This window comes from Lemur catta, chromosome 1, assembly GCF_020740605.2.
Source record: "Lemur catta isolate mLemCat1 chromosome 1, mLemCat1.pri, whole genome shotgun sequence".
NCBI lineage: Eukaryota > Metazoa > Chordata > Mammalia > Primates > Lemuridae > Lemur > Lemur catta.
This window is the reverse complement of record NC_059128.1, coordinates 114658333-114727929: the sequence shown is the minus strand read 5'-3', so window position 1 is coordinate 114727929 and position 69597 is coordinate 114658333. Positions and strand designations below refer to the sequence as shown.

At 53.5% G+C, this 69597-nt stretch overlaps 2 protein-coding genes and 2 non-coding genes across 7 annotated transcripts; 1 reads left to right on the top strand and 3 right to left on the bottom strand.

Annotated features, from left to right (window-relative positions):
- Positions 1-834: 834 nt before the first annotated feature.
- On the bottom strand, positions 835-4752 carry LOC123636772 (ankyrin repeat domain-containing protein 62-like). The gene is made up of 3 exons (XM_045549341.1): positions 4011-4752; positions 1050-1164; positions 835-888 (listed from the first exon to the last, which is right to left on the bottom strand). Exons 1-3 carry the CDS (start codon positions 4244-4246, stop codon positions 868-870), a joined length of 372 nt encoding a protein of 123 aa, XP_045405297.1. The 5' UTR covers positions 4247-4752; the 3' UTR covers positions 835-867.
- Positions 4753-8924: 4172 nt separating this feature from the next.
- DPP9 (dipeptidyl peptidase 9) lies at positions 8925-46044 on the bottom strand. 4 transcript variants are annotated; one of them, XM_045549329.1, is made up of 22 exons: positions 45928-46044; positions 44935-44991; positions 42657-42746; positions 38620-38879; positions 32928-33040; positions 31832-32005; positions 31585-31753; positions 30736-30849; positions 30293-30421; positions 28296-28357; positions 26592-26692; positions 25088-25265; positions 24707-24869; positions 22077-22156; positions 19185-19337; positions 18541-18676; positions 16401-16546; positions 15627-15773; positions 14637-14789; positions 13922-14064; positions 12348-12459; positions 8925-10090 (listed from the first exon to the last, which is right to left on the bottom strand). In XM_045549329.1, the coding sequence occupies exons 3-22, from the start codon at positions 42710-42712 to the stop codon at positions 9998-10000; spliced, it is 2682 nt and encodes an 893-aa protein (XP_045405285.1). In that variant the 5' UTR covers positions 42713-42746; positions 44935-44991; positions 45928-46044; the 3' UTR covers positions 8925-9997. The 4 variants fall into 4 exon arrangements, with proteins under 4 accessions (XP_045405285.1, XP_045405263.1, XP_045405269.1 ...); XM_045549307.1 differs by lacking the exon at positions 45928-46044 and having other exon boundaries at positions 44939-44985; XM_045549313.1 differs by lacking the exons at positions 8925-10090; positions 12348-12459; positions 45928-46044 and adding an exon at positions 14383-14517 and having other exon boundaries at positions 13973-14064; positions 44939-44985.
- A 286-nt stretch (positions 46045-46330) lies between these two features.
- TRNAG-UCC lies at positions 46331-46402 on the top strand. Its single transcript has one exon. It is a non-coding gene; the product is annotated as a tRNA-Gly (tRNA).
- Positions 46403-46626: 224 nt separating this feature from the next.
- Positions 46627-46699, bottom strand: TRNAV-CAC. The gene has a single exon. It is a non-coding gene; the product is annotated as a tRNA-Val (tRNA).
- Between the last annotated feature and the right edge of the window lie 22898 nt (positions 46700-69597).

Sequence of the window (69597 nt, the reverse complement as noted above, 5' to 3'; positions counted from 1 at the left end):
CTCTTCTTGCCCACTTCATCACCACCTACTCACCACCAATCTGCTTTCCTCAGAGTCCTCCTACAATTGATGCCTGGGCAGGTTGACCACTCACTAACACTCTCTACCTGAGAATTATCATCCCCACAGCTGAAGAGCTCCTGGTCTAAACATAAAAACTTTGGTTGGGGTGGGGGGCATGAAAAAAACCTTTCTTGGTGTTTTCCCTGACTTACATAATTGTCAAAGTGGCCTGCATATTTCTGGTAGCTCTCCTTTTCCTTTTCCATTGTTCCCTTTTCAGCCTTGCCACTGAGAGGTAAACCATGTTCATAGAAATCACTTTTTTATAGGAACTTCTCAACAACACCAAGATTTCCATTTCTGTGAAATGCATTTCTTTTGTTTGAGTTTTACGAACAAACAGGGTCAATTTGCTTTGCCATGTTGTTTTGCACTAATTAGAAAACAAAAAAAAAATTGAGTGGGAAAAGAATTTGAAAAAAAATTTTTACCTTTAGTGTTATCACAAATATTTGCCATAAATGCATAAAAGAAGCTGTACCCTCTAATGCTTCTTTAAAAGTATCAATATTTCAAGTAAAACCTTAGATAATTAAGTTATTTCAAAATATTTTCATTCAGGTAATGTCTGAACTTCCAAATATGGAAAATTGACCCTTACATTATGTCAATGTTAAAACAAAGGCATTTCCAATAGTTTGAAAATAAATACCCTGTTTGTCGTTTCCATAGTGGCACCATAAGCACTAGTTTTGCTGCTATTGATGAATCCCCATTGTAGGCAGCATAGTGGAGAGCAGTGTTGCCGTAGTCATCCAAAACATTGGCATCGGCACCGTGTTCTAAAAGCAGAATGACACATTCCTATGCTTGGCATTGTACAGCCTGTCAGTATTAGACCAAGAAATAGATTGTAAATTCTAGGAATTCAATATAAACATTTCACAGGTTTCACTTATTAGTTATATTCAATGAGATAAATTCATTTTTATTCTGTGGGTTTAAAGAAAACCCATCTCATGCTGAAATAGTTCGCAGCTATATACCTTTATCAGATGTGTCCTGTTATTGCCATCACAGGGGTTAAGGTCACATTTTCTGCCCAGCAGGAAAGTTACCATCTGTGCATTGGCTTTGGCACAGGCCAAATGGAGAGCAGTCCTATGAAGGTGAGAGGACTTTTTAGAAAATTGTAGTGCACTATCTCAAAACATATTCATGTAATTGTAAACATTAAATCACATGGTACTCTATCTGTTTTCAAAACAAATCCTTAATTTTCTTGTGAAGATAGGACAATATTTATTAGCTCTTAGTACTCACGGCATTAATGAAAGAGCAGCCTATTAGAATACAAAGACATTGGCCTTTGGATTCAGTTCAACTTGGGTTTGAATCCTCCTTTACGCTGTCGCTTGCTAGCTGTGACTTAGCTTTTCTGTGCCTCAATTTCCTCACCAATAAAATGGAAATGAGAATAGTAGGGACACCTCACAGGATACCACTGTGATGCTTACCTGAGAATCTATGCTAAGTGTTTTGAAGAGTTCCTAGCACAAATAACACCTCAGTAATTGTTAAGATATTATAATGATTACTATCCCTACTACCTAACAATGATGACATTTTGATTAAGTAAAACGATACAGTAATATCTAACCTGTGGTACATTTTAAAGATTAGAGATACAGCTATATTTCCATGATTCTAAAATGCTCATTTTTTCACATTTTAACACCACTGACATTGGAATGCCACTTCTAATTCATGATTTTTTATAACTATAATTGGCAGCATTTTAAAAATTATCTTATTGATACATAAGATAATGGGGCATCACACAATCCATGATGACTTACATTAAATGAGATTTGGTATATACACCAGGTCTCTGGCAGTTCTTTTCATATGATTGGCATTTAAAGGAAAAACTTATGATCAAACTGATTTTTTTCTCACTGGATATCTTAAAGTTCACCTCTGCATGTCAACAAACATCTGTGTCTATACCACGTTTAATGGTCACATATTATTCCATCCTGTGGATGCACTGAAATTTATTTTCAAATCCATTATATGGGTTATTCTTTTTTTTTTTTTTTTTTTTTTGAGACAGAGTTTCGCTCTGTTGCCTGGGCTAGAGTGAGTGCCGTGGCGTCAGCCTAGCTCACAGCAACCTCAAACTCCTGGGCTTAAGCGATCCTACTGCCTCAGCCTCCCCAGTAGCTGGGACTACAGGCATGCACCACCTTGCCCGGCTAATTTTTTCTATATATATATATTTTAGTTGGCCAGATAATTTCTTTCTATTTTTTTAGTAGAGACGGGGTCTCGCTCTTGCTGAGGCTGGTCTTGAACTCCTGACCTCGAGCAATCCACCCACCTCGGCGTCCCAGAGAGCTAGGATTACAGGCGTGAGCCACCGCGCCCGGCCTATATGGGTTATTCTTAATACACTGCTACTTTAAGCAGTGCTGAGAAAAACAAACTGTATGGATCTCAAATTATTAATATTTCCTAAAGATATTTTAGTATAATGAACCTGATGGGTAAAGAAAATATACATTTTTTAAAATGTGGTACTACCAAATTGTCTATTTGAAAGGTCATGAGCAACTCAAACTTTAATCACCAGCATAAATACCACTGCACTTCATCCTCAAAACCTTTGTGGATAGAAAACAATATTTCATTCCTCTTTTAACTTAAATTCGTCCTCTTACCAGGAACACTAAATATTTTTCCTATGTCCAGAGGTCAACTGTAGATCTGTAAAAAACAAATGTACCTTACCCAATTTTAGAGTTCTTTTCTCGTTGATTTAAAAGAATTTTCTCTAAAATGAAGATCTATTTTCATTCATTTATATGTTATAAATATTTTGCAAGTACGTTTTCCTTTATTTTGTTAATTTTTTTGCTATACTGGGGTTTTAACTTTTATTTTGCTAAATCAATCTTCAGGAAGCTTGCTTGTGAGGTCATTCTTAGAAGGGGCTTCATTAACATAAAATTGTTATCTATTATAAATATGCATTTGTGGTTTTTTTCTAGTACTTTTTTCATTTGGTATATTTCATCATGAACTAGTTTTGTGATAAGAAAATCTACCTAGTTTTTTCCAGTTAACAGACATTTCATTTCTGAAAAATTCATCTTTTGCTAATAATATGAAATGCGACCATTATTAAGTTCTAAATTCTTACCTATATTTTAGTGTTTTTGGATTTTCTATTCTGTTCCATTCACTTACATGTCTTTTCAGATGTTAGTAAACAATTTGTGGAAATTAATAGCACATGTTGATATCTAGATGAGCGAGTCTTTGTTCACACCATTACAAAAAATTTCTTAATGTCATCACAATAATAAAAGACAGACACCATATGCAAATCAAAAATTTTTAAACTTTGGTATTTTAATGGGTTGATGTAAAATTAACAAACATAGAAAGAGCTCACATTTTCGGGAAAATGAGTCTTCCTATTCAGGAACACGGAATTATCTTCCCACTTAAAAGTTGCCTTCTAAGGTCCCTTAATAGGTACACATATACATAGGTGCCCACTGATAGAAAGTGGATGTTGGATTTTATCCAAAGAAGTTTTAGCCCAGAAGTTGATATGTTATAGGAATTATTCCTCTCATTATGTACTTTTCTGTAATGTATATATTATTAAATGTGTACATTAAAAATAAAATGTTGCGCATGCCAATTTTTGTTAAGTAAATCACTTTAAAATGGTCAATACAGTGCTCTACAAGGGGGATTAGGAGAGGATCAGAAACCAAATGAAGTTTTGCTCCTGTTAAGCTGCTCACAAAGGTGGCCTGGGAGCGGGACCCCTCCAGGGTTTCCTCATGCCACGTCTCAGGAGCCCGCGGAGGGGGGAAAGCCGAGCACCTTGGGCGACAGGAGGGCTCGGGCTCCCGCACGGCCCAGGAAGGGGGGCTTCTCCCCCACGCCCCCCAGCCCGGCCCCAGCCCCGGGCTCTCGGTTGCTATTACCTATGCTTCTTGTCTGTCTCATTCAGCAACTCCCTGGTGCAGGAAGAGCAGGAGCAGGAAGCGATCTCCTGCACAATCTCGAGCTCACCCAAGAAGACAGCTTCGTGGAGCACTCCCAGCTCTTTCCTGTGGACAGCATATCCGCCGGGTACGTAGGCGTTGCGGCCTGTCTCAGGCATGGGAGGTTGGGTCGCCCACGAAGGGGCAGGGGCAGGGGCAGGGGAGGTGGCCCCCATCCTGCCACTCAAGCCGAAAGCCTCTTTCGGGTAGAGCCTTCCGGGTCCGTGGACACCTCAGCTCCTCCTCGCGTTTTCTCCGCCTGCGTAGCCCGAGGCTGGCCACCCAGTCTGGCCGAAACCGCAAGCAGCAAGCTCCGCGCCTTCGTGCCGGTCAGACCAGTAAAGGCAAAGTCAACCGCTGGTGCCCGCGCGGCCCCTCAGCGGGCGACGTCGCTGCGCGTGCGCACAAAGACCCGCGCGCCCGGCCCAGGAGCTCTCTGGGGCCGTTGGCGTCGCCAGCAGGTGGCGGCCGCAGCGCGGGACGGCCCGGCTCTCCGCCGGCTGCGCCAGGCCCGAGGCGCCAGCCGCAGAGCACGCGAGGAGGGTTCCCGGAGGCCCTTCTCCACCCTCGGCGCAGGCGGGTGCCGCTCCACGCGCGCTCTGTCGGCGGCGAGGAGCGGCCCGGGCGGGGCGGACACCGCCGCTCGACGCCTGCCCCTCGCGCACGTGGCGTGAGAGGCCAGTGGGCGCGGCGCCCTCCTGCGACCCGGGCTGAGCAGCCGCCCCCCGCCCCTGTGTGCCGCCGCCGCCGCCGCCGCCGGGCTTGGCCGAAGTCGAGGCCCCTGGCACCGGGGTCCGCGCTGCTGGGGTCGCAGGAGATCGGAGGTTTCCAGGCCTCCGCGGCTCGCGCTCAACCCGCGGTCCCGGCTCCAGCTGTGGCGTCAGCGCGGGCTACCGGGAACCCTGCAAAGTGCCAGGAAGCAGCGGCTCGGTCCCGATCCCCCGTGGCTGCCCGATGTCCTGTGTCGCCGCCCCCCGCCCCCCCACGCTCCAGCTGCAGGCCAAGGAGGAGCGGCCCGGGCGCGGTCGGGCCGGGCGGGGGGACACCGCCGGTCGGCGCCTGCTCCTCACAGGCACGTGGAGCGCAAGGTCCGTAAGCGCAGGGCCCTGCTGCGACCCGGGCTGAGCAGCCGCTTCCCGACCCTGTGTGCCGCCGCCGCCACCCCCGGGCTTGGCCGAAGTCGAGGCCCCTGGCACCGGGGTCCGGGCTGCTGGGGTCGCCAAGGGGTTTCCAAGCCTCTGATGCTAGCGCTCAACCTGCAGGTCCCGGCTGCAGCTGTGGCGCCAGCGCGAGCTACCAAGGCTGGTTGCTGTCGTCCTCACAGTCGCCCAGCGTCCTGTCCCAGGCCTGCTCCTCCTTGGCCAGCAGCTGGAGCGTGGGGGCAGCGACACACGACACTGGGTGGCCACCAGGAATCGGGACTGAGCGGCTGCTTACTCGCACTGTGCCCGCTGTCGCGAGGCCGATTTCTGGCTTGGCGGCACTAAGGCGTCTGGCCTCGGGAGTCTGCGCTGCTGGGAAAAAGGGTGTAAGAGTTAATATAAACAGGAGACAAAACTATAAATGAAAGAACAATTGATACATACTATGTGAACTCCTGACCTCAAATGGTGCTACTGCCTTGGCCTCCCAGAGTGCTAGGACTGCAGGCATGAGCCACCATGCCTGGCCAGGAGCCAGCCTTTGAAGCAGCCCACAGGGGAAGGATGAAGTGAAAACCTGGAGTGATGGGTAACACAGCATTCCCAGGAGCAAGGCACACCTCCATGGAGACTGGATTGAAAGGTTTAGAGACAGTTTGCACTGGAGAGTAGGAATTATAGGATTCAAATTCTTAAATGACCTTGGATATACAAGCATTAGCTACGATTGTATTTAATTAAAAGCTGTGTGCTTAAATAAATAATATGTGCTAAATGCAGTGTGGCATACCAGATTAGATCCTAGAACACAAGAAGGCAATGAGTTGAAAAACTGGTAAGATTCTAAATAAAGTCTATAGTTTAGTTGATAGTATTGTTCCCATATTAATTTCTTAGCTTTAACAACACTCTAGTTACATAAGATGTTAACATTAGGGAAGGTGAGTGTACTTTGTACTATTTTTTCAACTTTTCTGTAAATCTAAAATTATTCTAAAATTAAGCTAATTTAAAAACAAAGCTGTGCATATTTAACTTTTGTGTTGAAATTTCCCATCTCAGCAAGGCAAAATACTTACACCCCAGTCTCAGTTGTGGCTTCATAAAAACAAGTAAGTCAGGTGGGACAAATATCTTTTAAAATGAAACCATAAATATGTGTTCTCTCTCTCTCTTTTTAAAACTATAAATATGTGTTCTCTCTCTCTCTTTTTAAGAGACAGAAACACACTGGCTCAGGCTGGAGTGCAGTGGCTCATAGCTCACTGAGTAGCTAAGACTATAGATGCATACCACCAGACCTGGCTGATTTTTCTTAAGAAAATTTTATAGACAGGGGGTCTTGCTACATTGCCCAGGCTGATCTCAAATTCCTGGCCTCAAACAATCCTCCTGCCTTGGCCTCCCAAGTAGCTGGGATTACAGGCATGAGCCACCACACCCCACCACTCTGTTCTCTTTGTTACAATATCATCTCCCTATGTTTATTAATGATTTTTACATCTTGCAACCTAACATATGACCTCAGTTCTCCATCTGAAAAACTGGAACAATAACACCCACCCTACAAGACTGTTGTAAGGATTAAATTACATAATAGTATGACATATTATATATTATATTGCATCCATATATAAATATATAACATGTAACATACCCTGAGTATTGATACAAAAAATGGTAATAGCTCCTTATAAGAGGACCCTAAGACACTCTGCCAGTTTCCCTCCTCAGAGCCTTTGCAGCTGCTGTTCCTTCTACCAAGAATGCTGTTCCACTACACTTGCACGCCTTTCTTACACAGCTGCCCTTGCCTCTATCCACCCACTTTACTTTGCTGTATTTTCCTTCAAATCCCTTATTACTCTCTAACCCATCATGTATTTGTTGCTTTGTTTTTATTTCACCAACATTTATTGAGCACCAAGGAAATGTCAGGAGCTCTCTTAGGGACTGGGGACACCTCAGTGAGCAGAACACAGAAAACCCTAATGGTTCTCCCACAAGAAAGTGGCTCCAAGACTTGGGACAGTGTTTCTCCTGGTCCCAGCTGCCTCCTTGGTGCTATAGGAGGTCATGCAATAAATATCAATGGAATGAAAGGACAGTAAAGAACCAGGGTGAGAAGAGTGAGTCAGCGCTATTTTGTTCTTCGAAGATTTTTGGCATTCCTTTTGAGTTTTTAAAAAAACATTGCATTAAGGCTGGGCAAGGTGGCATGGTGGGCCACGCACTGTGAAGCTCATCTTGAATTTACACTTGCATGCCTGCAGGTCCCAGAGTCCCAGCACTTTGGGAGCCTGAGGCAGGAGGATTGCTTGAGACCAGAAGTTCAAGGCTACAGTGAGTTATGATGACACCACTGCACTCCAGCCTGGGTGACACAGTGAGACCCTGTCTCTAAACTAACTAAACAAATAAATATTGCATTAACATATTATTTATCTGCATTGCTGAGTTTTTTGGTACCTCCTAAAACTTGCTCCCAAGCCAAGTGTCTCACTTTCCTCATCCTCGTTCCACCCTGATCCCCCCGCCATCCCCCCACACTTAATAAGTGATGGCTGTTTATTGGTTTTCCAAAGCCAGGATCTAGCGGGACCAGAGGTTGGCCAGTTATAACCCATGGGCCAAATCTGGCCAGCTGCCTGATTTTGTAAATTAAGTTTTATTGGCACACCCATTTGTTTACATTTTATCTAAGGCTGTCTTTGTGCTACAATGGCAGAGCTGAATAGTTGCCACACAGGCTGACCCACAAAACCTAAAATATTTACCATCGGGCCCTTTACATTAAGTTTGCTGACCCTGACTTATACTAACCAAAAAATCGGGAATGGCCTGTATATTAGGGGACTGGTGAAATAAATGACAGCACATTTGCACAACAGACTAGAATGCAGGCATTAAAAAAATAAGGCAGATCTAGCACAATAATGTGGCACAGCCATCAAGATATATTCAACGAAAAGCCACAGTCCAGGTGAACACAATCGTTACCTACCTGTGTGGACATACGTGCGTAGGCTGTTCCTGGAAGGATTTGCCAGATGCGGGGAGGTTATCTCTAGGGAGGGGAGAGGATGTCTTTCCCCTAAATATCATTTTGTACTGAGATTTATTTTTCTTTAAAACCCATTTTTTTAAGAAAAGGGGAGCTTTCCAAAGGATGGAGAGTGGATCGGGCAGGGCAGTCCCTCCCTGCTGTTAGAAGTATAACCGCATGCCCTGGGCATGGTCACCAGGGTCTCCCTTGTTGGTGTCTTGGCTGCTGGGACAGAGGTGAAGGGGGCTTGGCCTGCCCTTGCTGGCCGGCATTTCGTGATCCTGGAAGTGTTGGTGGCTGGAGCATCCGGCACGAAGGATGCTGCAGTTCAGCTTGTGCTGTGGCACTGGGGGAGCCAAGGCCGCACCTAACATCCTGTGCTGGGTTCCTGGAGACCAACCAACCTTTCTGGACTTCTGAGAACATGGAATGCTCTTGTGTGGGCAGCTGGGACTGTCCTCCATGGCCCAGTGTGATCAGGGGTGGGCATCTTCTAGCCAGGCTGGCGTGACACTGGTCCTGGGCCCGTGCCAGGGAGCCCCAGGTCCCCAGTGGTCCCTGGTGACTGCCAAGACCACAGAGGCAGCGATGCCTGGTGGCGATCATTCCCTGGGACACCCCTCCCACTCAGAGGAGCCAGACGTAGAAGGAACCTCAGGAAGGGGCGAGTTTCCAACTGGAATCGTTTAATGAGTCTACTTCTTACACACATAATTATAAAAGAATAAGAATTGACAAAAATATTTTCTTTCCATAATATGTAGAGGTGGTTTGTTTCTGTTTTTTTTTCTTCTTCTTCTTTTTGTTTTTTTTTTTTTTTGTTTTTTGTTTTTTTTTTTTGGCCCGCCCCTGGCAGAACTCTTGGCGGGGAGGGAAAAGAAGGGGACAGTATAACCCTGAGGTGGGGACGGTTCCAGCTCCCAACCCCCAAACCCCCAGTGGGCTCGGGCAGGACAGACACCTGTGGCCTGAGGGCTGAGCTGGGGAGGGGACAGCAGCCGCTGACCAGCAGAGCGCTGAAGCTTGGCCAGAGGCGGGCGTGGGAGGGTGCGGTGCCCCCCAGCAGGCCCTGGCCACTCCTCCTGCTGGGCCCTCACGACTCTCCGCTCGGGCTTTGGGGCTCACCAGGGGCTGGGTTGAAACCCCACTGCCTGACAGACCCCGAGTCTAGACTTAGGCACCCCTTGCTTTCTGTCTTTTAAATAGTTATGAAAAATGCCCCCTAAAACAAACCACAAACATGAAGTGTGGGGCTGGCAGGGAGGACAGGCAACTGCATGCTTCTGTGCTGGGGATGGTGGCTGACTGGGTCAGGAGACGGAGGGGCCACCGGGAGCCACAGGCAGAGGGCGCCCCCCGCTCCTCTGAGTTTCTTCTGGCCAGGGTGGCCCGAGCTCTGGCCTCTCCCGTGCCCAGCGGCCGGTGGCCTCCTCCTTGCAAAAGGCGGGGATGGCCCAAGGCCATGGGCCACCATCTCTGTCCTGGCATCCAAGCAGTAGCAGGCAAAAACCCAGGAGCATTAAGAAAATGATAAAAGGCGTCAGGGTGGCGAAGGCGGCGGCTCCTCGGGGCAGCAGGGCTGGCCAGCGGGGGTAGGAGAGGCACCTTGTCTGGGCCTCTGGGGCCACTCGGTCCCTCCCGCCTGGTCCCCGGGGGGTGGTGGCAGCCTCTAAGCCACTTGTGCTCTGCTGTGACGGCTCCGGGCAGCGGGCAGGCAGCCGAGGCGGCCTGCGGCAGGCTCAGAGGTATTCTTGCAGAAAGTGCAGCAGTGTGACTTCGTAGTGCTCACCCGACTCCGGGCAGCGAATACTGTGTCTCTCGTTGGGGTAGATCTGGGTGGAGACACAAGGCAGGCTGGGGGCGCTGCGGGACCTCCCCAGGCCTCCCCCCGTTGCCAGGCACAGGGTGCGGACAGAAAAGACGCATGACCACTAAGAACTATGGACCTGGGGTCAAATCCCACCTGTACCACTGACTTGTGGTGTTAACTCTAGCCCTTCTCAAAAATGGCACAAATGCGGACTTTGCAAGTTCACTGGGAGGATTTGGTAAGATAAGGTCTATAAAGTGCCATGCACCTGCCAAACCCGCGGGGGAGGGACAGACCCATCTCTATGGAGGAGGCCAAGGCTGCAAACCCCCGAGACACCTGGGGCTCTCGTCCTAATTTCCATTTCACCACAAGGCCACATTTGAACTGCACAGGACAAGCTCTAGGCCCCAGGATGGCCGCCCCCCAAGGCTTTGTGTTTTGGGGGTTCTCTTACCACCTAAGGGAGATTTAGCCACAAGGGGGACAGTGACAGGGAACTCCCTAGCGTCCTGACACCTGGCCCAGCTGACATCCAGGCTCTCAGGTGGATGGACATGGAGTGCATATCCTGCCTCTGGCCACAGAGCGGGGTCTCCCAAGGTGCTGATGGACACAGGAACAGCTACCCCGCCCTCTGGGGGCCGGTGGGACAGACCCTCCCAGACAACGCTGGTGCTGGCCAGCAGCAAGGCCAGGTGGCTCATTCCTCGTTGTCTCCTGCGGCAAGATGGGTTTCCTAGACATGCCCCAGCCCAGTGCTGCCACCCTGGCCCGTCAGCCTGGGAACACACCAAGCCACCCGCTGCTCTCCCCTCCTCTACCCTTGCCTTCCTTATCCGTTTCTGGATGAATGGTCCCCAGCCTCTGCGAGACCACGCCAGCCTGACAGTGAAACTGGCCTCTGGGTCCCACAGCTCCTGACACCTCACAGGCCCCTGTCCTGCTCTAGCCCAGGCACTGGCATGACCTGGGACAGATCCTGCTAAACCCACCGCCAGCCATCCGCACATGCTGTGCCCACACTGCCACGCCACCCTGGGTCCTGGCTGCTCAGTCAGGGCCACCCCATGTTCCTCCCCATGACCTGGGAGGGGAGAGGGAGGGTCTCTCTACTGAACTCCCAGCCCCCGGCCCAAGGCCTGGCACGTGACAGATGTGATTTGCAAATAAAGAGGGCCTGTTGCTGCCAGCTGCCCAGTCCAGCAGTCTCAGGGTGTCTAAAATAAGGTGGGGTGTACTCCACGCATCCCAAACACTGCCCTACTCCCACCCCAGGCCCACCTTGCACGCTAAGTGCTTCTCCTGTGAGGATTCCTGTGGCCTCGCAGCACCCAGGAGGCAGGGTTACCGTACGAGTGTCACAGATTGGGAAGTGCAGCCCGAGGCTGCTTGGAAGGGCCACCCAAGGTTCCGTCACAGATTCTCCTGACTCTGACCCCACCTGCAGCCACCTGGGCCTGTTGGTGAGGAACATGCCTCCAGGGCAGCTTGGGATGTGGGGACCCAGGGGAGTCCTGCTGAGAGGTCAGCTCTTCACCCCACAAGGGAGCCCCACCTCACCACTGAGACCCTGCCTCTCACCTAACCCTGACCCTTTATAGAAGCCCCACCCTGTCACCAGAGGCCCCGCCCCTCACTGAACTCTGCCCCTTTAAGCCCCACCCCCATCACTGAAGCCCTGCCTCTCACTAAGACTCATCCCTGTTCTGCAAAAGCCCCATCCTCCTAACCAGAGGCTCCACCCCTCATTCCTGAGCCCCGCCCCTCAATGCCAAGACCCCGCCCCACCCAGCCCTGCTGCTTTCCCAGCCACTCTGGTCCCATCAGGAAACTGCTCCCTTCTCCATGTTTCTGTGTCTACCTGTGGGCCCCCAGCCCTGGCTGCCTCCTCACTCAGGCCAGCACCCTTAAATGTTACCTGCCCAGGGAGTTCTCGGATCCCCCACCCCTTAGCAATGACCCTGCTAGATGCTTTCAGCACCCTGTGGTTACTTCTAAGCACTTTTCTATGTTTGTATCAACATGTCAGTTTCAGTGACCTCCCTCCTAGGCCCTGGGCAGGGGCAGTGTGGCCCACCCCCACTCTGTGCTCCCAGGTGAGATCCACGCACGACTGAATGAACGAACAGCGAGCAGGGACCCTCAGGATCACGAGGCAGGCAGCGGCGTAGGAACACAGGGACCCCAGAACCTCTGCTTCTGGTGGGAAACACCTCAGGAGGCAACCCCACCACGCCTGCTGACTACCCAGTGCAGGGCCCCCAGGAGCCACCCACCTGGAGCTGGTAAGGTTTTCCCGCTCGGATCAGCTGCGAGACGAGGAAGTTTGTGTGGAAAAAGTGCACGTTTTCATCCAGGAAGCCGTGGAGAATGAGCAGGCGGTTGGGCCTGGAACATAGTGAGGGTGAAGGGTGTGTGTGAGGCTGCGGTCGTGCCAGGGCAGGAGAGGGAGTGGTGGGTGCAGACTTCCTCACGCCCTGAGCCGCTCTGGCCACTGCCCATGGTCCCAACCGGGCTGAGTCTCTCCCCAGCCCCGGCTCGGCTCAGCAGTGGGAATGACCCATAAGCCCGGGGCACAACTGGTGGGTCTGGAAGACCCCCTCGCTCCCAGACAGGGAGGGGACAGGAGTGTGGTCTGTGAGGGTAAGTCTCTGAACTACAAGGGAGCCTCTGTGGCACACTGTTCCACAGCACAGTCGATGACAGAATGTTCTAGACCTGCACCACCCAACACTTGAAACGTAGCAGGAATGACTGATGAACAGAAATTTTTGTTTTGTTTTGGGGGACAAAGTCTCCCTCTGTCACTCAGGCTGGAGTGTAGTGGCGTCATCACAGGTCACTGCAGCCTCCAACTCCTGGGCTCAAACATCCTCCTGCCTCGGCCTCCTAAAGTGCTGGGACTACAGGTGTGCGCCACCATGTCCAACTAAATAATAATTTATTGTGGTAAAATTCATATAACCTAAAAGTAACCAGGTAAAAGTACACGATTCAGTGGCACTTGGTGCATTCACAATGTGCAACCATCACCTCTCCCTAGTTCTGGAACATTCCATCACTCTGAAGCCAAACCCCATTCCCATTAGCAGTGTCTCCCCATCCCTGGGCAGCTGCTGATCTGCGCTCTGTCCCCATGGATTTCTTCGTTTAGTTAATTTGGATGAGTGTAACCGTCAATTTCAACAGCCGAGTGTGACGCCCAGCTCTCACACTGGACAGCAAGGTCCAGAGAGTTGGGTTCTGGGGAGATGTCACGTTACCCTCGCCAGGAGCCCAGGCCACACTCCAGACCCCGGGGAGAGCAACACAGGTGGATTTTTAAGCACCCTCTGCAACTGCACAGGATCCCGGGTGACGCTAACCAGATGGAGACACCCCAGAAAGTGGCAGCACCCTTTTCTCTCCATCAGAAAGTGAGGCCAAGGCCAATGTCAAAGTGTGAAGCAGGACATCTGAACTGGTCCCACAGTCCTGGACACTGTCACCATTTAGGACATGACTTAAGACAGCCGGTGCATGACAAGGGGTGTAACTACAGCTCCTTCCATCTTTCTGAGGGCAGGGCCAGGGCCTCCTCCCTCCATGAGCACCCTTGGGTTCTTCGCAAGGCATGGTGAGGAAGGAGGGCTGGCAAGGGTGGGGGCGCTTTGAGACACACACAGGCAGACGCCAGCCCTGCCCAGACCACAAGGGCACAACGGGGGAGGTGTGAGGGTGGCCTGGAGTCCGTGGCTGGTGCCAGCTGGGGTAGGGGGGCATCCCAGATGGGCGGAGAAACTGCAGGTTCCCTGGGGGGTGACAGGAGAGCGCTTGGGGGAATGCAGGGTGTGGGGCACAGGGTCCTTACTCATTGGGCAGCTTCTCCACATGCAGGGCCACGGAACCTGCCTCATAGCCTGCCTGGTTGTTCTCTGGCACATCCATGTAGCGCTCTGTGTACCCCGTGTCATAGGCCATCCAGACTGTGACTGGGGCGCCCGCGATGGCCACCTGAAGGACACAGTGGACAGGGACAGAGAGAGAGCCGGGGGTGTCGGTCAAGAAGCCTGTGCCCACCGTCCCAGGGCCTCCCTGGAGCATAGGAGCGGTCATGCACTTGGGGCTGGCGGGCGGGGAGGGCCCTCAGACCGTGTGTCCCTGTGGGCCGTGAGCTGCTCCACGGTGGGCAGGGCGCCACGGGCGGGTGGGTGAGGGCCCTGCTCCCCCTGCCCTTCTGCCGCCTCCTCCTCCTCATGGCCTCGCCCCGCAGCGCCCTGCTGGTGCCGCTGGCCCGGGGCCCCTCCCGCCGCTCCTCACACCATGCCCCACCTCTGCCCATCCGAGGCCGGGGTCCCGGGCTCAGCCTCCCACAGAGAGCTGCTGGCAGGGTTTTGCGCAGCCGGATGCCATCCTGGGGTCAGCGGTGGCGGGCAATGAGGAGGGGGGCTCGGCCCCGTGGGGCTGCTGCAGGGAGAAACAGCCACATGGCAAGGCCCCTGCCGAGGCGCCTCTGGGGCGGCGGGCGGGTGGGCTAGCCGGGGGAGGGGCAGGTGCGCAGCGGGCTAGCCAGGGGCAGGACCCACCTTGAACACCTGGGGCTTATGGATCAGCCCCATGAGCGAGAGGAAGCCCCCGTAGGACCAGCCGTGGATGGCGACGCGGCTCAGGTCGATGAAGCCGTACTTCTCGGCCACGAACTGCAAGCCCTCCACCTGGTCCTCGATCTCCACCTGGCCCTGGGGGACGAGGCCGGGCACCTCTCAGCGGCCTCCTCCCAGGCGTGCCGCTGTGGTCCCACCTCTGTCTTCTCCCTCTGAGATCACACATGTCTCTCTGGGGGCCACCCATCTCCCCAGGCCCCACCAGACCCGGCACCAGCCCTGCTCTGCCGCCTCCTGGACCAGCGCCTCTGGGAAAGACCCGTCCCCTCTCTGGGCCTGGTCTGCTCAACCCTGAGACAGGGACATTGATATGGAGAGGGCCTGCAACAAAGGGTGCCAGGGCGAAAGGAGACTGGGCGCATCCACCACTGACACCGTCACCACTACCACCATCACTGCCACTGCTAGGGTCTGGGTGTCTGTGTCCTCTCTTGAACTCACGCTGAGGCCCCTATGAGGCCTTTGTCTTGGAAGCAGAGAGCTGCCCCCACCAGACACCAGCCCTGCTGGCGCCTTGCTTTTGGACTCCTTGGCCGCCCAAACAGTGAGAAATATACATATATTCCTCATAAACCCCCAGCCCGGGGGGTTTTGTGACAGCAGCACAAACGGACTGAGACAGCAGCCATCACCACCAATCACCGCTGCTATGAATGACCCCGCTTCTACAGCCACCAGCCCCTGTCCGGCCCAGCCCTCGGGACTTCCCATGGACTCGGACTGTGCCGTGAGCTCAGGCACCAGGTGGCATGCGTGTGTCCTCCGTGTCTCCACAGTGCACAGCTCGGAGCTGAGCAGCAAAGCGGATGTCCCCCTGAGTCCAAAAGGCCACCTCACTATGCCCAGGCCATCCCGGCCAGGACTGCCCTGCGCCCCACACGAGCTGGTCCTGAGTGACTGAAGAGAAGTTACCATCTGGTTCTTCAGGGCCCCCTCGAAGCGCAGCCCCCGCTGACATGAGCCCCTGCCGTCGATCACAACCACGGCATAGCCCAGCGACGCCAGCGTGTTGAGCCGCAAGTACTTGATGCCCTTGAAGGAGTTATTCACCAGCTGCACCTGCGGGGCAACAGATGACGTGGTGCTCTGGGCCTGCGGGACAAGTCCAACCAGGGACACCAGCAGGATGGGGACAGGGACAGGAACAGGACAGGGCCTTAAAGCCTAATGAATGTGCCTCTGCTTTATCGTGAGGCTCTGGGGACACTTGGAGAGTGACAAGGTCAGATGTGCCCTGCCCTTCCCTGGGAAGCCACTTTGACACCACTGACATGAGGGGCAGGTTGCTCTCTGGCGTGGGGCCGTCTTGGGCATTGCAGAGTGCTGAGCAGTGTCCCTGCCTCCACCTGCTCCATGCCAGGAGCTCCCTTTCCTCAGCTGTGACAATCACCAATGTCCCCAGATGACGCCCAGTGCTCCCTGGGGGGGCAGAGCTGCCCTGGGTGAGATACCCCACCTTCGACAGGTCCACCTGCCTGGTCCCAGCCCCTGCTCAGGGCACTGGGCCCAAGGCCCCTCTGTCCCAAGCTGGTGACCAGGGGGCTTCCCAGAGGGACAAGGGAGAGGGGGCAGGTGAAGGGGGAAGGGAGGCTGTCCAGGAGGGAGCAAGGGCTGTGGGGACGGACGCAGAAGCAGAACGAGCGTGCTCACGATGGAGCAGTGGGGAGGAGGGTGCTAGGCACCCACCTGGGGGCCTCCATACACGAAGAGGACAGTGGGGTGCTTCTTGCCCGGCTGCACGGAGTGCGGCTTGTAGATCATGCCATAGAGCTGCACGTCCGAGCGCGTGTGGAAGTGGAAGATTTCCGGAGGCACATAGTCCGGGGGGCAGCCTGCGGGAGACAGAGCGGCTGTGGCTGCGGGGCCGAGGGTACTGGGCCGGCCAGGGCAGCCACGTCCGGCCAAGCCACGTCCACCCGACACCCTCGAGCCACAGCCTCGCCCCAGGCCCAGCAGGTAGACCCCAGCACCCACTGTCCTGGGCTTCCCAGGGTGTAGAGGCAGAACCCTGCTGCGCGGGATGCCACGGCCGGTGGACAGTGTGGAAGTTCAGACAGCAGCTCCCAGGGCGAGAAAGCGATTCCCCTTTGCACTCTCCTGCCATCTTCCTCTTACCCCAGGACCAAGGACCGTCCTCAGCAGCCCTGACACCTGCTGGCGCCCACGGAGGTGCTGACACCTCTGGAATTTGACCATGGGCTAATGTGAGGCCGACATCTCACGGATTTTTCTTTAAATTAGTTTTCTTAGGTAAATGTAGGTGAGTCAATTTACAGGAAGACCCAGTAAAGGGTAATTCAGGTCTGAGGTCGGGAGCAGTTTATTCTGAAGGGCCAGAGAGCAGGTATCTCCAGCTTAGCGGGCAGACTATTGTCTGCTACTGTGGCGCTAATACGGCCATATGCCACGTAAATAACTGCATGTGGCCGGATGTGGCCGCATAGATTAGAAGTCTGGTGAAACCCAGGGCGCCCAAGTGCCAATCCCTGCCCCCACCCCTAGCCTCAGTTTCCCCATCTATAACAGTAGGGCCGAGCGCTCGCTTTTCTCAGGGCCGACGGGAGTCAAGGATGGCGCCTGTGGAGAGGAGGCCCTGGATCCATTTCTGCTTCAGGGGGTGAGGGTATCACAAAATGCTCTCCAGCCCACATGTGCCAGGGACTGTTTTCTAGAATGTTCTGGAAACCTACCAACAGAGCAGAGTCAGAATTAGGGTAGGTCATCCTTTTTACAGAGTGATTTTGGGGCACCAGGCAGTTCACTGGATGTAGTTTTCATTGTACATCCTTGTGCATATCATTTCATTGATTAAAAAAACAACTTTGCTTTTGTTTTTTAGAGACAAGGTTTTAAGCTCTCTTGTCCAGGCTGGAGTGCAGTGGCTCAATTACAGCTCACTGCAGCCTCCAACTCCTGAGCTCAAGTGATCCTCCTGTCTCAGCCTCCCGAGTAGCTGGGACAACAGGTGTGCACCATGTCTGGCTAATTTAAAATTTTTTTTGTAAAGACAGAATCTCACTATGTTGCTCAGGCTGCTCTCAAACTCCTGGCCTCAAGTGATCCTCCTGCCTCGGCCTCCCAAAGTGCTAGGATTACAGGCATGAGCCACAGCACCCGGCCCAGATAAGGAAACACTGAAAGGTGATGAACTGACACCTAAGGTTGTGCCTCCTGTGTGTGGTGGAGCCAGAATTGGGACCCAGGGCCACCCGTGCACTGTCCCAGCTGACCCCAGGCTCTTGTGCTGTCAGGAGCCCTCTTGTTGTCCTCGAGGAGCCTCTCTCATGATTGACCCTTGCTCCTTTCCCAAACAAAGGCTTTGGGATGTCTGCTCCTTGCAGGCACCAACGTGGCCGGCCGCTCTGTGCACAGGATGCCTGCACAGGGTACCTCTGAGCACTGCCCCGGCCAGGATGCCAGAGGCGGGGACAAAGGTGGAGCAAAAAGCCTGAGCACTGGGGTGGACTGTGAGTGAGCTCAGGCAGACACTGGTGCCCCTGTATGCAACGACTGCCCTTGTTCCAAGTATTCACTTGCCACCTTCCTGCCGGCCCAGCAGCTTCCCAAGGATGGGGTCTGCGTCCCGCTCGTGACAGGCGGGCACACAGCTGGCATGGAGCTGAACCCCTGCCAGGTTCCCTGTGAGGGACAGACCCCTAGTGCAGCTCAGACTCGAGACTGTGTTAGGTGGCAGGGCCCTCAGAGGGTGGGGCCCCTGGGTGTGTCCCCTGTCAAGTTCCTGGGCTCTTGGGAGCACCTTGGGTGCCCGGGATTGGGGGGTGGTGACCGGCTGAGGCTCCCGAGGGGACAGGGCTGGGGTACTCACTGGCAGCCTCCATCATGCTGGCCCAGAACCGCGGCTGCTTGTGCAGGGGGTCGTCGTCGGGGCCGCTCAGCTTGTAGACATGCACGCAGGGCGGCGTGCTCACGCTGCTGTAGTGGCTGATGAACATGTCGAAGTTCTGCGGGCGGGATGAGGGGGTGCTGAGCACTGCGGGATGCCATTGCCCCTGGGTGGCTCTGACGCTCCCGCCTGGGCCTCTGTCACCAAGTTCTGGACTTCAACTATGTGCCATACCCACTCCCTGCTCCATTACTGAAACCTTAGAGCTCTACCCACTGACGCCAGGTACCATTACCCACGTTTTGCAGATAAGGAAACAGAGGCCAGGAGAAACCTGTCCCCTGTCCAGGGGCCCACGGGCCTGCCCATCTTGCTGGTTCTGCAGCCCATAAACTGCTACTGACTCTTGCCCCGGACTGCGGGGGCCTCTGCACCAGTGCCTGAGGTTCTAGGAAGTTCCCGGGGCAAAGGGCCGCCTCCCATCTCCCACAGACAGGCAGCCCCAGGCTAAGTGTTCAGGCCCCAGGGCTCCATCACTCTCTACCGTAGGGTGGTGGTGGGTGCACCATCCCCTTCCTCCCTTCCCGGGGAGGTGGGGGCACCTCGGGGCGTGGGGAGGGGCCCACCTGGCTCATGGAGCAGCTGTGGGAGAAGCCGGGCGTGGTGAGGCGCACGATCTCCCCGGCCGCCTCGTAGCTGACCACGTAGAGGTGGTGCTCCAGCGGTGTGTCTTTCGTGCCTTGGAAGTACACCAACTTGGTCTCCTCGTTGACCCAGATCTGTAGGGGACAGGGGGCTCCTGTGACACGCCCTGGCCCTGGCCCTGGACTTCTCATGCCTCCCTGTCCCATGCCCCTTGCCCTGTCCCGTAGGGTGGGCCTGGCACTCTGTGGACAGGAGAGCTGATCGCCCCCAAGTCTGGCTTCAGCCCACCTGCTGGGAAGGAATCGGCCTCTGTGAGATGTGCTTATCTGACCCATGGGCTAGGGGCACCCCCTGATCTGCCTGGCTGACTGCAGGCAGTTCTCTGGTACCCCAACCTCACATGGCTGATTCCAGGCTGAATGGGGAGGCCCTACCCTGAGCCAGGACAGAAGGCGAGGGCACAGCGCTGGGACAGAGGCTGAGGGAAGCCCCCAGGCCCCTGGCCTGCTCAGCCCACCCCTCTGACCCAGGTGCTCAGGGGCCCACCAGCTCATCTCCTGGGGGATCGTCCCCAGTGGGCCCCAGGTGGTTCTCAGGTGAGGGCCCCAGGAACGGCAGGAAGGAGGCTTGAGCTGCTCCTGCCTAAAGGTGGCTGCGGCTTCTCCAACGTGCGCCTGCACCCTCGGTCTCAGGAGCAAGCGCTGCCACCAAGGAGGGAGCTGACTGTGACCAACAGCAAAAGACAAAAGCGGAACCAGGCTGCAGAGGTCTGTGGGACCAAGGACCCGCTCTCGCCCTCAGCGTGGATGGCAGGACATCGCTCTTGTGCCTGGGGCCTGAGAGGCTGGCAGAAGTGGCTGGAGCCTGAGGTAGGGGCAGGGACTTCAAGATACGTGAAGACACTCAGGACGAATGGCCTCCTGCGTCAGGGACAGTGGGGCACAGACTTGCATGTGGGGCTCACACTCTGCTGTGGGGATGTGACCCGCTGCCGCATGTCTGGGCCACCCCAGCAGGTTGGAGGCCAAACACCTAAAAAGGGCACCTCCTCTGACCCAGGAATGACGCTCCCAAGGAATCCGCCCGCAAGGCCTCCACAATCCAGGAACAGGGATGCGCAATGTTTTTTTAAGACTGAAAAAATGGCAGCAAGTTCAATGCCCCAAGGGACGGGATTGGTCCATCGTTCCAGCACAATTCTCTGTGGCCACACTCAAAACAACACAGGGAGGTAATAATATTGGCTCGTGTGCGTGTATGTGTGTGTGGGGCAGACACCTTGCCGAGGTCCTCAAGTTATAGTACTGTGGGGCCAGGTGCGGTGGCTCACACCTGTAAATCCCAGCACTCTGGGAGGCTGAGGAGGAAGCATCGCTTGAGGCCAGGAGTTCGAGGCTGCACTTCAGCCGGGGAGACAGAGCGAGACCCTGTCTCAAAAATGAATGTACAAAAAAAAAAAAAAGAAAAAGAAAGCACCTCCCCAAATTACAGTGCTTTAAAGCAGAGTCCTCATGAGGGGGGTGTGTGTGTGTCTGTGTGTGTGTGAGACTGACTGTGCTGTGAAGATGAAAGGTTTAGAGCTATTTAACATTCCCATTTTACAGATGAGTAAAGTGAGTCTTAGTGCCCTGCCAGCCAGGGCCCGAGCCAGGCTGTGAGACAGGGGTGACTGTGGCCCAGCTGCATCCACAGCAGAGCAGGGGGGAGCAGGTGACCACCAACCACTGCGTCACCTTATGGGGACAACCTTCTCCCTTCCACTCACATGTAGCGGTGTGGATGTGACATTGTACAGAAAGGAGCTGTGTTCTCATTTTACAACTTGCTTCTTCCCTGGAAATTCAGGGATGCCGTTCCACATCTGTGGCCAGGTGTTTGGATGAGCCTGGTTGTACCGGGACCCACACGGCTGTCGCCTGTCTACACAGCCCAGACCCGGCCACAGCACCCCCGCTCACCGGCTCCGGTGTTTGCTGACAGCCGTTCCCACCGTGTGAACCACCCTGCGATGCACAGTTCTATGCAAACATGTCACAAGCGCTCTGGGACTTCGTGGGGTCCACGACCCGTCTGCCTGGTCACATGAGGTCCATACTATGTGACAAAGGCCATCTCTGCCCCTCAGGAAGGCTTAGCCACACTGCCCATCCTGTGCTGCCTGGGGTGCTCGGCTCCCCTTCTCTGGCCAGAGCCCCCCAAGAGGCACCGCTTCCTTCTTTATATTCAAGTCTCTGGTCCAGGAGGCATTTGCTTGGGTGTGAGGGAAGGATCCACAAAGTCCCTGTGTAAAATTTGGAATTTTGTAGAACCGGACCCCAGTGAAGACACTCAGGGCAGAGGTCAGGCCTTGCTACGTTTTTACAATGCTGTGTCTTGGGCAGGTAAGGAGACACCTGTCATCTCTGCAGCTGCCCTTCTTGTTTGAGAACCTCCTGGGGCTGGCCAGGGGGTGGGCTGTGGCCGGAAGCAGCCTGTCAACTCTACAGTAGGCAGGAATGTCCCCACCAGCTGCGCTCCTGGGGAGAGGTGGTTTTGTGGAGCAGAAAGAAGCTAACTGAACCGCCCAGGCGGCATGGGGAGCAGGCAAGGCCCTCCCCGCCGGGCCCTGGCTGGGCTGAGAACAGGACGGAAGTGAGGGAGCCAGGGACAGGCCCTGCTTCCCTAACCGCAGCTGGCTGGAACCCAGCACCGGGGACAGGTGCTCAAGCGGAGAGGAGTGGGCAGAGCGGTGGTAGCAGGGCAAGGGAAGAGAGAAGCCACAAGCACTCGGCCAGGCGGGGGCTGGGGGTACGTGTGTGTATGCCCGTGTGTGTATGCCCGTGTGTATACGACATGCGTGCGTGCAGTGAAAGGGCTATGAGCACACTTGGTACCTTGGAGCCGTGCCTTGCCAAAACCTCCCATTCACCGCTGGTCAGGGCGATCTCCTCCGTGATGGGGCACTTGAATTCATCTGGAAGTGAGGAGAGGACGAGAGGTGAAGGAACATGGGGAGCAACGTGGGGACCCTCAGGTCAAATGCCACACAAGAGGACTTGCCATGGAGCTGCTGACACCCAGGTTTGTGGCAAGCTCGGATGCCAACTCAGGCCACAGAGGGACAGGAGGGGTGGCTGGCTAGGCCACGGGACACGGGACACAGCTGCTGGGCCAGTTTGCACCATGAGGTTGGCAGCTCAGCATTTTCCACGTTTATGACAGGTTTTTGGGGGGAGGAGAGAGACCTCACGTTTGGGTTTTCAGCAGGTGATTGACAACAGCGCACAGGATATGTGTTCACACATATAAGCAACACCTGAGACCAATCTGTGTGTGAAGGTGCATTCTTTCTCCTTAACCTTTCAGGTCTAAAGCAAACTGCTGCAAACGTCTCTCTCAGGAGGGACCATGGCCCAGGAAGAGCAATGGAAGCTTCCCTGGAGCAGAGGTGTGGGCAGAGTCGCTGGTTGTCACAGGGCTGGCAGGGTGAAGGGGTCCCACCGGGGCCCCACCACAGAGGCTCCAGCCACAGTCCCCACTCTGGTTCCTTGCGATCCGGCGCCACTTCAGTCTCGTCCCCACCCTGTGCTCCCCGTCGGAGACATGCGTGGCACAGACATAGCCCTAGGGCAGGGTGCTGGGAAACCTGGGGCACCCACCTCAAAGGCCGGGAGGTCACCCGAGGGGCACTGTGGCACCCCGGCTGAGCAGCAGCTGCTGCCAGCTCCTCCCTGAAACCAGCTGGCATTAGCAACTCGTGCTTCGAGGCAGGCCACCTCCCAAGGGGAGGCGGAAACGAGGACTCTGAAGTGAAATCCCAATGTCGGGGTGGTGCTTAACGACACAGACCAGAAAGCAAAGCTCTGACCAACCAAAGCTAGCTCCCTTCCCTCCAAGACGGCTCGGCCAGTCCGATCTGAGGGAGGACCGTCACCCCTCCCCTGTGCCTGACTCAGCGCCCCGGTGATGGCCTCAGTCTGGTTTGTGGGCTCTGTCTCCACACTGTGGGCTCACCTGGGGCAGTCCTGCCCCTAGGGCACACTGGGCAATGTCTGGGGACATGTGTGGTTGCCACAGCAGGGGCTGCTCCTGGCATGGGGTGGGTGGACGTAGGGGCGCTGCTCAGCACCTGCAGTGCCCAGGACGCCCCACCCCAGAGAATGATCCAGGCCAATGTTCTCCGTTCCCAGGGAAGGCCCTGGTCTAAACTGCAAGAGCCTGGCCACCCAGCCCCTCTACCCAGACAGGTCCCTCTGGAGCTCTGTCCCATCCTGAGGCTAAGACACCATCCATGGGCAGGGACACCTGTGCTCCCACCATGAATCTATCCTGTTCTCCTGAGCACCATGCACGGGAACGGGCCGGCCCAGCGCTGTTGCTAGCGGGCAGCTCACCCCGAACAGACCCAACCCGACTGTGGGCTCCTCTCTCCTAAAACAGCCCCTCAGAGCCTGTCCCAGACTGGCCTCTGGCAAACCACGTCCACTCGGCTGTCAGAGCACATCCAGGATCAGACCTGTGGGCACAGCTCAGCCACTGCCACCACCCCAGTCCTGTCCCTTGGCCTACCCCCACGCAACAACCAGAACGATCACCTTAAACCGATGTGGGAGTGACTTCCTGTTTCCTTCAGAGTCAAAGCCCAAGTGCTCCCTGCAGCCCACCAGGCCCTGAACGACCTGCTCTGTCCCCTCCCCACCCTCTCCGCCTTCCCCTCCTCCCTCTGCTCCAGCAACATGGGTCTCCTTGCTGTGCCTCCAACACACCAGGTGTGGTCCTGCCCCAGGGCCTTTGCACAGGCCGTGTCCTCTGCCTGGAGTGTGCCATGTGGCCCCATCACCTCCTCCAGGTTCCCACTCCACACATGTTACCCAGAGAACCGTCCTAGAAAGAAGGCTCTTCACTCCCTACCCTCTCACCTTACTGCACTGCATGTCCCTTGCCACGCACCTGAGATGGCATCTTTAATTGTTTTTGGGTTACTGTCTCCTCCACTGGAATGTTCCACATTAGCAAGGACGTTTTTCTTTTTTTTTTTTTTTTTTTTTACAATTATATCCTTAGCACCTGGAGTGAGTTGGCAACTTTTTCTACAAAGGGCCAGGAGTAAATACATTTTCTTAATGGCTTTTCAAGAGACAGTTTCTGCTGGGACCACTCAACTCTGTGGCACAAAAGCAGCTGCCATCCATGAATGAGTGGGTGTGGCCATGTGCCAATAAAACTTTGCTTAGGAAAACAGGTGGCGGGCTAAACTTGACCTCTGGGCCATAGTTTGCCAACCCCTGGTGGTGCTAACGGCCTAACACATAGTAGGTGCTCAATAAATACTGCTGACTGCATAAGCCAGCAGTTGGCTACCTTCACCCCTGCCGGGTCATGAACAATCCCCAGGAAGGCTGGCCTCTTACTCCTCCCTGCGTCCCCCCTGGGCCAAGCTCAGTCAGCAGGGCCCATCCGGGAACAAACGGCGCCCCGAGCCACGGATGCCACGACTCAGTGGTGCTCATCACGCTCTGCTCACCTTCGCCAGGGCTGAAGGGCTCGCTCCAGTCATAGCCCTTGGGTTTTAGAACGGCAGTGACTTTGTACAAGTGGCAGAAGCCGGTCTTGCACTCGTTGGCGCGGAGGAAGCAGAGCTCCTCCTCTCCCTCTGACTGCGGGAAGGGGTAGAAGATGTCGTGAACCTATGCAGGTGGGAGACAGGAGACGAGTCAGGGGTGGGAGAGATGGGGCTCTGACAGCTGGCCAGGCTTACCAGCCCCCTGGACTGTCCCACTCCCTGGCTGGGGGACAGCCAAGCACTTCCCCACTCAGGGGCAAACCCCACTGGGGACCTGGGGGTGGGGGATGGCCTGACCGTAGGGGCTCAGAGGGGGCACACAGACGGTGCGTCCTTCCTTACATTGATCCAGACGTTGGTGACCTCTTCGTACACCACGTAAGGCTGGACGTTCTTGGGGACAGCTCTGGCGAAGGCCAGCCGCTTCTCCTCGTTCTCGGTGGCCGGGATGAACAGGGCTGGGGGGAGGAGGACCAGCTGGAGCCGCTGCTGGGGCCGGTCCAGGAACATGGCCCAGGCACTGTGAGGAGAGAAAAGGAAGCCAGGAGCCTCAGTGACCATCAGAGGGAGGCAGGGGACAGAGCATCCACCTCTCCAAGCTTGATGCTGCCCTTTATTTCCTATTTTTCCTCTACACGGACAATCTTTCAACTTAGATTAATTTAATTAATTTATTTTTGAGACAGACTCTCCCTCTGTCACCCAGGCTAGAGTGCAGTGACGTGACTGTAGCTCACTGCAGCCTCCAACTCCTGGGCTCAAGTGATCCTCCTACTTTAGCCTCCCGAGTAGCTGGGACTACAGGTGCCAGTACACCTGGCTAATTTTTTTATTTTTTGTAGAGATGGAGTCTTGCTATGTTGCCCAGGCTGGTCTCGAACTCCTGGCCTCAAGCGATCCTCCTGCCTCAGCCTCCTAAACTGCTAGATTTCAGGTGTGAGTCACCGTGCCCAGCCTAACTTAAATTTATTTTAAAAGGAGACACATGAGTAACATAAGCAGAAGAACAGTAGCTGGATGTTAAGAAAGGGTAACAAAAACCAAACAAGAGAGACAGTAAGTGGTGTGAAATCCTGACGAGGGACCCGGCCTGCCAAAGGTGCCACACCTGACCCCGTGAGGACGGGGGCCCGGAGACTGTTTAGGGCAGAGGGAAGCACACTTTTTCCCTACAACAGGGCCACACAGCAAATATTTCAGCTTTGTGGGCCACACAACTTCTTTCACAGCTACTCGACTCTGCTGTTGCAGTGACAAAGCCTCCACTGCTGGCCGGCAGGTGAATGACGGTGGCTGTGTGCCGATGAAACTTTATTTATGGACACTGAAGTGTGACTCTTGTAGCGTTCTCACTTGTGATAAGATCATCTTCTTCGGATTTCCCCCTCACCCCACCATTTAAAAATGTGAAAGTCCTTCTGCACCCACAGGCTGCACACAGACAGGCGGGGGGCCGGATTTGGCCTATTTTAGAAAGGCATTAAAGAGATTTTTCTCCTTGACATGGGCAGGTGTGTTGGAAAACAAGCACAAGGGAATGCTTCCGCTTTGTGACTTGGGGTTTCTTACTGCCTGGGGGCCACGTGAAACCCCCTCTGCGGGTCTGAGCCCCAGTTTGGGAAACTTGGCCAACATGTCCTGGTGGCACCAACCCCGGGACTTAGAGATCTAGCTTGGTGTCCCGACTGGCTGAGGTTAGGGGAATCTCCACAGACGAGGGGGGGCAGGGAACAGAGCCATGCTCAGGGGGGCTGAGACCTGCCCTAGAGACGGCCCTGGTGGCCCACCCAGGGTCCCCAGCCCCCGAATGTGAATTCCTCGGGTCACAACAGACACAGACACTCACTACTTGCCGTCCCGCGTCCACCCGGCCCTGGCGATGTACTCCACCCTCGGGAACAGCGTGCTGAAGGGCTGTGCCAGCTCCTTCTCCTGGCTGGAGACGATCTAGAGGGAGGCAGACGTGGGTCACGCTCTGGCTGCCGTGGGGGGTTGGATCCTATCCCTCCCTCAATAGCGACGTTGGAGTCCTAACCTCCAGGACCTCAGCATGTGACCTTCTTTGGAAATGGGGTCACAGCAGATGGAATTAGATAAGACGGCTGCACTGGGCCAGAGGGCAGGCTCTACGACAGGTGTCCTTATAAGAGGTGGATACGTGGACACAGGCCCAGGGAGACCGTTTCGTGAAGAGATGCAGGGAGTAGGTGGCCACCTACAAGCCAAGGCAAAGCCCCAGAAGGAGCCACCCGCCAACTCCTTGACCTTGGACGTTTAGCCTGCAGGCAGATTTCTCTAGTCACCCCACGAGGGCAGACGGGCCGGCAAGCCAACTACGGCATCCCAGCTGCTGCAAGACACCAAAGGCACTGGCCTGCGCTGGCCCTGAGAGCCAGGTGTCCTTGAGCAAGCCCGGCCTCCGGATATCCTGGCTTCCTCGCACCTACTGGGGACCGTAGGGAGAAAGCAAGGCTGGGCGTCTGCCTCTAACACTCGAACAGGTCACTAGCACAGGGCCGCCTCAGGACCCCGAGCGTCCTCAAGGGCAAGGAGCCCTTTAATACAGCCTGGCGGAGGTGGGGGGGGCATCATGCAGACTGCCAAGAAGGCCACTGAGGGCAGATCGCCCTAAAATTTGCCAGAACGTTCCAGTCACAAGTGTAAAAGAGGTTTGGTGAGGGCCTAATTGTGCCAAAAATAAAACCTAGCCCCCCAAATGATGAGAATTGGCATATTTCATCTTACATGCCCCCTAAAACATCACATAAGATGTCATTTTTGCAAAAGCAGGCGAGGGCATCCCTGGCTTGTCCAAAACTCTCTCATCCACTGACATGGGGGGGTTCTCAGGACGCCTGGCATCCCCACGGTCCACCACTCTTCTCCGTCCCAGCCTCTCTGGCCCGGGACTGTCTCTGAGCAGTTCTCTAACATGAGGCTGGTTAACTTCACAACGCCCCGTGTCTCATGCAATCTGCAATTTCTCAAGAGGCCCCATCAGCCTGGGGCTACCAGAGGCCCCCTGGGGCGACAGGACCCTAACAGACAGGAGGGATGTGCAGGGCTGGCAGCGGGTGGCTGAGGGACACAGTCACAGGGGTCATTCACTAGTGACTGCTTCACTTTGCAGTGATGACGCTTTTGCTGCTGGGGGCTGTGAGGCCCTGTGCGGTGTGAGACTCCCTGGGTGACGAGGTCCCCTTGACTCGATGCTGATGAGGGGACAGAAAGAAGGATCCGGAACACTGCCCATCCCATGACAGTTGATAGGTCCAGTGAAGTGACCCCATGAGGACCTGCCCAAAATGCTGGGGCAAGGGAACAGGCTCGCTGAGGTTGGGGTCCCACTGAGTTCTCTGTTCTAGAAGCTCAGAGATGCAGGCATGGCCCATGGCCAGGCAGACAGGGGCAGCAGGGCTGGGCTGGCAGCTGGTGCCCAGGAGCACCTGCCAGGAGGGAGGAGGGTGGCCTGCTGGTCCCGTCCAACTGCCTCCCTGGCTCCTCTCTGCTGCATCTGGAAGCTTCTCTAGGACACACCAGGTCCCCTTACCTTGCCCTGACTGTCGGTCTGGAACTCAGCCAGTTTCAGTGCGATCCTGGGATTCTTGCTGCCTGCAAAGACAGAAGTGAGCTGAGTGCAACAGGTGCTGCCTGTGCATGCCGAGAGCTGGCATGTGGGTCTGGGGCTGCAGGGTGCTGTCTGCAGAGAGGAGGCACAGCCAGTGGGGTGCAGGGCAGGAGAAGGCAGGTGTCCCAAGGTCTGTGTGCTGGCGTGTCACCTTCCCTGGTACAGGGTCCAAGCCCTCCAGGCGGGGATTTTCTGACGTTGGGCCTAGACCACGATCCTGACAGTGACATGCCACCCGACTTTATCACGTAAGGACACAGGCCAGACCCTGTGGAGGACACAGTCACTAAGAAGACACCATCCCTGCCCGAGGAGAACTTGAGAGACGGTTGCAATGACAGGAGGCATCACAGTGGTGTGCATCCCACACAAAACGACAGCTCGCGCCAGACGGCTGGGCCCGAGCCCTCGGGAGACAGGTGGCCACAGGCCAGCACCACTCCACAAGGCTTCTGAGAGGTGGCACCTCGTTCAGGCTCCAGAAGAGGGTACAGGTCACGGCAGAGTGGGCAAAGCTTATTTGTTTGGTTAGACCTAGGACAAATCTCAACTCTGGCCCTCCGGGCTGGTGACATCCCTGAGCCTCAGTTTCCTCATCTGTGTGAAACGAAGTGGGGAAGAGCGACGTGGCCCACTGGCAGCAGGGACTGGATGTATCACATGGGAGCTTCGTCTAGCACAGCACAGAGCAGACGCTCGCCAAATATCGGCAGTAATGATTCTGTCGCACCCTCCACGGGGGGTACACACAGGAGGCCCAGAGCGGCATCCGGCCCGCAAGTGTGCTCTGCTTGGCTCAGGAGATATTTTAAAATAACTCGGGAGACGCTGATTTCTCGTGTGAGCCTGGCTCCTCTTCCAGAACTGGGCACATGCGAGTCTGTGCTCTCCCAGGGAGAGGAGCGGCCTTCCCTGCCTGCTGGCCCCAAGGCACAGAGCGGCTTCCCTGGCCACGTCATGCTGGGGCCTGGTTTTGCCCTGTGAGAAAGCTGAGCTGGTGCGACTGAAATGCAGGTGTCACAAAGGGATGAGAAAATAACTGAGGACGCCAGGACAGATGGGGAGGATGAGACGGTGCGTGGAAAGCCGAACCCTGTGGTCCGTCTGGCTGTACCAGGGGCTGGTAAACCACGGCCTGAGGGGCAAATCCAGCCTGCCTGCTGTTTCCATGCGGCTAAAAAGCCCTCTTATGTTTTCAGGTGGTTAAAAAGAAAATCAAAACAACAGTGATATCTTGTCTAATTTGAAAATCATATGCAAGTTGTGTGGTTTTTGTTTGTTTGTTTTTTAAAGTCAGAATCGGCTGTGTGGCCCAGGCTGGAGTGCAGTGGCGTCATTGTAGCTCACAGCAACCTCAAACTCCTGGGCTCAAGTGATCCTCCTGCCTCAGCCTCCCGAGTAGCTGGGACTACAAGAGCACTCCACCATGCCCAGCTAATTTTTCTATTTTTTTTTTAGTAGAGACAGGTCTCGCTCTTCCTCAGGCTGGTCTCAAACTCCTGACCTCAAGTGATCCACCCGCCTCGGCCTCCCAGAGTGCTAGGTCTACAGGCGTGAGCCACCGCGACCAGTCAATTCAAGTTTGGATTATTGCAACTCAAGGGTCAATAATGTTCCACTGGCCACGCAGGATGGCCCTGTACTTGCTGCTTTTGTGCCACAGTAAGAGTCCAGCAGTTGGAAGGGACTATCTCGGCCATGAAGCCTGAAATTTGTGCTCCCTGGCCCTTCGCAGACACAGTCTGCTGACCTCTGAGCTACAGGATGGTGGGGCCTAGGTAAGCCAGGAGCGGGAAACATCCTCCAGAGGGCAGAAACCTCCACCTGTGATCTCACAGGTGCCCAGTGCACCTCCCCAGCCATGACCCGGCGGCCTTGGGCCACCGGCCCAGCCCCGCCGCCCTGTCCCAGGCGCTCACCTGTCCTGGGGTACCGGTATGAGTCTGTCTTCCTTTCCTCCAACGCAGGAGAAGGCACGTGGATGACCTCCACCTCGGACTCGTCCACCTCCTCGTACAGCATCCGTAGTGTCTTGACGCCCTCGGAACCTGGGTGGGGGCAGGGCGAGCTGCAGAGGACACTGCGAAGCAACGCGGTGTCCCTGCCCCCACCCACTCCCTCCCGCAGCATGGGAGGACACAGGAGGTGGCCATGTGGGGTGGAAGGGGCTAACCTGTGTCCTCCCCATCCCTGTGCAACAGGGATGGCTACAGTCACCAAAGAGCTCTCGGAGCTGGTATCAAAAGATTGCGGAGATGATTTTAAGGGAAAGGAGCAAAGAGCAGAGAAGTAGAGAGACTGTGATTCTGGTAAAAAAGGAAGCGTGTACAGGAGCCTTTTTATAAAAGGGAAAAGGACCTACCTTCCCAGGAGGCCGTAGGGCACCACCAGTACCCAGTAAAGCGGTCAAACTCTTCCTGAATGACGAAGGTGGCCACGCCCGCAGACTTGGGGTCCTCCAGGACGCTGGATAACCCTAGCGGTGGGGAGGGAGAGCAGCCTTCTAGCAACGGGGTACAGCTGGGGATGCCTTGGGCCACACACAGGAAACCAAGGGACTCAGAGCCACCTGGTTCAAGGCAGGGCTTCCCAATTGCACACCATGGACATCGGGGCAGCCCCTTTTCTGGGGTGGGGCCATCCTGGGCGCTGCAGAGTGCTGAGCAGTGTCCCTGGCCCCCTCCCACTGCCGGCCAGAAGCAGCCCCCCACCAGGTCTGCCCACTGAACATATCTCTGGACACTGCCACGAGCACAGATTTAGGAAGAAAGGGGGCACTGGGGCCGTGGGACAGGGACCCACAATTTGACACCATTGAGCAGAGCTCTGCGGACACCCCAGAAGGATGAGGTCACCTCTGGTGAGCAGGGGAAGGAAACCCAGGAGGCAAGTGGGATTCGGCTGGGGTTGGACAGGCAGAGTGGAGGTGGGAGGAGAAGGAGTGGAAATGCACAGTGAGGCCCCTGCACTGGGCTGCCGCACGTGGCGGGAAACCACAGACCAGGCAGGGATTCGCCGGCTCTTCCTAAGAGACCCTGGAAGGTCTGCACGGGAGGGTGACCAGGCAAGGTCAGTGTGCAGGGAGACGCCTGGTGCGGAAGGCGAGTGGGTTGGGGGCGGGGGCCTTTCTAGAAGCCAGACTGATGGCTCCGCCCAGCTGGACCCTACAAACCACAGCCCACGTGTGGGGATCCGGGCATCCTGGCCTCACCTTGGTGGCAGAAGGTGAGCCGCCGCTCCTCGCCCGTCTCGATGTTGGCCACCCACAGGTCGTTGTTGTTGATGAAGGAGAAGAAGGCAGGGTCGGCAGGGCAGATTTTAGGGTCCATCCGGGGCCCGGAGCAGTGGGTCTTGATTTCCAGCGGCTTCATGGGGGACACCTGAGGACAGAGAGGCCTGACTAAGGCAGGGCAGGAGCCCACCGCCATCCCCCATGCACAGCCAGGACCAGGGCTCACCATGAAGCCATTCTTGCCCCCATCGCGGCAGTGGAAGAGGCTGTTGCTGGCCTGGAAGAGGAAGAGGCCGCTCTCACTGTGGAAGTCGTAGGACGTGATGCCGAAGACGCCCAGGCGCTTCCGCTCCCGCAGCAGCTCCTCCTCCCTCGAGTAGACTCCATGGTGGGGCGTGGCCTGGGGACACACAGGGGACAGGCAGCAGCATCAGCAGCAGAGGCTCTGAGTTCTAGGGGTGACAGGATCCTCCGCCCGCAGGGGCAGAGGTTCTCCAGCCTGGGTGTTCAGGGACAAGCCGACTTGGGGCCCCGACAGAAAGAATGTCCCGTGCTGGGCACCAGCAGCCAGAGCCCTTGACCTTGCACAAGAGCAGAGGCCATGCCAGGCGGCAGGGGGATTACAGGGCTCACCGGAAGCTTCCTCCCTTCTTGCGCCCCTTCCCCATGGAACCTCTCCAAGGCCGATGGAGCCCCTGGATGGGCAGCCCCCTGCCCTACACCCCTGGAGCGCCCTCCCCCAGCACCCAATGTCAATCCTACAGCACCCTGACCCTGTTCACCCTGTTCACAACCCCTTCCTGCCAAGAGCATTGGATCTAAACCCACCAAACACCAAACACCTGCCCTTTCTGCAGAGGTGGGTTCCAAATTCAGGAGCACCGGGACACCCAAATGCCCGACCCTAGGAGCTCAGGTAGGTAAACTATCGCGCACATCACGAGGTAATAGAATTTCAAGGCCATGTGGAGCGATACCACAGAGAAGAAACACATTTTTTAAAAAGCAGAACCAAAGGCAAAATTACCCCCGTGCTGTGAGGAAAGCTACATAATATGAGTTCCTCGGCTTGGGGACTCCCAGGGACAGGCTACTGAACTAGCAACAGAGACACTCAGAAAGCACCATTCTCCCGGCCACCCGGGTATCGTTACGTTATTATGACAATCTAAAAGAAAACCACACCAAGGCATCCCACTTCTGACACCAAATAAACCTCCCACCCATGCAAAAGGCACTTTCCCTGGTCACCCACAATCTCCCCCCAGATGAGAGTCAATTCGGATGAGATTACTGGCCCAGGCCCTGACGGCGCAGCTCACCTGGAAGTGATCCAGCATCTGCTTCCAGGACAGGAGCAGGAGAGCTTCTTTCCGGACTTTCTTAGGAATCTCGGAGTAGAGCAGGGAGTTCTCTCGGCTGCCATAAGGCATTCCTGGAGGGAGGACAGTGGGAACCCGGAATGGGTGGCCTTGCCTGGGAAATGGTGAGGGTCTCGGCCACGATGCTGACTCCCTCGGCTTCTAGGTCATTCTGCCAGGCTGCTGGCAGCATACCCGTCCCCGGAAAGCCAGAGACCCTGAGTCTGAGTCTGTCAACGATGGGCTCTCCCAGCTCTGAGATGTCTGTGCTGAATATCCTGGCTGTGATGACTAAGAAACAGCACACAAGGGAATGAGAAAAGGGCGGTCAGCAATATCCAACCCTTGGCAGGCTGGGCTCCGCTTGCGAAGTTCCTTCTGTACCAAAGGCGTTTGCAAAGGTGGAGAATTAAATTAATCTAGGATTAGCGTGAGAGCAAAAGGCACAAACAGGAATTGGGAAACGTACCTAATCCAGCATTTCTCAATGTCACTGCTAATGATGTTTGGGACTCAATCGATCTCTGGGGGCGGGGGGGCCACCCTGGGCACTGCAGGTGCAGAACAGCATCCCTGGCCTCCACCCACTCCACACCAGGAAGAGTCCCTGGGCATGACAACCACAGATGTCCCCAGACATGGCCCAGCGTCCCTTGCGGGGCAGGAATACCCCTGACTGGGCATCACTGACTTAATTTAACCTTCCCTATAAAATGACAGTGGTGATGGTAGCTGCCGACTGAGGATTTTGTATGGATTAAATGAGGTAAGAAAAGCAAAGCTCTTAGCACAATGCACCTGTCACTCAGAGCTACCAGCACATTTCACCAGCAAGCTGCGGTTTTATACATACTCGTGTCTCTGCAGTTGGAATGAATCTCACTGCCAGAGGTGTTCCTGTGGTCGTTTTGTTTTCATCTCTCTACTCTAGGATGCTGCTGTGTTCTTAATGGCAGGTAAAATAATGGTGTATCTTACAACTGGCTGTGTCTTAGATTCCATAGACGATAGAACAACTGTCACTAGTGAAAGGAATGGCAGGAAGTAGAATGACTATCTCCAAGAAGGCTTGGTTTGCCCTCTCCTGTCACAAGGCTGGGGGACCAGGACAGGGCTCCTCCAAGCGTGGAGCTGTCCAGCAGCACACGGGATGTTCTGTGATAGCCTGTGACCCTGACGTGGCTGATGACAAGTCAGAGAGCTCGAGGCTTTAGCCCATTCTGTTCCTCTTCCACCCCGAGTTCCTCCCGCAGGGAGACTCCAGTTGGGACCAGCCCTCCCCACACTTGCTCACTTTTAAGAGAGAACAGGAAGGCCACGAGCTCAGCACCTGTAGGGTTAGAGCCTAATGAATAACGTCTATGCCGCTTATGTTTATTGTAATAGGCTGCTGTTACAGGCCCCCCAGTTCCCGCCGACCCACTTTCCTCCTGTGTCCTGCTGGGAGAACCCAGAGTGCCCCAACCATTCTGTGACCCTGGCAGCTGCAGGCTATTCCCAGCAGGCTTGAACCCAGACCAGGGCCTAGAACATTCCCAGGCACTGGTAATGGTATCTAGGTTGTTGCTCAAAACTCTGAAAGAAACTGGCCCTGACCCTGATCCGAATTCCTTAAACCCACCTGTAAACTCCATACCCTGACCTGTGGCTGGGGACACGCCTATGTAGGACACCCCTTTTCACTTGCTCTGTCGTGAGGACACCCTGTGGCCCGCTTTGTACGTGCGTTCCCCTAATAAATGCGTTGGCCTGATCAGCCTGGCGTAGCTTAGTAACAGAAGAGTGTATTTAAAGATAAATGTTAGATGAGTAGGTTTCCTTTCAAAGTGTATTCAGGAGAGATGCGAAGTTAATTTATTAGTAGACATGTGTGGGCAGGGAAAATTGTGCAGGGGCTTGAGGGGTTGGCCAACGGCCCAAGTGCTGTAACCACAACTTGATCTCTAAGGATCCTTGAAACTGCCAAGGTCCGACTCTCATTTCCAGCTGGGGGCAGACAGGACCCCACCCATGCAGGCCACCCAGGAGGACTCCCCTTCCCAGAGTCACGAGACAAGTACGGATGGGAATCGTGCTGGGTGACTCCATTTATGTGAAATGTCCAGAACAGGCAGATCCAGAGACAGGAAGTGGATTTGTGGCTGCAAGGGGCTGGGGACGGGGAGTGACTGCTGATGGAGATGGGGTTTCTTTTTGGGGTGATGGAATGTTCTGGAACTAGACAGTGGTAAGGGTTGCACAGCTCTGTGAAGGTACTACTAAAAACCACTCAGCTGCAGTTTTAAAAGTGTGAAATTATGGAATGTGAATTATATATCAATTAGGGGGATGGGGTCTTGCTATACTGCCCAGGCTGGTCCCGAACTCCTGGCCTCAAGCAATCCTCCTTCTCAGCCTTCCGAGTAGCTGGGATTACAGGCGTGAGCCACAGCATGCCTGGCTCAATTTTTTCAAAAAAATAGTGGCCTGGAGCAACATGGAGGGCTGGGAGGGCACAGACAGTGCTTTTCATCCAGCGAGCTATGCTCTGGGCAGCCCCTGTCCACAGGACTCTCCCAGAGAGCCGGAGCCTTTAAAACAGGAAGTCAGGGGTGTGGCCTTGCCAAGGACACGAGACACCTCCCCTCCCTGGCTGATTAATAAGTGATCACACCAAACGGCCCCTGCCAGCGCATTCCTTGGACAGGATGCCGTTGGCACCAGTGACAGTGACTGGCATTGGAGGCACAGGGTGGAGGTGGCCAATGACAGTCTCGGATTCCTGCTGCCCTGTCCCTCCTCTGACCCTCTCACCAGCTCTGCCACCCACACACGCCCGCTGCCAACCTGCCAGCCACCCCGCCCCCCCCGGTGGCCCCGGCCTGCACAAACACCGCTCCCAGGCACCGTGGGCTGTGGCCCCTGTGGCCAGCCTGGCAGGGACTGGGCTTTCTCCAGGGATGCATGGGGATGGGCATTCTCATTCTTGCCTTCCCTTCTGAGAGAGTCTCAGAGCTACTGGGGACCCTGCAGCCGCCACTGGCCACAGAAGTGGGGAGAAGCCAATCCACACAGCAGGAGAGTGAGCTGGGAGTGTTTCCTGATGCTGCAGTTTGAGTCCTGGAAGCTGAGCTGTCCCCAGTCCCTCTTGCTGGCAGCGGGAGCTGGTGTGTGCCCTCATCCCATCTGTGCACCCCGGTGATTGGCTCCATGTGCCCCCAACCAGCGAACCTGGTACCTGCCAAGGATGCAGGGGTCCCTAGTGGGGCAGAAGGGCAGGTCACACACTGGGCCTTGCCTGGAAGTGTGTTGAGTGCCAGCACTGGCCGGGGCACTGTGCTAGCGCCAAGACAGGTTATAAATACCCTGGGCCTATAGGGAGGCTGGCCCCAAGAACTTGGATTTGAAGCGAGGTCAGTGCTGCCCTGCTAGCATTAAGTGACAAGGACTGGATCAGCTGAACATCACCCCAAAATGGAGGGCATGGCTTCTGGGCTGCTGTGGGTACACTCTGGGACCTCTGCCAGGCCCCTGCCCTGGGGCCTGGACAGAAACTTGCCCTTACGTAGTCAGACAGGAGTGGGGAGCGGGATTAAGTTAGGGATCTTGAGCTGGTGAGATTAGCCTTGTTACCCAGGTAGGCCCAACGTCATCACGGAGGGGAATTTTAGACGGACAGAAGAGGAGGCGGCCGTGTGACCACAATCCCAGCAACATGGCCACAGGCCTAGGGATGCCAGCAGCCACCAGTAGCCAGAAGAGGCAGGGAACAGCTCTCCCCTAGAGCTGCCAGAGGGAGCGTGGCCCCACCATCACCTTGGTTTCAGCCCAGTGAAACTGATTTCGCACTTTTGGCCTCCAAAACTGTGAGATAATAAATTTCTGTTGTTTTAAGCCACTGAGCATTGGTCACTTCTTACAGCAAAAACCGAGGCAGACTCCCCCAAGCACGCTGACCATGACGGCAGCCCCGACATGAGCAGGTGGCCATAAGAATGCACTGACACAAAGGGCTTCGGAGGCCACAGAACCGCAGGAAAGAGAGGCGACGGCCCGCAACAGCCTGGGTCTGGGATGGCGTCAGTCCTAGCAGCCAAGCGTGCTCTCAGGTAAATGGAACTTGAGGCATTTCCATCCCAATTTCTCCTAGAGCTGGTGCGCATTTTTCTGCCAAGGGCCAGACTGTAAATATTTTTGCCTTTGGGCTGTATCATCCATGTGGCAGTGGCTCTGCTGCTGGAGCACGAGAGTGCGGACGACGACAGGAACGAAGGGGCCAGGAGAGCTCAATTTCCGAAGGCGGCTGTCACTGGCCAACCCCTGCTCCAGACCGGCCCTCTTTTTAAATTCTTTGTTTGCCAAATCACCATCTGATTTCCACACAAGCCTGTCTACAAAGGGGACGGCCATCTGGTGTTCATCACAGTCCTTGTTATCAGCATGTGGTCAGCCTGAGGCGGAGGCTGACACTCATTCATTCATTCATTCACCTGAATACTGACCGAGGGCCTGAGCACACGGGGCTATCTTGGGGCTGAGGCTACCCCCGTGAGTCAGGTGGACAGATCTTGCCCAGAGAATAATCTAGGGCCACCCTACCCCCAGGACGGTGCTCCTCATGTGGAGTTGATTTTGCCACCCAGGTGACACTTGGCAATATCTGGGGACATCTGTGACCGCCACAGCTGGGGCACGGCTGCTCCCAGCATGGGGTGGGTGGAGGCAGGGACGCTGCTCAGCACCCTGCAGTGTGCAGGACACCCCACCCCAGAGGACGCTGGGGGCCCAGTGTCGGGCATGCTGAGGTGGAGAAACTTTGCCTCGGTCAACAGCCATGTGTCGCGCTTTCAGAGGCGCAGGCCTGGCTGACTCCTACAAGGCTCTCTTCCTCCCGCTCTGTAAGGCCCTTGGGTGCGGCAGCACGGCATCCACTCACTCACTAGGAATTTACTGTCCCGCCCCAGGAAGGCCCCATCTGGCTGCAGAGTACGTGAGGCCTGATCTGGGCCCTGAGGGCTCTCGTGGCCCTGTGGGAATACAGTCCCACATGAGCAGCTGCAGACGACATGGAAAGTGTGGCTCACAGGGCGTGCACCCAGTGGAGGTGGCTGTCCAGGGATCTGGGGCAGGAGAGTGAGCATGTGCAGAGCCGCCCCTCTGCTGTCGGCCCGCAGGAGACATGTACATGCCACCCAGGAGGCCTCGAGATCCTTCTTAACACATGGCTCCATGGCCAGGTCCTACTGGCAGTACTGTGGCTCCCACTGGAGATCTTCCTGCCCTGTCCTGTGTGTCATGGGCCCCACCCGGCCCAGCCCGGGTGACTGGGAAGTGACTCAGGGGGTGGGCCAGCTGACTGGAGTTGGAAACAATTTCCGGGCTCAGAGCCACTCAAATCAGCCTGAACCACGGGGCCCTGGTGGCACGGAGGAGCAGGCCTGCCCTCTGCCCGGCTCACCTGCACAGCCGGCCCCAGGGCCTTCCTTCTCCCCTTTGAGCTGCTCCAGGCCCTCCCTGCAGTGGTGGCACAGCCCCGTGGGACAGTGCGCCTGGAGCCAGGTCCATCTACATACATCTTCCCACTCACAGGACCTGCTGCCCTCTGCAGAGTGGAGGACTTGGGAACAGCAGTCCCAGGAAGCGCCCAGGCTGGGCAGCCCGCGACCGGGCTTACCTAGGTAGTAGAGGCGGTGGGAGTGGGGCCCTGACTCGTCTGTCTTCTGCACAAACTGGAAGTCGTGGGGCGCCTTGTTGACGATGAGGCCCGAGTACTTGCGGCTGCCATGGATGATGTTCCGGAGCCCCTCCCACGAGTGCTTCTGCACCTGGAAGTGCGACGCCGGCTCGTCCATGTCCACCGCGTCGCCCCGGTCGGCCACTGGGGCCCCGGTGGTGGCTGCCATCCTCTGGGCCCCCTCGGAATTCAGCGAGAAGCTGTGAGGAGGGCAGGGAGACCATGAGAAGGGAAGATCTTTTTCCCTACAAGCTGCCCGCGGTGCCCTGTCAGACACCCCTGTCAGGAACCCCAACATGTTCCCCAAGTTGTTCCACTGCTCTCCAGGCCACTGTCACCCCTCTGCTGAATGACTGACGCTGTCTCCCACCGGGATTTCTCACCTCCATTGCAAGTGTGATCCTGGGCCTGAAAATTCTCCCTGGTTTCCCATGGCCCTGGGATAAAAGTGTCCTCACCGTGAACCTCAAGGATACAGCTGACTGCCCCGCAGTCCTGCACCCCAGCCCATCCAGCCTCCTCTCAGCTCTTCAAACAGGTCAGACTCCATCTTCCACCCCAGGGCCTTTGCATGCACTGTCCCTTCTGCCTGGAACACTGTTTTCCTTTCTTTGCTTGACTAACTGCTAAAATCAGATCTCAGCTTAAGTACCTGGCAGGTTCTCAGAAACCTTCTGTGATCACCTACGCAGAGGCCGATCTCCCTGTTTTTCACCAGCCACCTGGCCGCCCTCCATCCTTGCAGCCTCCATCACAATGGTTATTTGTAAAACCCCTGTTCCCTCATGTCTGTCCCAATTGTGGCGTTGTCTGAAGACCCTCTCGTGGGGCCCGGCACCGAGTGGGTGCTCCACGGAGAGCTGTGGAGTGTCTCTCACTGAGCCCCCTCAGGGCCACGCTCGGACACCAGCAAACGCGTCAGCATAAGGAATAAGAGGCCGATCTTGGCAGCTTGCTGTCCAGAAGGGGGACACCTTGTGTCTCACTGGAAGTACCAGGACAACAGTCACATATTACCCGGGAATGTCAGAAATCCAGGTGAGAGGGTGATCGTATACACCATTCGCCAAAAAACATCCCACTTTCTCCTCCCACTTGGCACGTTCCATGCTTGCAGAGCAGCCGCCGTGAGCAGCTGCTGCTGTGCACCATCTCCCCCGGCCCCCACCCCGATGCTTAGCGCACTTCTCGATGGGACGGCCTGGCAAATATTTGTTTTAAGGAAATCTAAACATGGCTGCAGTGACCCAGTTCTGGAAGAGCCCGAGTGGCCTGGAGGACAGAGCCGGTCGCTTCCCTCTGCAGGCACCGAGGGGCTGACAGCCTTGCTGGATGCTCCCAGCCCGGGCCTCGGACATCCGTTCTCTGGGACTCACTTAAAGGAAGTGGGAACTGAAGCTACTTCTCCACCCGAGGGCCGGGACAGCAGGGGCCGGCTTTTAGAGAAGTAAAGGGCAGGGGGCGGGGGGGGGGGGGGTCTCTCAACTCCTGGTGCCTTCAGTTCCCAGAAGACCTTGCCCCTTGCCAATGAGAGACCGTAGACAGCAACCACCGTGAAAGAAAGGACCCCGGCCCACTTCGAGACGGAAGGGGAGAAAGGAACATGAGGATGTGACCAAGCACCTTTAAAAAAAATCAGGCCCCGCAGCTGTCACCTCATTCAAGCTTGTGACAGCCCATTCTACAGATGAGGAAACTGAGGCTGGGGTACAGAGGGGCTCACTCCCAGTCAGAGCTGAGTGAACGAGAACAAGGGTTTGGGTGGGGGTGGCCTGGCTCCCAGCCCAGCAGGGTGATGGTGCCAAGGGCCAAGTGATCGTAGCAGGCAAAGTCCTCTGTGACACACATGTCCTATGGGAAGGCCCTAGAAGGAGAGCGGAGTAGGGACCGTCCCAGCGCAAGGACGTGCAGGAGACCCAAGGGGCAGGAGCGTGGTTAATTCAGCGCTTCCTGAGACGGTTCTGAAGACGAGAAGCCACCTCAGGTCAAACAAGCCAACCCAGAGAGGGGGAGTGCTCGCTGTGGGTCACATACAGGACATCCTGGCCCAGTGCAGAGCCCTGTGATTTCCCCCCAGGACAGCAGGCAGCCCTCAGAGGTGTCACGCAAGGGCCACGGCCAGTGTCGGTTAAGCCACCAAGAACCTGCACAGCGCAGAGCACTGCTGGCCATGAGCCCAGGAAAACCAAGCCGGGGAACGCCCCCGACCAGCTTAAGTGATACCCCCAAGCCGTGCCACCCCAACCCAAGCCATGCCCACAGCAGGAAAACAAAAAGTGACTTTCAGCACCCCCGAAGGGGACCCCATAAGCTGAGTGCCTGGCAGGGACGTGTACAAGACCACGCAGCTCATGTCCACAGCAAAGAACAACAGAAATCATCTTGCCTCTGATCGCCCCAGACGGCCCAGGAAGCAGAAGTGCGACCCAGGAGGTGGGAGATGAAATGAAGCATTGGGAGAAACTTCTAGGAATCTTCTAGACGTGGCTGCGATCTTTAGCTCGAGCTTCTAGGCAGGCTGAGGCTCGGTGCTAGAGCCTGGCCCTCCGTCCTGTCTGTCCCCGGAAGCAAAGCCCGGACTGCACCAGGGCTGGGGACAGGAGCAGGTGAACAAAGCCAACCAAGCGTGTGCCGCCTTTTTCCACCCAGTGTCAAGTTTACACAGCTGGGAGATGAAAGCGGATTCCGGGCCACTTTACTCAGGCCCACCTACGCTTTCCTTCCGCCAATCGGCGGGGCGCCTTGGCCACCCAGGACGCCTCCAGCAAACAGCCCTGGGCCTCCTGGCACAGTCACTTGTCAAGGCCAAGTAGAAGAAATGTGTGTGATCGCTATCTCAGCTGGTGCTTTGAGGGTGGGGACCAGCGCCCGCCCTGGTGTCCTGCCAGAGACCCAAGGGGCGCAGTGATGGCGAATAGGACGGCAGGCGCTGGGTAAAGGGATGTGCATGCGTGGTGAGGCTCAGGGTCCTTCCCATGCTCCGGAGGGGGAAACGCCCCAAAGTGGACTTTGGGCAGCTGGCTCAGGCCAGGCAAGTGTCCCTGCAAGTGGGGGTTGCCACCCTCTGTCCCATGAGCACTGCCCCTAGTGCCACTAGGCCTCCGACTTTGACAACCACCTTTAACACAGAGTCGGCTCACCGCCTGGGCCCAGCAGGGACCTCATACGTGTGCAGATGACAGAAAGGAGACTGATGGCCTCCTGTATCTGCCCCAAACGCACTTGCCCACCCGACACTGGGACTAACCCTGTTTAGAACCTGTGTCTGGGGAAATCCCAGCACTTGACGTCATCCTCGTCTCCCCAGACCCCGATCACTTGTGCTCCATAAAAACAAGCAAGGCTGAGAGTATGAGAAACCTGACATGGGATGGGTTCACTCGGTCGAGAAATTTGATGGTCTTTTCATCTCGTGCCAGGCCCTGGGATGTGGAATTTATCAACTGCCCCAGCCTGCGCATGTATGATCATGTTTAATCCACACTGAAACCTTGGGAGGTGAGTTCTGGGATTTTCCCCATTTGGGGGACCAAAAATCGGGCTCAGAGAGGTCGACCGGCCTGCCCAACATCACCCAGCAAGGAAGGGGAGCAGAGCCCAAGTCTGTTGGACTCCGAAACCCACATCCTATGGGCAGGCCAGTGGTTCTCAACTGGGGGCGGCTCTGCCCCCAGCAGACACCTAGCAACGTCTGGGACATGTGTGGCTATTATGACTTGGGAGGCAGCTTCTGCCATGTCGTGGGCGGAGGCCAGGGACACTGCTCAGCACCTGCAGAGCCCAGGATGGCCACAATGTCCCCAGTGCTGAGAAACCCCGCCCTAGCCATGCTGCCCTCGTGCAAAATACTCAGAGCTCTGAGAAACACAGAAATGCAGGGGAGATGGAAAGAAAGCGCCTCCCTGATCTAACTCCATTAAGAATTCTGGAACCTTTGCTCCGTCCCCACCAGCCAGGGCTCCTGAGGCCTGCCTTACCTTCTCCAACTCCCGGTGTTCTCCTTGTCCAGGCGCAACTTCTTAACCTTCCGCATTAACCACTCAGCTGGCCTCGGGAGGGTGGGGTGCCTACGGGTGATGGGGGGAGAGACCACAGGGCTGCAATTCCCAGCAGGGAGGGCCATGAGCTCACGCCCCCTTTCTCCCCCTCCACATTTCCCCAGGCAGCTCCCCGAGCCTCCAGGGAGCACCCCAAAACCACAGGAATCCTGACAAGGCAGGTGCTTCAGGCCCTGCCTTGAACTGCGAAAGGTGTGGGACATTTGCTAGAAACCTGCACCTTACTTGCCGAGAGGTTGTCTCAAGGTAAGAAGTCCCTCAGTTTCAAATAACTCCAGGGATGCCACCCGAGGGGCACTTGTTGGAAACAGAATCATCCCAAATTCCTCACTGTGGCCACTCCCTGGTGGCCTCATGGCCATCTCCCCTCGCCCTTGGCTGTGACCTCCAGCCATAAAAGCCTCCTTATTCTCCCCTAAGTACACCGGCTCCTTCCCACCTTGCAGCTTTTACACTGTCCAGTCCCTCTGCCTGGGATGCCCTTCCCGTTTTTATGACTTGTCTCTTATTCTTCTGGTCCCAGTGTCACCTCCTCAGACGTCTTTCCTGAGCACCCAATCTAAAGTCATCCCCCTCACAACACCTAGACGAGAATACTGGCCTGCTACCCTCCCCCTAGGAGATTACTTCTCAACTGGGGGTGATTCTGCCCCCTAGATGACACTGGGCAATGTCTGGTGACATTTATGGTTGTCACAACTGGGGATGCTTGCAGCATGCAATGGGTAGAGGCCAGGGATGCTGCTCAGCACCCAGCAGTGCCCAGGACGGCCCCACCCCAGAGAGTGACCCACCTCAAATGGCAACAGTGCCAAGGCTGAGACCCCTGCATTCGTTATTTGGGGAAAGATTTGAGTTTGAGTCCTAGGCTCACAGCAGACACCGGAATAAACTCCCAACGGGGCAGACGGTGCAGACCAGGTGACTCCCAGCTCCTGGGACTCCCCTCCCTTCTCCCTCCCCACTCAGGGCATGGATTTAAACGTGTGCAGCCTCCTAGGACCTCAGCAGGGCAGGTGATTGTGGGACACAGAATCCCCTAACCCAGCTAGGGATAGGTGCCCCCCTCCGGGGACATTTTTGGGACTTGGGAGGGTGGGGAACAGTGGAGGCCAAGGATGCTGCTGGACACGCTACACTGCACAAGTCAGTCCTCCCATTACAAAGAATGATCCGTCCCCAAATATCAACAGTGCCCAGGCTGAAAAACCCTGCCCTGGGGCAGTGGGCACTCCTCACTGGAACGGCAGCCCTGCAGGGCCAGGCCACATCCCTCCTGTTCCCCCTGAGCCCAGGCTGTGCTTGGCACACAAGAAGCACACAATAAGCATTTCAGGTTGAATGAACAAGTCGTTGTCCCCTCTTGAATGCTGTCTACAGCCAGAGGGACCTCTGGTTTGGTCAGTGCCCAACCACCTTCTCAGATAAGCCAATATCCATGACGGGCAGTTGCCCAGGTGCTTTCTCTTGCTTTAAGCACCTGGGCACAGGACAGAGATCCTAACGAAAGAGGTGAAGTAAAAATGTCACCACAAAGCAGCCCCGGCTTCACTCTTAGTCCAGTGGTGCAAAGTGCGGGCACTGGTGTCAGAGAGAGATGAGTTCAAATCATGGCTCTGCTGCACCTGGGCTGTGTGACCTTGAAGAAGCCACTTAACTTCTCTGTGCCTCAATTTCTCCAGCTACAGAATGGAACTACGGTATCTCTGCCTGGGGTTACTGTTAGGGTTAAATGAGAATGTATGCATGAAGCTCTCATAATATGGTTCCTGACGGAGCACAGACTAAATCACAGCTAATACTGTCAACTAAACAAGCGATTTAAAATCACACTAGGGGGAGAATGAAAAACACTGAAGTCCCTTTCAGAGCTGGGATCCCGACCACGTGCTGACTGACTCGGGCACTGCATTACACGTGGGGGAGATGCAGCTACACCTGCAATCAATCCAGCCGGAATCAGCGTGCTCCCCTTCCTCTCCCCAAAGCCTTGGGAGGTTCTTACCAGCGGCAGCTGGAAGGGGACATGGATGGAAAGAAAACTGCACAGAAAGCTGCAGCCACTGCCCTGGGGCTGAGCCAACTGTTCCCAAGAGTGTTGAAAACCATTTCCTGTCAATCTCTATATTCGAGGGCAAGCAGATAAATCCCACCAGCCCACACTCCAGCCTTCCTGGCTGCCAAACCCCAGCACGACCAACCTTCTAAAGGGTCCAGGGAGTCTCCATTCCAGCCGCAGGCATGGGACACAGACCTCGATAGAACAAACCTGTCATTAATGTGGCGGGCCCATGGAGAAACCGGCAAGCCTCCTTCACTCAGGAGCTGCAGACGGTCGGGGCCTAATTCTACCTGGCTAGGCTCTAGCTGTGCCTCACAGCCCCGCAGCGCTGTCTGCATGCCCTGGACAGAATCTGGGAGAGGAGCCATCCCACGGGGCCCCAATTCCCCCAGGACCCAGCCGAAGAAGACGGGGATTGGTGACTAGAGTCCACACCTCCTGGGCTTTAGTCCCAGCTCCTCGAAAGCAGGTTCGTTCTTGCCGCCCAGGCAAGTGACTTCCTCCCAGCCCCCGGGAGAAGCAGAAGTGGGGGGAAAGGGGGAGAGGGCGGCTTCCCGTCGCTCAGAGGGAAGTGTCAGGGCTGGGCTGAAAGCGTGTGGGAAGGAGGTGGGCGGCTGGACGGGCTCGGAGGCGGGGCGAGAGAAGGGGCCGAGGAGCGGGTCTAGGGGAGACCCGGCAGGGGCAGGTCGCAGGTCCAGGGAGGTGGCCTCTGCGTTCCCACAGCGGTCGCACGGGAAGAGGGAGCAGGGCAGGTCCTTCGGCGCCTGCACGGACGGCAGAGGGAGTCGGTGGAGAGGGAGGCCCGGTCCGTGTCAGCGAGGGCGCTCCTGGGTGCGGCCACCCCAGGAAGGGCAGCCACGGGGTGGGGGGTCCGGGTCGGGAAGGGCAGCGGCTGAGGCGGCGCGGCCAGCGGAGCGACTGCAGAGGCAGCGAAGGGGTGAAGGGGGCCGGGGGCGGAGGGGAAGCGAGGCGGCGGCGCCGGGGATACCCAGGGACCCGCCAATGGCGGAGTCGGGGCGCGGGAAGGCCGGTCCGCGGCGGGCTCAGGGTAGCGGCTGCGGCGCGGCCGCTCCATGGCGGACGCAGGGTCGCGGCCGAGGCGGGACGGGACGCGCAGGCGCTGCTCACCGGGGCGCGGGGCGGCGGCCGCGCTGGGCAGGGCGTCCCGGGGCCGGCAGCACCTCAGGCTCGCGGCTCCATGCCCGAGACTGCGGCCCCGGAAGTGGCGGACGCGGGGGGACGGCGGCAGCGGCGGCGGACACTGGAAACCCGCCGGCTTAAGCCCCTTTGACCCGGAAGTTGAGCCGCCCAGGCGGCGGCCTGGGATTGGACAGCGCCAGGCCCCACCAAGGGGCCCGCGGCTCTGGGGGGGGACTCCTGGCAGGGCCCTGGCGGCCAACGGGTGGAACGCTCCGTGGGCGACGTGTTCCGGAGGACTCTAGGGAAAGACACCCCCCGCGTAACTTGGTATCACCCGCATGAACAATGCGTCTCCTCTTAAGATCCTCCGGAGAAGCGTATTCGCGCGGTGGCGTTGGTGGTATAGTGGTTAGCATAGCTGCCTTCCAAGCAGTTGACCCGGGTTCGATTCCCGGCCAACGCAACTGGTGAACGAGTTGCTTTTTCTGCCTTTTCTATAAAACTGCCTAATAGTCATCGGACAAAAATTTCTGTTAGTTACTTTGAATTCACTTTTAAAAGCCCATCAAAATTCCTAAAAGGCAGGAGGAAGAAGAAGAAAAAAGAATCAGACCAGAATTGCTGTTAAAATTAATTTGAAAATTCGTGAAATTCTACAGTGGAAAAACGAGAAGAGACATGCTCTCCTGTTTCCGCCCGGGATCGAACCGGGGACCTTTCGCGTGTGAGGCGAATGTGATAACCGCTACACTACGGAAACTGATAAAGGACACAACTCTTTGAGATAGTATATGTATTCAATAGAAAAAAGTATATCTTGTTTACACATAGTAATAGTGAGAGTGTTATATTGTAGTTCTTGGTGGGAACATTGTTTCACTGCGGCCAGTTTTTCCGCTTTGGCAGAATAACTATTGCTCTGCTTGATGCAGTGGAAGCTGAAAGAAGGAAAGTATAGAAAAAAGTCCTATAAACACCCTCCCCAACACACACACTCACACACACACACACGTATTACTTTATTATCATTCCATTAAAACAATCCAAGACCCAAAAACCCATCCTGAAGCCAAATCGACCTTTCATTGGCTTGTCTCATAGGTGGAATCTATACTTAAAATGTCAGCTAAGTTTCTACAGGTAGTCCACCCTTTTGCTTAGATCAACCCACTTTCTAAAAGAACTTTCTGGAAAAAAAAAAAACCTGTGTGTGTGCGTTTGCACACTAGGTGCAGGAAATTTGGAAGGAAAAACAAAATTTAAAAACAAGTCAGACACAGAAAGAAGATAATGAAAACAGGTTTCATCTCATCATCTAGACCTAATTTATTACATTTTAGACCAATTTTTTTCTTTGTTTTTTCTTTTTTTCTTCTTGTTTGTTTGTTTTTTTTTGTTTTTGTTTTTGTTTTTTTGAGACACAGTAAAAGGAGAGAGGGGATGGTGGCTGGAATTCAGGGTCCAACTGCTGTAAAATTCCAGACGTCCCCCTACCCCCGCAGGGCTGGGATGAGGGTGGTGAGTGAGGCGCTGGCCCCACATGCAACAACGAAGGGGCCTCCAAAAAAACTCAGCGTTTTGCCAAGTCACATTGGAACCTGAAGCAAGATTAAAAATCTTTCCCTCTCTACGCCTATTTTTATGTATTTTCATGTTTTTTTTCCCCATATGTTGTTGAAGACATATTGAAACATTAAGAGTAGATATATTAAAACTCACAACATTAAGAATTTATTACAATTTTACTTTTCTGGCTTCGATGGTGTTACAGCGAGTGTTACAGCGAGTGGTCCCGAGGACAAACCGAGCGGCGCACGGAGAGTCGGAGAATCGAGGTTTATTCGCGGGCGGGCTCAGAGGGGTCTCGCCACCAAATTCTGAGCCCCGTCTACCCAATTTTTCCCACTTTTATTAAGTTGGGGTGGTCCGAGGGCTGGGGTCTCAGGTGATTAATGCCCGCCAGGTAATAGGTTAGTATTATGCTGATGCACCAGGTAGGTGACGCACCAGGCAATAGGTTTAGTGTTATGCTGATGCGCCAGGTAATAGGTTCAGTGTTATGCTGATGCGCCAGGTAATAGATTAGTTGATGGGCCAGGTGTTAGGTTAGTATTATGCTGATACGGGTCTTCCGTGACGGGTGGGGGGGGTCTCAGGTGGCTGCTGTGCTAAGTAATAGATGGGGGTTTTCCTTATCAATGGAAGCAAACGTATCAATAATATTTTCCACACTTACTTCCTGGGGGGAAAAATTAAGTGTTAAAAAATTGCAGAAATGCATGTGTAAAGGAGCACTCCTTTCTCCTTTTTCCTCAAAGTCCAAAATGTCTTGGCCTGACACTGTCACTCAGCAGTATGTCCTGAAGACATTCTGTGTTAGTTTCCTACTACTGCTCTAATAAATTAGAACAAACCTAGTGGCAGAAAATAATATAGATTTATTATTTTACAGATCTGGAGGTCAGAATTCTTTTTTTTTTTTTTTTTGAGACAGAGTCTCACTTTGTTGCCGGGGCTAGAGTGAGTGCCGTGGCGTCAGCCTAGCTCACAGCAACCTCAGACTCCTGGGCTCAAGCAATCCTCCTGCCTCAGCCTCCTGAGTAGCTGGGACTACAGGCATGCACCACCATGCCCGGCTAATTTTTTCTATATATATTTTTAGTTGGCCAGATAATTTATTTCTATTTTTAGTAGAGACGAGGGTCTCGCTCAGGCTGGTCTCAAACTCCTGACCTCGAGCGATCCACCCGCCTCGGCCTCCCAGAGGGCTAGGATTACAGGCGTGAGCCACCGCGCCGGGCCTGGAGGTCAGAATTTAAAAAAAAAAAAAATTGGACTTAGAGGCCTAAAGTCAAGGTGTCAGCAGGTGCTGGAGGCTCCATGGGAGAGAGTCATTTCCCACCTTTTCCAACTTCCAGAAGATGCGCACACCCCTCAGCTTGGGCCCCACGTCACTCCCACTTCTGTTCCAGTCGTCACATCTCCCTATTTAATTTTGACCCCCTTGTCACCCTCTTATAAGGACCCCTGTGGGCACATCGGACTCACCTGGGTGATCTGAAACAATCTTCCCATCTCAAAAATCTTTAACTTAATCCCATCTGCAAAGTCCTTTTTGCCTTGTAAGGTCACATAGCACAGATTCAGGGAATGAGGTGGTTGATGTCATGGGCTGGAGTGCAGTGGTGTCATCACACCTCACAGCCACCTCGGACTCCTGGGCTCAAGGGATCCTCCTGCCTTAGCCTCCTGAGTAGAGGTGCTGCCACCACCATACCCAGCTCATTTTTTCTGTTTTCAGTAGAGATGGGGGTCTCGAACTTCTGGCCTCAAGCGATACCTCTCGCCTCTACCTCCCAAAGTTCTGAGATCACAGGTGTGAGCCACTGCACCCGGCCCTTGCTGCTACATTTTGAACACAATGTTGCCCCTGTGTTTGACTGTTTCTCTTTGCGGCAAAACTCATTGAATGGAATGAGTCATCACCACCCTCCACCTCCACTTCCTCTTCTCCAACTCTCTCCTGAGCTGGGACGGCCACACACCTGGCTTTGGGTGGGACGGTGCCAGCTTCCGCCCCCTTTCTCACTCAAAAGCATCCTGATTTCGACAATAAATTATGTGGTCACTCTGTCTCAATCGTCAGCATAGATTCTTATGTCCTCCTCTCCCCAGAGACTGTTCCCTGCTGTGACCATCCGGTGTGCAATGCCAAGGTCATTCTCTCAGTTTCAGTCCTCTCGGTAGCATCTGAGTCGCCGGATCCCCTCCTACTTGGGACACAGGGGCTCCAAACCTGTCTACACCCAACAACCGCTGCAGTCCTGTGTCTACATCAGGCTTCCCTGGAGGTCCAGGCTCCCTGGCCACCTGCCCCTTGATGTCTCCGCATGGGGGGCTCATGGGGTACCACACTCAACGTGGCCATACTGTGCCCAACCAGCCTCCCAAACTGTTCCTCCCATGGCCCCCGTCTGGCTGAGGGCAGCTCCGTTCTTCCAAGGGCTCAGCCAGACCCGTCACTCTCCCACCCACGTCCAATCACTCAGCACATCTGATTGGCACTGCTTTCCCCCTCGGTGGCTGTCTTCCTGGTCCGGCCTCCATTACCTGGAGTCACCTGGACCAACACAGTCACTGCTGCCTTGCCCCTCCCTGGGCACCCCGTGGTCTGTCCTCCCTGCAGTAGTAGCCACCAGAGGGCGCCTGTGAGCACCTGAGTCAGGGCCCGTCCCTCCTCTGCCTACAGCCCTCCATGGCTCCCACCTTACTTGGGATGAAAACCCAAGTCCTCCTAAAAGCTCACTAGGCCCTCCTCCTTCTCTCTTCTTTGCTCACTCTGCTCCAGCCACACAGGCCTCCTTGCTGTGCCTCCAACACACCAGGTGGGGTCCTGCCCCAGGGTCTTTGCACAGGTTGTGCCCTCTGGCTTCCTGCAAGTATTTCCAGGGCTCACTCCCTCTCTGCTTTCAAGTCTTGGTTTCGATGATACCTTCTCAGCGGGGCCTTTCCTGCCTGAGCCTGATTAACTTGAAGCCTGTCCTCTCCCTCCTTGGCACCTGGTGGCTACTACTGCCGGGAGGACAGACCATGGGGTGCCCAAGGAGGGGCGAGGCAGCAGTGACAAACTTGGTCCCTGCCACTTCAGCATGTTCTTTCAATGGTTTATTCATTTCTGAAATAATCACATGTGTAGATTTGTTTTCTAATTTCTCCTCCATCTTCAACACTGGGCTCTAAGCTCCACTGCTGCTGTTTTATTGATGTTTCTTGGAGTCTATTTTGTCCCCTATTGTGTCACTAAGTCTCAGGAAACATTTGTGAAATTATCAACAAATGAACATGTGGCCAGAGAAGAGAAAAGTCCTGGGGGTAGGTGGTGGCAGTGCAGCAATTCAGGTGGACTTCCTGGTACAGGGGGCAGCCTGGGAGGACGCGTTACCTTCCATGGGAACTCCATCAAGGCCTGAGCACTCACTTATCTGCCCAAAACAAACATATCCAAACACTGTTTTAATATGGTTTCTTGGGTCCTTGAGACCCTCTGGGGGCAGCCAATGTGCTGTGTGACTCCTGGCAAGTTGCTCCATCTCTCTGGGTCCATGTTTGCCTGCATGAGGTTGGGTAGATGTTTCAGAGGTGTAGGGACCAAGTGCCAAAGCCCCCTAAAGTTCCACTATAAAATCACTGACATGAGGCAGATTGGTTAATAAAAGAAAAAGGCTGGGGAGGTGGCAGAGGTGGGAGGATCGCTTGAGATCAGGAGTTCAAGACCAGCCTGAACAAGAGCGAGACCCCAATCTCTACAAAAAATGGAAAAATTAGCTGGGCGTGGTGGCACGTGATTGTAGTCCCAGCTACTCAGGAGGCTGAGGCAGGAGGATCGCTTGAGCCCAGAAGTTGGAGGCTGCAATGAGCTATGGTGATGCCACAGCACTCCAGCCTGGGCAACAGAGCAAGACTCTGTCTCCAGGGGGCAAAAGAGAGAGAGAGAGAGAGAGAGAGAGAGAGAGACATACAAATTTATTTAACATGTATACACAGAAGCTTTCAGAATGGAGACCCACTTTGCTTGGGTTCAGCAAAGTATGGACAGCCATGTAGAAATATGATCGGACAAAAAGTGTGTGATCTGATGGTAACAGGCTGAGTGGGGACACCCAGCAAGGCCTGTCTGTCTAGATTCTTCTTGGCCTCTCTGAGCACCATCCTTCCTTCTCTCTGGAATGGGGGTCTGATGACCTACGGTCAAACAAGGTAGGTCAGAGAGGTCAGTTTTTACACAGAATAATTTCAGGTTTCATGCCTGGCTGTCGGGACAAGGGGTTCTGGCTTTTGTGACCTGCCTTGGGGAAGAGGGATTCTAGTTTCTGTGGCTAGCCTCGGGGGAGGATGGGACTGAGAGGCAAGAGGATAGTAGAAGGTCAGAGAAAAACTTTAGATTTTGAGGCTTTTTCACTTTGAGGTTTCTGAGTTCCATCAGGGGAGGCTGGAACCTCACAGAGGCGCTTGCCCGAAACGGGACGATGATTCCGTGTTTCCACTAGGTGTCAGCAGGAACATAACTGGTCTCAAGTGGCGTCCCCACCCCCCAATTTCTCCCCTGCCCCCATCCTCCCTTCCACTCTGGGCCCCCCAGACCCCAGCATCTCGAAGGTAGACGTTTCCCTCCCCCAGTGCCCTTCCCATATTTGCAGACATGTGTCTGTCCCCAACCAGGCCTTCCTATTCTACCTAGCCCGGGCAACAGAGTGAGACTCTGTGTCAAAAAAAAAAAAAAAAATTACAACCTTGTCTGTAAGAACCCTTGCTGTAAAACAAAACAAAAAAAAAATCACAATTCAAAAAAGGATTCAGATGTCTACGAACATGGTCTGGCATATACACAGTATATCCCTGCAAGAAATCCAGGAAGTGGGAAGTCGGCGTGGTTGGCCGTGGCCTGTGGGTGGGGGACCTGGGGACTGAGGCGGGGACACTGACTTTCCACTCATACACTTTCTCTTTTTTTTTTTTTTTGAGGCGGAGTCTCACTCTGTTGCCCGGGCTAGAGTGAGTGCCGTGGTGTCAGCCTAGCTCACAGCAACCTCAGACTCCTGGGCTTAAGCGATCCTCCTGCCTCAGCCTCCCGAGTAGCTGGGACTACAGGCCTGCGCCACCATGCCCGGCTAATTTTTTCTATATATATTTTTAGCTGTCTGTATAATTTCTTTGTATTTTTAGTAGAGATGGGGTCTCGCTCTTGCTCAGGCTGGTCTCAAACTCCTGAGCTCAAACGATCCGCCCACCTCGGCCTCCCAGAGTGCTGGGATTACAGGCGTGAGCCACCGCGCCCGGCCTCATACACTTTCATATAAGCCGAACGTGCGTTTTCTAAACTATCTCACAGGCACAGAAAAGCACGCAGGGCAATAGAACTGTTGCTTTCCCACAGAAGAGTCTTTTCTCCCACAACCTGTTTAGATAAAAAATGGCACCTCCCACCAGTGGGGTCAAGGGGCGAGTGGTGGTGGGGGATGTACTGAGGAAGGAGGACAGTCCCACCCATCCCCCAAGACATTTAAAGTTAAAAGAACAAGCGACAGATGGATGAGTCTGCCTGTTCTCGTCTGCACGAGTAGACATGTGAAAGTAGACACTCCTGGAAATTTCTGGAATCAAATATGAGATGCTGCTGGGAAGAGAAGTTTCTGGCAGTAAGACAAGGGTGGGAGAGAGCCTTGCTTTTTACGGGATACCCTTTCGCACTGGTGAATTTTGATGAGCCAAGCATTCGTTTCTTAATGAAAACCCATTAAACGTTGTAAAAATATAAAATAAATGTTATTGCTGATATAGTTCATGCCCTCTGTCAACTGGTATCACTATATCAATTGAAAATTTGTGAAGAAAAACCAGGCATGGCATGTATTGCCAGTGACTTAGGTCAAGAAGGGAGGATTGCTGGAGGCCAGGGGTTCAAGACCAGCCTGGGCAACATAGCAAGACCCCATCTCTACAAAAATTACAAAAATCAGCTGGGTGTGGGGGTGCATGCCTGTAGTCCCAGCTACTGGGGAGGCTGAGGCAGGAGGATTGCTTGAGCCCAGGAGTTCGAGGCTGCAGTGAGCTGTGATCTCATGCTATTCCATTTCAGCCTAGACTCTGTCTTTAAAAAAAAATTTAGTTAAGAAAATAATGGTAGTTATTAGTTAATTAATGTTTCATGATAATTTAAAAGCCAGTCGTTAAATAATGATAGTTAAGGTGCCAGTTACTGAGCCACGTGTTTAATTATAATACTTCCTTGTTATAAGTGACCCTGTAGGCTCGGGACTTTTCTATCCCCATATTACAGAGGAGGAAACCAAGGTTACTCAAGGAGCTGTGAACTGGAGAGAGAGAAATTGATTTCATAAACCATCTCACTCACACTGGCCCCCTCTAACAGTGGTGTTTCAATTAAGAGGAAACTTTTGCCATTGGCAAATACTTTTAAATTAAATTGCCTGTTCTTTCAGTGTCATAACTGCAGCAGTCCTGGTTATCTTTAATGCCACAGTGACAATTCTTCAGTGCATTAGCCAGGGAGGTTCAAAGTACCTGGAACCCCTCATACCACTGCTTCCTTGAAACTTTCATCAATTTATGAAAGAATGCCTTTTATCCGCCACCCATGCTGGTATCTGCCATCTGAGAGTCTTTAAATCCTATCACACACGGCACCATAACCACAACCATAGCAATAGGCGACATTTATCGGAGACTTCCGGAGCACTGGGCATTCTCCTGATGTCCTCACAACCACACTATGAGGTGCGATTATTTAATTCCATCTTACAGATGTTGGAACTGAGGCCCAGAGAGGTTGGCCACCTGGGGGTCTTTAACCCTGGCATCCTGACTCCAGAACATACATTTCTAAAGTTCTATGGAGTCAGCTGACTGCCTATACATACAGAAATGATTTCTCAAGCAAGACACGATGGCATGTAGGCTCAATGTTTTTGCCATGGGGACGTGTGAGTGACAGATGGAGGGTTTGGGACTGCAGAAGGGGGAGCATGAAAGGTAGGTGGATCTTTTCTCCCTCCATCCCTCCTTCCTTCCTTCCATCACCGCGCTGCAGCTGAAGGGCCACTTAGCTTCATTCAGAGATATTCTTAGCTCTGCACAAACAGCCACCCAAGTGAAGGCTAAATGGAGGGAGAGGGGGGGCACGGGGTGGGTGGAGGTGGGGACGCTTCTCTCATCTGCCCCTGACTGTCCAACCCTCACTCCGCCCCCCCCACCCGCAGAATCTGCTGGAGTTTCCCTAGCCCTGGGTTTCTCTCTCTCAGGTGGTGTGATAACCACAGCCTTGCTGTGCAACCTTGAGCAGATCACTCTCCCTCTCTGCGCCTGCACTTCCTCATCTGTAAAATGAAGACAATATTAGTGCTATCTCATGGGGGCTATTGACAGGAGGATATAAAATAAGGGCTAAGTGTGGGTCTTGGCACATAGCAGGTGCCCAATAAAGTGTCCATGGTGATTTTTTTCTTTTCCTTTTTTTTTTTTGAGACAAGGTCATGGTCTGTCACCCAGGCTGGAGTGCAGTGGCACAGTCATAGCTCACCACAGCCCTGAACTCCTGGGCTCAAGTGATCCTCCTGCCTCAGCCTCCGAAGCAGCTGGGACTACAGGCATGCACCCCCACACCTGGCTAATTTTTAAAATTTTTTGTAGAGATGGGGTCTCACTATCTTGCCCAGGCTGATCTCATACTCCCTCCTTGGCCTCTCGAAGTGCTGGAATTACAGAGCTGAGCTACCATGCCCGGCCCTCCTCTCAGTTCTGAATGAGGGTCTCAGTTTTCTTCAATATTTGGGGGCCTTGTCTCCCTAAAGGGCCACATTCCAAGAGTGAGGATGGGGCGAGGACAGACTGGGACGGTGGCTGAGGGTCCCCACAGCTGGTCCTGTTTGCCTTCCTGATCCCCAATCCCTTTTTCCTGCCTCTGTCCCTGAGACCAGCCTGAACGGGCTGCATGCATGGACTCCCAGACCCTGTGGCTCCCAGTGCCTGAATAACTCACTTTATCTTTCCGAACCTCAGTTTCCTCATCTGCAAAATGGGACAGTCGTGTCACCCATTGTCCAGATTACACACGATAAGCCACATAAAGTGTGTCATGCCCAGGACGCTCACTCAATCGGTAGTAAAAGCTAAAAGTTCACAGGCGACAGAGACTGAGTGGCATGTAGCTCGATGTCGTTTAACATTTGAAAAATTTCAGCCGTCGCTATGACCATGGATGATCCAGAATGAAATAGCAGCCGCTCGTAATTCCACACCCCACAGGTAACTTGTTGATGAATATCCTTTTAGACGAAAAAAGAAAAGCAAAAGAAAATGTGTTCCAGCCCACTCTGTGTGGGCTGTTTGAGTCCTGGTTTGAATGAACCGAGTTTATAAAAATGTCTGTGGGTCTTGACAGGCTGTTCAATGCTATTAAAGGATGGCTGCTAGTTTTTTTTAAAAGAGTGGTGATGATATTGGAAAGATGTATTTTTAAAAGAGTCCTTGTCTTTTGGAAACTACTGAAATATTTGTGAATGAAGCATCATGTCTGGCAATTGCTCCAAAATTGAGACCCAGGGTTTGACACGTGGGTGCTCATTAGGCACTTTTGTTCCCAGTGAGTATGTTTGAAACTTCCCATAATAAAATGCTTTTAAAAGCATATAACCCAGCCATTCTACTCCCTAGGTATTTATCTAGGAGAAAAAGAAATTTATATTCATAGAAAGACTTGTTCTGCATAAACGTCCACAGAGGCTTTCTTTGTAATCAACTGTTGTGTAATTAAGAATTGATTTATCTGGTCTATGTCTTAGGTTTCTGGGAGATAACCTCCAAATTCTAGAAATTTCCTGTAGTCATAGGAGTGCCTTTGTCCTTCATGGTGGGCTTGGATCACAATGGAGTGACTAACGAGGTGACTCAGAGTGGAGTCTTTTTATGCCAGGAAGACCAACCGTGTGATTAGAGGGTTGAGGCTTTGAACCACATGACAGCAGCTCGACCTCAGGGAGTTGAGTTCAGTTATGTTGCAACAATTTCCAGCAATCATGCCTGTGTAATGAAACCCCAGTAAAAACTCTGGACATCAGAGCTTGGCGGAGCTTCCTGATTGGTGAACACATTGCCATTCTGGGAGGGGATACACCCTTAGGGCACAAGGAGAGGGCAGGGGGGCTCTGTTTGGTGTCATTGTAGCTCCTGCCTCAGCTTCCCAAAGTGCTGGGTCTACAATTAACCACCATACCCGCCCCTCAACATGAACTTTTGTGCCTTTGGAATTTTGTCGCCTGTGTACGGAATACCTATTCAAATATAGATCCAATTTAAAAAAGAGAGTGCTAGGTCGACATGTACTGAATTGGAGTGATGTGTGAATAAGTTCAATGAAAACTCAATGAAATGACACTCTGCGAAGCCAACGTGTGGGACAGAGACAGGAACAGATGGAGACAGAAATCCTCCTCTCCCCTCCACGCCCATCAGAAAACGTTAGCTAAACTGTTCCAGCTAGAAAGTTCCTGCTGGGGGCGTAGAGAACCCTCACTCCTTAATTTAAACACTTTAAACAAATAAGAGAATGTGGCAACATTATGGATAATTTTTACCTTCCCAGCCCTGGGCTACCATGTGTTTCTCTAACCTTTTTAGCCTGTCGAACAGGCAATTGCTTCTGTAATTACTGTGGTAATTGCTTTGGGCAAGAAAACAACTTTAAAAATGTTTAAGAGGTGAAAAACAAAACCAGGAGCCAAAGGAGGCGTGAGACATGATGACATTAGGTTTGTAGCACCGCTGCAAGTGCCTGGGGGTGACAGGAACCCCCATCTGGGAACATCCGCATACAAGCGTTTGTGTGGACGTCTGTTTTTGTTTCTCTTGGGTAGATCTGTAGCAGTGAAATTGCGGGTGGGTGTCGTTCTCTGTGCGTCTCTGTGCCGTGCGTGGAGCCCGGTTGGCCGGAATGTTCTAGAGTGGCGGCGGTGTGAGGCTGAGTGTGTGGGGGTGTGCGTTACGATGTACACGTCCTCACTCTAAGGGAATGTTTTGTGCCTACACACGAGTGGACATGTGTGTGCGTGTGTTCGTGGCATGGGACGTGTGTCTGTGACCCTGCATGTGGTTGTATTTAGGACCGTGTGTCTGTGCCTGTTTGTGCGTGGGCACGTGACCGGCTGGGCGTGCTGGGCAGAGCTTGTGACTCAGGCGTGTCGCCTGTGCCCCAAGACTTCTGTGTGTGGCCTGGGGCACCCTCCACAGTGTGTTGATGGCTTTGGGCGCACACCTTCGTGACTCTGCAGGACAGTGTCCCAGGGGCCTGGGAGGTGGCTTGGGGGCTGCCTGAGCATGGGGGGTGTCAGTAGCTCTGGGGTGACCCTGAGTGTCCAGTGCATGTGCCCACAGAGGGGTCCCTGGGATCCAGCGTCCCCACGCCCGAGCCAGCCTGGTGTATTTCCCCAGGACACACAGGCTCAGGAGCTCACTAATGGCAATGTGTCCCCCGCCCTCCTCACTTCTTTCCCCTCCCCTGTCTCCTCTCCCAGCCCAGCTGACGGAGGCACCGGGAAAAGTGGCCATGGGCTGCCGGCAGCTGCAACAGGCTTAAGTGGCCCATTTCCCGGGAGGCCGGGCGCCCCCCCAGGGCTGCCTTTTCCTCGTGTGGCACTTAGACGTGGGGGGACCCGGGGAGGGGCAGCCACACGGACCCAACCGTGGCCAGGCAGTGGCAGGATGGAGCACAGGGTCGGTGCAGGTAGGAGGTGAGACAGAGACAGCCAGAGACGCCCGGGGCCACAGAGACTGAGAGATCAAAGGTGACAGAGACGGAGATGAAGAGAGACCAATGGTCAGGCCAGCAGGGAGGGAGGGAAATGAGATAAAATGCTCGTGGGCAGGGAGGGAGACACAGGCAGGCGGGGAAGGAAGGGGGCAGATGGAGGGTCACCCATCGTCACCCAGGGGCCAGGGAGGAGGCAGACAGTGGGGCAGGAGAGAAGGGGAGAGGGAGACAGAAGCAGAGAAACCGGGAGAGAGAGACAGAGAGAAAGAGAAGACAGAGAGGGAACAGCCACAAACACACACAGCAGGGAGAGGCGCCCAGCCATGAACAGAAAAGAGAAGAGAACAAGAGGAAAAGGCTGCGGCTGCTGGGGAGAAGGACAGGGGTCCTCCCCGGAGAGGGGGAGACCAAACACAGACCCAGGCGGGACAGGACCTGCCGGGTCCCCCACACTCCTGAGTGCAGTTTGGTGGTAAAATGAGTATTTATCAGATATCATGTGCACTAGGCACTGGGCAAAGCTCTCTGTTGGCCTTACTTCTGTCCTCTACCTAAACAAATGTTTATTGAGCACCTACTGCGTGCTGGGCATTGGGCTAAACCCTGGGGGACATCAGAGTGGGAACAGACAGAGGGAAATCCCTGCCTTGCTAGAGCTGGGCTGAGGCAGAAGGATCACTTGAGCCCAGGAGTTGGAGACCAGCCTGGACAACATAGCCAGACCCCATCTCTAAATTTTTTTTTTTTTTTAATTAGCCAGGTGTGGTGGCACCTATAGTCCCAGCTACTCGGGAGGCTGAGGCAGGAGGATCGCTTGAGCCCAAGAATTGGAGGCTGCAGTGAACTATAATGATGCCACTGCACTCCAGCCTGGGCAACAGAGCAAGACCCTGTCTTTCTATGCAAAATGAAACAAACAACAACAACAAAATTGTCCAGCTGAAGGGCTCAAGGGCCTCCTCAACAAGGTAAACGTGAAGTTGCCATATGACCTAGCCATTCCACTCCTGGGTTTTTTCCCAAGAGAAATAAAAACCTACATCCACACAAAAATTTGTACATGAATGTCTGCAGCAGCACGATTAATAAAAGCACCAAAGTAGGAACAAGCCAAGTATTCATCGATGGATGAGTGGATCAACACAATGTGGCCCATCCATACATATGATGGAATATTACACAGCCAGGAAAAGAGGACGAGGCTCTGACACAGGCCACAGCGTGGATGGACCTTGAGGACATCGTGCTCAGTGAGAGACACCAGACACAGAAGGACACACAGTGTGTAACTCCATTTATATGAAATGTCCAGAACAGGCAGATCCACAGAGACAGGGCGTGGATTCATGGGTGCCAGGGGCTGGGGAGTGATTGTTGATGGGGACAGGGTTGCTTTTACAGGGGATGGAAATGTCCTAAAATTAGATTGTAGTGACGGTTGCACAACCCTGTGAATATAGTACAACCCACTACATTGTATACGCTAAAAGAGTGAATTGGATAACGTGTGAATTAAATCTCAATAAAACTGTTAAAAATAAAGCTATCCCTAGATCCAAGCTGTGATGCACGAGAGTCATCTGAACACAGGCTCCTCTCAGTAGCCCTTGAGACAAGGACTTGGGGACAAATAGTTGATGTGGGAGCAGAGAAAGCCCCAACCCCCCAGCTGGGGGCTGTGGATGTAACAGGACCCCACACCAGCAGGGGACCCTGGAGACTACACCTGCAAGTCGAGCCCCTCAAGAGATAAGAAGTGGGGCTATTTATTCACCAATTCCCACATCTCACTGTTTGAGGGTCACTCCTGGGGCACGGGCTCCCCACCCATGCAGCCAGCCACCGTGCCCTGAGCAGAGAGCATGCTCAGTTAGTGAGGTGCAGGATGCCACCAGCAGCTGATGGCCAGCGTGGGCTGAGGCAGTAGGGCTGGGGCCCCAGCAGTGCCTAGATTAGAAACACGGGAATCATCTTGTTGATATGCCCTTCCAAACCCACCCATATGCCAAAACCAGTGGGCAAAAGTATGGTGAGACAGGAATCCCACAAGGATGAGGATCAATGTCATTGACGTTGGGACACATTGGGCTTCATGTGCCTCCTAACATGCTGCACCGAGGAGGACGCCACATCCTCTCTGCCCTGTCCTTCTCCAAAATGTAGACCTTCAATCTAATTACGAGAAAACATCACACAAACCCAAATTCAGGGACATTCCTCAAAATATCAAGTGTCAAGGTCACAAAAGGCAAAGAAAGACTGAGAAACTGGCACAGCCCAGGGCAGCCTAAGGCTGCCACTAAATGCACGTCCCGGGCCAGGATCCAATCGAGATTTCATAATATTTATGTAAAAATTTTAATGAGAATAGGATTGATTAATAATTTAAATATTATTAAATTATATATCATATTAGAATTTCATTAAGAGAAAAACTGGTGATATTTGAATAAGATCTGTCATTCAGTTTAATAGTGTCGTACCGGGACATTAGTAGGACAATTAGTGATATTTGAATAAGGTCTTAAGATGAGTTCGTTGCATCATATCATTGTTAATTTCCTGTGGTTATGAAAAATGTTAAATTAGAGGAAGCTGGGTGAAACTTAGAGGCGAATTCTGTGTTGCTCTTTTTGGCAACATTGTATAAGTCTAAAATTATACCAAAGTAAAATAAAACAAAAAGAAACAAAATCTATCTAGGATTCAGACTCTGGTTAACAGCCCTGTGAGTGATCTTGGATGCCACTCCTTCAGACCCAGTCGAGCCTTCAGATGATATAGCCCCAGTCAACATTTTTTTTTTTTTTTTGAGATAGGATCTTGCTCTGTCACCTAGGCTGGAGTGCAGTGGCATCATCATAGCTCACTGTAACTTCAAACTCCTGGGCTCAAATGAGCCTCCCACCTCAGCCTCCCAAGTAGCTGGGACTATATAGGCACACACAACCAAGTCCAGATAATTTTTTAAATTTTCTGTAAAGATGGGGTCTTGCTACATTGCCCAGGCTGGTCATGAACTCCTGACTTCAAGTGATCCTCCTGCCTATGCCTCCCAAAGTGCTGGGATTACAGGTATGAGCCACTGCACCTGGCCCCCAGTCAACATTTTGACAGCAACATCATGAGGAAGCAGAGCTAGAACCACCCAGCCACTTCTGGATTCCTGACTTACAGAAGCTGTGAAATATTAATATTATTAATAAATGTTCACTGTTAGAAGTTGCTACCTTTTGGAGTAATTTGTTACACAGCAAAAGCTGATGAATACAATAAGGAATGGATGGTTGAAACCAGCAGAAGAACACCCTAGCTAACCCATAGATCATAAGAAATAATAAATTATTCTTGTTTAGGCCTCTAAGTTTTAGGATGGTTTGTTATGCAGCAATAGTAACTGATACATTATTGGCCAGTTGAGACAATGTCATTGAATGGACCAATGAGTTGACCAATGATCCTTTTAAGCTGGTAGATAATAGCTTTATAGAGGCAGCAGATGCTTCAACAGTTGGTTATGTTACTTTGCAGAATCTTTAACTCAATTTGTCCATTACTGGCTGGGTGTGGTGGCTCACGCCTGTATCCTAGCACTCTGAGAGGCTGAGGCAGGAGGATCGCTTGAGGTCAGGAGTTCAAGACCAGCCTGAGCAAGAGCAAGACCCCGTCTCTACCAAAAATAGAAAGAAATGATTTGGACAGCTAAAAATATATATAGAAAAAAATTAGCCAGGCATGGTGGCACATGCCTGTAGTCCCAGCTACTTGGGAGGCTGAGGCAGTAGGATCGCTTGAGCCCAGGAGTTTGAGGTTGCTGTGAGCTAGGCTGATGCCACGGCACTCTAGCCCGGGCAACAGAGCGAGACTCTGTCTCAAAAAAACAAAACAAAACAAAACAAAAACCAATTTGTCCATTACTGGGCTGTTCACCTGAACCAACCCATTGTGGAACAGTTGTCTGATCCCATAAGAACCATTCAACCGAGTTGACCACATGCATTGGTCATTTGACCCAATGAGCTATGTGGTCAACCAAATAGACTGATTTCATTCATCTATTCATCCAGCATTTATTGAGAACCAAGATAAATTTAGAGGGTGACAAATATTCTGAGGGAAATCAAAGAGAAATATGGCAGTTACTCTCAGGGCAACATTGGCTAAGGCTTCTCTGCAGAGGTGACATTTGAGATAAGACCTAGCTGTTAAGAAGGATTAGATAGGTAACATTCCAGAAAGAGGAAATAGCAAGTTCACAGGTACTGAGAGAGGAATTAAGTGGCAGCAGTTTAAAAATATATCCACACACTTTTTATTCTTATATTCTTGCCACAGAGAGGTAGAATTTAGTTCCCTTCCCATTGAATCTGGGCAGGCTTGGATGGCTTCTACCAAGAGAATATCGTGGAAGTGATGCTATGTGACTTCCAATGCTGGGTAGTAAAAGATCAGCAGCCTCTTGTTCACTGACACACTGGCCCTTAGGGCCCTTGGTCACTATGGAAGATGCCTGATTACCCTGAGGCTACCATGTTGTGAGGAAGCCCAAGATACATAAGGACGTGGTCATGTGTAGGTGCTTTGATCAAAATTCTGAACTGTTTTCTCAACTGAGGCCCCAAACGGAACAACCATTTTCCCTGTGTCCTGTCCAAATTCCTGACCCACTAAATCCATGATCGTAATAAATGGTTATTGTTTTCCAACATTAAGATGAGGGTGATTTGTTATGCAGCAGTAGCTATCACTGAAACTTGAGCTTGGTGTAGCCCAGAAACAGCAAAGAAGCCAATATAGGCAGAGTAGAATGAGGGAGGGAGAAACGTGAAGAGAGCTGAGAGGCAGGTAATCGTAGGTAAGGATGAGGAGGGTGGAAGAAGGCCCCCCCCCAGGGCTGGCCACTCAGCTCCTGGGATGCCCCACAGAGCAGAGATGTTAATCCCTGAGCAAACAGCCTCTGCTCAAAAAAGGCTTTGTGAAGGATGCATGGTTTCTCCTTGAATACAGGTACATCTAGACATCTCTCTGGGATCTCTCAGCTAAGTGGCCTTGTCAGGATGGCCCACTGTCCCCTTGTGCCCTAGCTCATTGGGGGTCCAGGGATGGGATGGGGGCTTCTGGGTTCAGGCCCCCTCAGACCCCTCCCCAACCTCTACGCCTCCTGCCGGGGCCGGACTCCCATCTTTCCCCTCCTCGCCCTGCTTCTGTCTCGGGCTGTGTTGGGGCTGTCTTGGATCTCTCTGGGGGGTTTCTGTTGCATGCTTGGTGTCTTCTGTCTGGGGGCCTGGCTGTAGCTATCTCTGGGTCTCTCCCTGTCTCTGTCTCTCTGTTCTCCGTGTCTCTGTTTCTCTTTGTCTCTCTGTCTCTTTGTCCCTGTCTTCTTCTCTGTCCCTTCCTCTCCTTCTGTCTCTGTCTGTGCACTCCTGCCGCTGTCTCTCCCCTTCTCTCTGCATCTCCAGGCACCTGTCTCCCTCCCCACCCTCGCACCCCTTCAAACCCGGGGCCCCTGGGCTTGGGGAGGACCTCAAGGCAGCAGGTGGCTCGACAACTCGACACCGGGGGATTATCGGCTCTGCCTCTCACCCTCCCAGCCGCCCCTGAGAGATTCGATGCCACGATGCCGCTGACTTTTTCACCGCACCTTAATCAAATTTCCTGGCCTCCACCGGTAAAGCCCACTCGTTTGCCGATGCAGCTTGATCCCATGTTCCCAGCCCCCTCCAGGGTCGCCAGACGGCCACCTGCACAATGACACCCCTGCACCTGCCTGGGTCTGCCTGGCCTGAGCCCCGCCCCTTTCCCCAGCACAACACAGCACCTGGAGGGCCACCCCCTCCTGGGACCTCAGGGGCATCGACCCACATTCTCAGTGACAATCTTATATTTAAAAAACCATCAGTGGGTTAACTAGATTTTTTCCATTTTCTCCTACTTGTTTTGAGAAGACACAAAAATGTGTGAAATTCATGTTTCTTTTTCTCAATCTCATATTTTTTTAAACTTTTTATTTTTAAAATAATGATAGGCTCGACAGGAAGCTGCAAAAATAGTGCAGCCAGCCCCTGTACCGTTTACCCTGCTTCCCCGAGGAGTAACGTCTTACATAACCGCAACAATTCTCAGAGCCAGGCAATGGCCGTGGGGACAGCATCGCTGCCTAGACAGGAGATCTCCATTTCTGGATCTTTTACTTTAAGCTGTCGTCTTGCACACACAGCTGAGCATGTGTACACACCGTTCCGGAGTCACACACCACATGTGACCCATGCAACGTACACACCCCTCCCACGCAGAGTCACACACCTGCATCCAAGCACACCAGTCAATCACACACTTTTACCTGCACGTGCATGTGTAAGCACATTCAAACACCCACACACACGTGCACATGGGCACACATGTGTGTGCATTTATAGGTGCACATGGGCACACTTACAGATGCATACATGCACACAGCCTGTCACGTGCAGGGGAATAGACACTCGAACACACAAGGGACTCACCCCATGTTCACAGGCAGCTCTGACCGCCTATGTGAAAGTGCACACACATCGCACCCACACACACATACACAGATGCACACGCAGACTAAGACACCTACACAAATATGCATGCACACACAGTCACACCCAAGGATGCAAACACACACACACAGGGTCACATGACCATATCCACACGCACAGTCACTCATACACACACGCGCGTGCGCACATACATGCACACAAGCTGCCTTTCCCCTACACTAACCCGTGCTGGAAAAATCCGCAGAGAATTATTACTAATGTCGTCAGCAGCCCTGCCCACGGTCGAACCAGTCACCATGGTTTCAGGAGGAGGTTGTCTATATTTGCCAATTTCTCTCTCTGTCTCTCTCCCTCTGTTCTGACTTTGGATTTAAGAGACATAGAAATATATTCGATACTCTGCAAGAAGAGATTAACAGGACTGTACCAAGGTCTGCTATTGTCACCCTTCCAGTGCCGTCCCCAGCTCTGTCCTTATTCCAGTGTTGGAGAAGGGGGTACGGGTGTGGGACGGGGGGACACACAGGGTTGTGTGTCCCTCTGCAGAGCCTCAGACACCCGAAGTTGTCCCCAAGCCCAGCTCTCACCCACCTCCCCTCACATACAACCTCTCAAACCTTCCCCACAGCCCTCTGTCCCTAGCGGACACTTCAGCACATCCAAACTTGAACTCATGATCCATCTCCCCTAAGCCTGGTCCTCATCCAACCTCACCATCATCCATCCTGCCTCACAGGCCACAGGTTTGGGAGTCCCCTCAGTGTACCTCCTCTGTCCCCAACCCCAATCGCGCCTCCCCACACCAGAATCAGGACCCTCCCAGTGACGTCTCTGACTGGGATCCCCCTCACTCACTTTCCTCCATGCCAGCCTGGCTGCAAAGCCTAGAATGGGCCATGCTTCCTCGCACCTCAGGGCCTTTGCACATGCCATGCCCTCCTCCAGGAACACTCTTTCCCTCTCCGCTTCTCTTGGTGGTGCCAACGACATGACCTTCAGTCTCAGCTCAAAGGTCACTCCTCAGGGAAGCCTGCCCTGGTCACCTCTTACATGCTCACTCATGTCACTCTATACTGTTTTCCAAAGCTCTGTACTAGAATTCATTCGTACTACCATCTCACCCCCTTCTAGATCATAGAACTCTTCAGGGCCAGAGATATTTGTTTATTTTGTTCATTGCTCATCTAGAACAATGCCTGGCCTATGGCACATGCTCAATACACATTCGCCTAATGAATGAATGAATGAGGGCGTTTTCAACCCTTGGGTCATGTCAACAGAAATGTGAGACTGTCAGATGAGCCCACGCTTTTGATTTCATTAGAATCAAAAAAAGAGAGGGACAAAGATGGTCTTGCTCATTTCAATAGGGGTTTTATGACTAGGAACAGACTGAGCTCATATTCTGCAGAAGTAAAATTCATGAGCATAGGTTCGTATCCATATAGAGAAAGATCTGGCAGTGTACACTCCAAAGTGTACAAAGTGGGCTGGGTGCGGTGGCTCATGGCTGTAATCCTAGCACTCTGGAAGGCCTAGGCGGGCGGATCGTTTGAGCTCAGGAGTTCAAGACCAGCCTGAGCAAGAGCAAGACCCCCGTCTCTACTATAAAAACAGAAAGAAATTAGCTGGACAACTAAAAATATATAGAAAAAATTAGCCAGGCATGGTGGTGCATGCCTGTAGTCCCAGCTACTTGGGAGGCTGAGGCAGCAGGATTGCTTGAGCCCAGGAGTTTGAGGTTGCTGTGAGCTAGGCTGACGTCATGGCACTCACTCTAGCTCAGGCAACAGAGCGAGACTCTGTCTCAAAAAAAAAAAAAAACCAAAGTGTACACAGCGTAGTGAGACTAACCAAAATATTTACTTTTCTTTTCATATACTTCTTAAATCTTTTTCACCAGTGGCATTTTCAAATTGCGTTTGAGTTGACAATGCAATTAACAACTGCCTTCCAGTTGTAGGTAGTAGATAAGTTTTAATTTTTTTTTCTTTTTGAAAGACAGGGTCTTTTTCTGTTGCCCAGGCTGGAGTGCAGTGGCATCATCATAGCTCACTGCAGCCTCCAACTCCTGGGCTCAAGCGACCCTCCTGCCTCAGTCTCCCGAGTAGCTGGAACTGCAGGTGTGCACCACAATGCCTGGCTAATTTTTCTATTTTTTGTAGAGATGGAGGTCTCACTCTTGCTGAAGCTGGTCTCAAACTCCTGACCTCAAGCAATTTTCCCACCTCAGCCTCCCAAAGTGCTGGGATTACAGGAGTGAGCCATCGCACCTGGCCCCCAGTTGTAATTTTAAAAGTACTTTAAGGTGAGCACATTTGCCGATAAGGTAGTTCTGCCTGCAACAACGTATCTTAAGGAAAGAAATGTGAATGTGTGCAAAACTTTAGCCCCGAAGAGCTCTACCCCAAAGTTACTTTATCCTTAAACTGTCAACAACCTAGATGTCCTAATAGTGGTCCAGGTGTTTCTTAACCACAGGGTTGCTGTATAGGAAAATTCAGTGTAGGAGAGAATTTCAAGATACGAAAAGATGTTTTCCCTCTTCAAAGGGGAATAATGTGTTGGGTGACTCTTTTTTTGTAAATTTAAGAATGAGAACAGGATACATCTGAGACAAGTCAGGGGAGGATATTAAAAAATTGTTAGCAGCAAATCCCTGTGCATGGCGTGATTGAGGGTAACTTTCATTTTCTTTGTTTTTTCTCTAATTTTTAAATTATCTACAGGAAATGTGTACTCACATAACAAGAAAAAGACAATAAATAGGCCTGGCACGGTGGCTCATGCCTGTAATCCCAGCACTCTGGGAGGCCGAGGCAGGAGGATCACTTGAGGCCAGGAGTTTGAGACCAGCCTGAGCAAGAGTAAGACACCCGTCTCTACAAAAAAATTAAAAAATTATCCAGGCACTGCAGCATGCATCTGTAGTCCCAGCTACTCAGGAGGCTGAGGCAGGAGGATCGCTTGAGCCCGGGAGTTCGAGGCTGCAGTGAGCTATGATGAGGCCACTGCACTCCAGCCTGGGTGACAGAGGGAAACCCTATCTCTAAAAATAATTAAATTAATTAAATAAGTGTGGAATAAATGAAAATGAATATAGACCATTGCACGAACCCAAATCAAAAGATCATTTATAAACCCCATCTCCCAACATTGCCAAATGTCATGCACAATCCCCGCCCACCACTTGAGTGTCACCAGTGTAGACACATCGAACACAAACCCACACAGACCCTCCCTGTTTCTCAGGCCCCAGAACTGGCGTCACAGGTGAGCTGGAAAACTCTGCAAGGGCCCTGAGGGACACAGGGATTAAAGGGCTCACTGCCAGGCCCCTCACCTGCCTGGGGCCTCCAAGCAGCTTTGCAGAGCTGAAACCTGAGCTGCTGTTCTCACAGCTGGCCACAGAGGTGCCCAGACCCGCAGAGACACTGCTGATGAGCCGGGAACAGTCCCTCGGGCCCAGTGCTGGCCAGCGGAGTGTCTGGCTGTGACTTGGGAAATCTTACACTTGCGGGACCAGTGACCTCAAGCTCAAAGAGGGTTGGAATTGCAGCTTGAGGTTCATGGCATCTCCCAACTCCTAGTCGCTTAGACATGAAGTGTTTCAGCTCCTGATCGTGGAGTGCTTCAATTATTGTCATTCCTTAAAATCACTCATCCTAGATCCCTGGGTGTCACCTGGGGGCAATTCTGTCCCCAGGGAACCCTGGACAATGTCTGGAGACATTTCTGATTGTCATAACTTGGGGTGCTGCCGGTATTGAGTGGGTACAGGTCAGCGATGCCACTGAGCACTCACTCTACAGCGCCCAGGACGGCCCCCCACAGCCAACAATCACCTGGCCCATCTGTCACTAGCACTGAGGTTGAGAAACCCTGAACTTGATTCACAGAATAATAATACTCCTAAGGGTCAACTTTATCTATTGTGCATTCAGTTGTCACCAATCTCACCACGTGTTACCCCTATCCATTGAATTCTCACAACCCCCCTGTAAGCGTTAAAGACTCTGATCGGCCACATTTTCCAAAGGAGGAAACCGAGGCCCAGAGACAGAAAGTTTCCAATGTCAGGTCACACAGCGAGAGAACGGTAGAGCGGGGACATATGGCCGGGAAGGACTGGAATCCACAAAGCAGCACCACATCTCATCCCCGTGATGGTTTTATGATACGACTAGGAAGGCAGGGGCAGAGATCCTAGCCTGTCCTGTTTGCTGCTGTGACGCCAACACTTGGCATGCAGTAGGCGCTCAATAAGTGTCTGTTGAATGAATGAAGGGAACAAGAGAATCACTTCCACAGAGACAGAAAGTAGGGTGGTGGTTGCTAAGGGCTGGGGGAGGGAGAGAATGGGAGGTTTTGCCTAGTGGGCATAAAGTTTCAGATTTGCAAGATGAAAAGTTCTGGAGATCTGTTTCTCAATGATGTGAATACACTTAACACTATTGAATGGTGCACTTAAAAATGATAAAGATAGTAGATTTGATGTTATGTGTTTTTTACCACAATAAAAAAATGCACCGGCCGGGCGTGGTGGCTCACGCCTGTGATCCTACCACTCTGGGAGGCCGAGGCGGGAGGATCATTTGAGCTCAGAGTTTGAGACCAGCCTGAGCAAGAGCAAGACCCCATCTTTACTAAAAATACAAAGAAATTATATGGAAAACTAAAAATATATATAGAAAAAATTAGCCGAGCATGATGGCACATGCCTGTGGTCCCAGCTACTTGGGAGGCTGAGGCAGAAGGATTGCTTGAGCCCAGGAGTTTGAGGTTGCTGTGAGCTAGGCTGACGCCATGGCA

Bases quoted from the DNA above. Each gene is read 5' to 3' on its own strand.
- DPP9 (XM_045549329.1), bottom strand. From the start codon at position 42,712: ATGCGGAAGGTTAAGAAGTTGCGCCTGGACAAGGAGAACACCGGGAGT. The intron at 32,006-32,927 runs GTGAGCTGCGCC...GTGTGTCCCCAG, and splicing joins AGATGCTGGATCACTTCCAG to GCCACGCCCCACCATGGAGT. The intron at 16,547-18,540 runs GTGAGTACCCCA...TGTCTCCCGCAG, and splicing joins CAGCATGATGGAGGCTGCCA to GCTGCCCCCCGGACTATGTG.
- LOC123636772 (XM_045549341.1), bottom strand. From the start codon at position 4,246: ATGGGGGCCACCTCCCCTGCCCCTGCCCCTGCCCCTTCGTGGGCGACC. The intron at 1,165-4,010 runs GTAATAGCAACC...TCACCTTCATAG, and splicing joins GAGACAGACAAGAAGCATAG to GACTGCTCTCCATTTGGCCT. The intron at 889-1,049 runs GTATATAGCTGC...TAATACTGACAG, and splicing joins ACAGGACACATCTGATAAAG to GCTGTACAATGCCAAGCATA.